General features: G+C 39.6%; 2 protein-coding genes across 2 annotated transcripts; both read left to right on the top strand.

The window, feature by feature from the left end:
• Positions 1-33,421: 33,421 nt before the first annotated feature.
• id3 (inhibitor of DNA binding 3) lies at positions 33,422-36,267 on the top strand. Its single transcript, XM_017716764.2, has 3 exons — positions 33,422-33,814; positions 34,229-34,309; positions 35,526-36,267. The coding sequence occupies exons 1-2, from the start codon at positions 33,524-33,526 to the stop codon at positions 34,274-34,276; spliced, it is 339 nt and encodes a 112-aa protein (XP_017572253.1). The 5' UTR covers positions 33,422-33,523; the 3' UTR covers positions 34,277-34,309; positions 35,526-36,267.
• A 7,988-nt stretch (positions 36,268-44,255) lies between these two features.
• Positions 44,256-71,677, top strand: e2f2 (E2F transcription factor 2). The gene is made up of 7 exons (XM_017716772.2): positions 44,256-44,758; positions 63,820-63,916; positions 64,467-64,686; positions 64,869-65,030; positions 66,191-66,305; positions 66,792-66,996; positions 68,335-71,677. Exons 1-7 carry the CDS (start codon positions 44,684-44,686, stop codon positions 68,598-68,600), a joined length of 1,140 nt encoding a protein of 379 aa, XP_017572261.1. The 5' UTR covers positions 44,256-44,683; the 3' UTR covers positions 68,601-71,677.
• Positions 71,678-72,089: the final 412 nt, after the last annotated feature.

Genomic DNA, 72,089 nt, shown 5'->3' with positions numbered 1-72,089 from the left:
AATTTCTGCCCATTCATCCAGAAAAGCATTTGCGAGGTCAGACACTGATGTTGGATGAGAGGGTCTGGCTCACATTCCCCTTTCTAGTTTATCCCAAAGGTCTTGATGGGGTTGAGGTCAGGACTCATGTTCTTCCACACCAAACTCACCCAGCCAGGTCTTTATGGAGCTTGCTTTTTGCACTGACGCTCCCCACACTGTTCCCATAGAGTTGGAAGCAAACAATTGTCCAAAATGTCATAGTTTGCTGAAGCATTAAGATTTTCCTTCACTGGAACTAAGGGTTCTAGGCCAACCCCTGGAAAACAGCCCCATATCATTATTCCTCCTCTACCAAACTTTACAGCTGGCACAATGCAGTCAGACAGGTAATGCTCTCCTGGCATTCGCCAAACCCAGAATCATCTATCAGACTGACAGATAGAGAAGCATGTTTCGTTACTCTGCAGAATGCATTTCCGCTGCTCCAGAGTCCAGTGATAGTATGCTTTACACCACTCCATCCGACACCAGTCCACTGTGTAAGGTTGATTCTGGCTGCCTGTTGCTCAGTGTTATAGCCTTTTGATCTCTGAAATAATCTATGTAGTAATAAAATAAGTAATCATATGTAATCGCTGCTGTTGGAACATATTCCTGTAGCATTTTTCAGTTTTTGACATTATGTGAAAATGGCTGTTGCCCTTTATATAGTATGCAAATTTAATCAGGAATGGACCAAAAGTAATGACCCAACATTACTCTTAAAACGAAATGGTTTCATTGACATTGACATTAAAAGTAATTTATGTTTTTTCCCTCTACTGTAAATCTACCATTTTCAGATTTCTGCAGTTATCTGATTAATTCAAATGGTCATGTAAACAGCAGACTCTGATTTCTTTGATCGGAGTAAGGTTTAGAAACCCAATTAAGAAATCGGATAAAGAGACTGGATTTTAGCTCAGTAACAAGATTTCTCAGTGAACTCTTACTCTGATTTCTTTCGGATTTCTCAGTCTGCAGATGTGCAAAACAGACGGCGGTACCGGAAATAAATGAGCAAAAGTGTTTTGCTGCGTCTTGTGGTGACGCTGAAACCAAATGCATGCTTGACAAAATGAAATAAAATATTCTTCATCTTCTAGATGATGTATGTTTATATTTTCAGGTAAAGTGGCTCGATGTTTTAAAAAAAAAGCCACTGCATGAAGTTCAAGGTTTATGCTATGATTACGTTGATTGCCTTGTTTGCTTATGTAAGTTTATTGGCTGGTTGCAAAGCAGAAATGTGATTACTGCCTGACCCATGTAGACCTGGAGTTTCCCCATTTTCTGATTACCCAAGAGCATGTAAAAGCGTTGATCTGACAAAATCTTATTTTCTGCAGTTACCAGATTATTAAGTGCATGTAAATACACTCAATGTCTACTACATACTTATTCAATATTTATCTATTACTACTTAATTTCTACCTGCATTATGTCTACTGCATATTCTTTGAGTCTGTGCACTTATTTAATGACTTGTGTAGCATTTATTACATATTTTATCATTTGTGTAAAATCTACTGCACATGTAATTCATTGTTGTGAATTACCTGTATTGTTACCTGCCTCATATGTTTATTACATACTCACTACTACCTGCATAATGGTTTTTTATGAGCCTGATACAGACTTAGTTTAAACTTGAGCCTAAACTTGAGCTAGACTCCAAATGCTACATTTGCCTACATCTGTAAAATGACCCAATTCAAGTCGCTCTGGTAAAAAACATAAATGTACACTCTTAAAAAGATGGTCATTTAAGCTTACTTTAGTGAAGAAAATTGTACACATTTGTACACATTTGTACACAATTGTACAAGAACACATTTACATGCTTAAATGGTTCTGTTCATGCTGAAATCATTCTTCAGATGGTTCTTTATATCAAAAAAAAGGTTCTTCTGCTGCTACAAGCGTGACATTGCAACTTTAGCAAGACCTTTTTGATGCTCTACAGAACCAAAAATGTTCTGTATAGAACCATATCAACACATTTCCCATCAATCTGAAGAACCATTTCACCATGCAGAAAGCCATTTAAGCAAACAAATAGAAATCAAAGTTCTAATTATAACCATTCTCTTTAATAATGAACTGTCTGTTTATAGAGTGCAGTTGCGTAAGTCGACCAAACTTACATACATTATATTTATTGAATAATGTCTCATCTTATTTGTGCAAAATGATGGTTCTCCCAGGCTTTTTCAGTGGTTCAAGTGGTTCTATATAGAACCATGAAGACTCAAAGAATCATTTGCATGAAAGCATTCTTCAGATGGCAGATTGCAGCATGCCTTAGATGGTGCTTTTTTAAAAGGGTTCTATATAGCACCAGAAAGGCCTCTGCTGTTGTTACAATGCCAAGCATGTAACAATAAAGGAACCCCTTTTTGATGCTACATAAGAGCCCTTTTCTGAAAGTTTCCATATAGAACCATATACACCATGTTCTCCATCACTCAGAAGAACCATTTTGCCATGCAGAGAACCATTTTAAGCATGCAAGGGATTCTTTGAGTGCTCAAGAACTCGTGAAGAACCATCTTTTTGAGTTTTTACTAGTGTTATTATTGTATTTTCATGTCCTCTTGTGTAATGTGGCTCTAAGGGCCTAGTGACCCTATTGTAGAGAACATTGGTGAATATGGTCCATCATAACCTTTCAGGCTCTACTGCTGTGTTTCTGCTGATGGTTTTGTGCCCTTTTACTCCTCACCTCCTGACTGTGAACACCTACAGGGTCAGAGGACTGAAGAGCCGATGGTTTGCAGGGTATTTCTGAGTGTGTGTGTGTGTGTGTGTGTGTGCGTGTGTGCATGCGTGTGTGCATGCATGTGTGTGTATGTGTGTGTGTCTGTGAGAAATGAGTGAGTGTGTGATGCTGTGGTTAGCCACGGACAGAAATAGCTAATATACATTTTTACACACACACACGCACACACACACACACACACACACACACACACACACACACACTCCACTCAAACCCCCAGCTCTACTGTGGTGTGAGGGTATTCTAGAGACATGGGTGGGTGGTGATTCAGTTGTGTTGGCAGTAAATGGTGAGAGTGTGAACTTTCCTTCCATTTCTCATGGTGATGAATGGGCGTTCCACGTTCTGCTCAGCTGTGGTGACTAATAAGCCATTAACCCCTTTACACAATTAACACTCTTCAAAATAACGGTATTTATTCTGCAATAGAACAACTTTTGGTTGCTTAAATACCCTATACACGATGGTTCCTGAGAGAACATTTGATGTGGGAGTGTACGGAACCTTCTTAAAGTTTAAATAACCAGATTAAAATCTGTTCCAGGAAGAATCCATAAATTGGCAAAGAGCATGTAGATTACACTCTTACAAAAGATGGTTCATCAAAGGTTCTTTAGTAAAGACGGTGGTTCTATATAGAACCAATAATGATGTTTATTCCATAAAAGAACCACTTTTGGTTGTAACTTCTGTGTTCCAGGAAGAACCCAGAAATGTGAAAGACATGGTTCCTATATAGTATCAATAACAGTGTCTTATTACATAAAAGAACCACTTTTGGTTCTTTAAAGAACCTTTCACATGATGGTTCTTTAGAGAACATTTTGTAAATGATTTGTGGGAGTGTAAGGAACCTCTTTGACATTTAAAGAACCTTAGCTTAAAATTCATGTTCCAGAAAGAACCTGTGAATTAGTAAAGAACGTTTAGATTACACTCTTAAAAAGAAGGCTCTTCAAGGGTTCTTTAGTAAAGACAATGGTACTATATAGAACCAATAACTGTTTTTATTGCACAAAAAAAACACTTTTGTTTCCGTAAATATCATTTGACATGATGGTTCTTTAGAGAACATTTTGTGAATGAGTGCTGTGAATGTAAGGAACCTTTTTAAAGTTTAAAAAAACTCTATGTAAAATCTGTGTTACAGGAAGAACCTCACAAATTGGTAAAGAACATTTACAGTACTCTCTTTAAAAAGATGTTTCTGCAGGGGATTTTTAGTAAAGACCATTTGCATGTTTAAATGGTTCTCTGCATGGTGAAATGGTTCTTCAGAATGACTGAGAACGCGTTGTATATGGTTCTACATAGCACCAAATACGTTCTTTGCTGTGATGTGAAGTTTGTAACAGTCGAAGCACACAGCACATTCTTGATCAATCTGAGGAACGATTTCACCATGCGCAGAACCAATTAAGCTTGCAAAAGGTCATGGTTCTATGTAGAACTATTGCTTCACTAAAGAACCCTTGATCTTTTTAAGAGTTTGTATGAATACCTTAAGCCTTAAATAGATTCTTCACATGCTTCTTTTTCAAAGGTGGTTCTTTAGAGGAACCAGAAGTGGTTCTGTGGCTTCACTCGAAGAGCCCTATGGGGAATTTTTATATTTAAGAGTGCAGCTGGTGTCCAGGTTGGTCAGTAAAATGGATCAGCGCAGTTTTCAGTGAGTTGCGGTGTTTCCTATCACTGCATAAAAGAAGCTGCTGCCTTTATTGTTGTTTGACTATGAAAGGCTTATTATTGATCTGTTTCATCAGAGGAACACGGACGACGGAAGTGGGAGGTTTGTTCCTAATCATGTGCCTTGGTGATTAAAAAGAACTTCCGGGACTCTCAACATTCACCCAAATCTAATAACAGGAAAGCCAGGACAGCTCGGAACTGAGATGAATGACTTCATGGAGTAAACATATTAGTTGTGGAGTATCATAATGCTTATTTGATCCACTGCATACATATTTTATTAACCTTTTTAATACCTATGCAAATATGTGTGCAAAAGTTTAGGTTCCCCTGATCAAAGTTCATTATTGTTATTATTGTTGATGTTCTAAGTCTAGATAAGTTACACATCTTCTACAGGGAACACGCTGCTGTACATTTAAATACACAATTATTGTATATTTACCAAATTGAACGTATTAGGGGAAAATAAATCATACGGTGAGGCCAAAGGTTTTGACACATTTTAGATTTTATGCTTTATATTTTATATGTAATACCATATTGTTTCCTGTAGATGATGTTTTAATTTATTATCTCATAGAAAATCAACATGTAATTTGACTGGGGTGCACAAAATTTTCTATATACTGTACATGTATATATGATTTATCACAACTTTGCTTTTCACAACATGCTTTTTATTGTGTTTGTCAACACTATGTCCATTTTTAGTCTTTTGATTAAAATGAAATCAATTATGAAATTTTAATTTTATTATTACTAATATTATTTAATCATTATTAATTAAGTGATTCCAAACCTTTGAATGGCAACACACTGCATATTTGCTACTTGAGCAAGATGTACTACATTTACTCTTAAAAAAACATGGTTCTTCCAGGGTTCTTTAGTAAAGATGGTGGTTCTGTATAGAATCATGAACACTCAAAGAACCGTCTGCATGCTCAAGTGGTTTTCTGCATGATGAAATGGTTCTTCAGTTTGATGGAGAATTAGCTGTAGATGGTTCTTGCTACAACCTTTTTGAAAAGTTTTCTACATACCACCAAAAAGTGTTTTACTATTGCTACAATATCAAGCTTGCTACAATAGAAGAACCCTTCTTGGTGTTACATAGAACTGCTTTCAAAAAGGTTCCATATAGAACCAGCTACAAGGCATTCTCCATCAGTCTGAAGAACCATTTCATGATGCAAAGAACCCTTTAATCATGCGAAGCATTCTTCGAATGTTCATGGTTCTATATAGAACCGTTTCCTTTACTAAAGAACCCTTGAAGAACCTCATTTTTTTAACAGTGGATGTAGTTATCTCTACTTTAACTCAAGTACATGATTTGTGTACTTCGTCCACCACTGATTAACAAGCCAACTGTATACTACTTGATTACTATTTCCATAGAATCTACCACAGATGATCTCCACACAGCTGTCCTCATGAGTTTCAGATGATGGAATTTCTCATGTGGTCAGTACTGAAAAAATGAAATATTCATAAGTATGGTGATTTTTTTTTGCTTTGGCTCTTGTCTTTGTGGGTTTTTGTGTACTTTAAGCATGAGTACAGCATATGAGGTAGCCCTCTCTGTGGTTTCAGTCTCCAGGCGTTGGTCCCCAGTCTCCGTAGTGACAGTCTCCAGGCGCTGGTCTCCGTAGCGACAGTCTCCAGGCGCTGGTCCCCACCAGGGACAGGCACCCTGACACGCTGGCACAGTGGCATCATTCTAAAATGGGTATTAGGCATTTCCTGCTGGGGCCGTTGGTGGGTGGAAGTGTGTGTATGAGTGTGTGTGTGTGTGTGTGTGTGTGTGTGTGTGTGTGTGTGTGTGTGTGTGTGTGTGTGTGTGTGTGTGTGTCAGGGTGGAACGCACCTGGCTTGCGCAGCTGTGGGTCTCCTAGCGGGGGGGAAAGGGAGGAGGCGAATGAGGCTCGGCACTGTTACACCCGGAGTGTGTGTGTGTGTGTGTGTGTGTGTGTGTGTGTGTGTGTGTGTGTGTGTCTACATCCCTTTCTATGTCTGCTCTTTTTTCCTCTTGCGTTGAAGCTCTAACTAGGCTGCACTCCTCTTGTGCTGCGTTATAAATCGCTGACAGATGCGTGTCAGCCTGTGAGCACTTCCGAGAAAATTAAACCTATCAGCCAGCTGAGTTCCTTTAAAGCGACAGTTTGGTGAAAAATCAGATTAACCTATTTTACCTGCCATCACCCTAAACATAGTCCCTCAGAAGATCTTTGGTGTGTGAAATTTGCTTCTTTAGTTTTAGCATTTGAGCTACAAGGTCAATGTAATGCTAATAAAGAAAGCCTATGGTTAGCATGGTGCAGACCTATATCTCACACTGACCTCAAACCATGTGGTTTCCAACACTGTATGACTTACTGTTGTCTATAAACATGGACTATATTCAGGCTTTAGCATGGCTACAGGTGCACAGGTGTGAAGCTGAAGCCCGCTGGACCCTTACCCACAACCCTGCCTGCACTCTTTATCATGCTGCAGTTGCAGATGTCCTAAAGTGTGGGTGGACATGATCTGATGTTCTTGTGAAGAACTGGATCATCAGGTTCTGCAACAAGTTGAAGTTTTTTAGCAGCCTCAGGAAGGACGTTCTCTGTCTTGGCTACACCGTCACTTAGAACTAATGCAAATCTAGTAAAACCTCCCAGCATTTTTAGGATTTTGTTAGTTTCTGTTGATATGTTGTTCACTGTACTGCGCTAGTTTAGACAGTACGAGAGAAAAGTATGAACAGAAAATAACAGTGTATGTCAGGTGTTAAGAAGGGTGATTTTTAGCTGAACTGAGAGACGTGTTTGCTGTGGAGGCAGCAGATATGAGCAGCTGCCTCGTCCTCCAGACGTCCTTCTACTCAAAATCACTAGTAAAAGCATGCAAAAGCGTGGAGGCACAACTTTGCGCAATTGCTATTTGAATGTTTCCGTTCCACTTTAAATGGTGCAGCAGTTATTATTTTAACGCCTGACGCCAGACTGTAACTGCTGCACCATTTAAGGTGGAACGGTGGAAGTAGATGTATGGTGGGGTGAGTTATTTAGTCTATAGTGTAACTTAACCTGATTTAAGTGTTAAGCCACTTTACCACAGCATGATACTGGCTTGGCTCACTTTTGGTGATCAGTGGAAAGCCAAAAAAAATGTCAAGTAGAGTCAAGATGAGCTGGTAGTGGAGTAGCAGTGTTAGTGGAGCTGCTTGTAGTAAATCTATCAGCAGTTCACACACAGATCTGAACTGAGCCGAATACACGCTCCGCTCCTCCCGACCGCAGGCGAAGCTTCGAACCATTTTTGCGGCCGTTTTTCAGTCAGTTTCTTGCATTTGTCTCCCTTATGAACATCAGCTTTGTGTGCTTAATAAAAGCTCTTTGTGGTTTCTCGATTAGATCGGTTTGAGCCCCTGTAAACGAACCATTTTGAGAGGTTGTGACAGGTTCCTGTGAAGAACATCACTTCCTGCCCTCTGTCTGCTGTTCACACCACAGCAACACAGTAACATGATGTCATATACAAACAGGCTATTAACTCGTTCTTCATTCGCTCTCATGGTTTTGTTATTCTCACAATGACTTTGTTCTGTGTTCGGGTTAAGGCAATGAGTATAACATTATTTGGGGTAAATAAAAGAGAGGTTAACCTAACTAGCTGATTAAAGTTGACCTCCCATATGAATACAAATACAAATACAAATGTATTTCAAATGTTTTTAGTCTATAAAAATGGCCAAAATGTATTTGTTGAATACATTTGATTAAAAATGCATTCATCAGTATTAGTTATTATTTGTGTTCAGTTGTGTGTAGCTGTAATAAAGGTTACAGATGTAACTAACTGTTACTGTGATCTGCATTGAACTTTACATTAACCATGTACGTCTGCAGTAAGACACTCACACACAGTGTAGTTCAGATAAACAAGATATCAAATCATAACTGCGTTTTCACAGAGTATCAATACCTACCACACTCGCTTTTGTCCTGTTAAATGCACGGTGAAGTGCACGGTGAAGGGCATTAGACAGGGTTTTGGTTGTTTTCATACATTTTCAAATTTTTTGATAAACACATTTGCATACATTTATTTTTGTTGGCTAGATTTTATGCGTAATATTTCAAAGTACATTTTAAAATGAATGTATTTTCAAATATATTTGGTAAATATGGTAATATATTCTGAAATAGATTTTAGTATTTGGAATGTAGTCCAGCATGGACTGCAAATGTATATAAAATGTATTTAAAAATATAAAAATACATGTCCATACATATACATATGTACATATGGAATGAGCTGTCTGTGGAAACTGTATAAAACGATTGGACGGCTTGAAGTGATCTTACTTGTAGAAAGTGTGGATCGCTGGAAATCAGAAATTAACTTTTTAAAAATGGTTCTTTTAGCGCTCATTAGTACAGTCGGTGGTTCTACATAAAACCCTGAACACTCAAATAAACGCCTGAATCCCTTTCTACAAGATCAATTTTTTCATCAGATGGATAGAGAATGTGCTGTAGATGGTTCTTCTATTCTAAGCTTGGTTCTAAGCTTGACATCGTCACAGTTCACAGTAGCAGAACCCTTAACTAACCTTAGCATGTTAATGGCACACATAAGCTCTCGTTACTTGCTAGCTACACTAGCTTCATAGCTCCAGCTAAAGCAGCAAACTTTGGACACCAAACGTCTTGGTTAATCGACTACATTTGTAAACAGAGTCAACTTTTCCTTTTTGGACAAACCATTGTCTTAATAGCCTAGCGTTCTTGCTAATGTGGCTTGTATAGCATATGCTAATCATGTGTGTTCAGAAAGACGTGCAGCATTCCTCGAGAAACAAATCCGATTCTGATATTGATTCTAGTTTTAAACTATTATACTATAAACGTTAAGCTCAGCTGCAGGAGCTCCAGCTGTTTGTGCAAGTGCTGTGGAAGGCAGTCCTGGAAAATCTTCGCTGCTGTGAAGGCCAGGCAGCACTGCTGTATACAGTGGTGCCATTTCCCTCCGGCTGCCTTTATCACAGCAGATGTTCTTATCTTAACGCCCAGCCTACACTTTTGCACTCATCAGCTCGCACTTTCACTCATCAGCCCACAGCCTCGTAGTCAAAGGCCCGGCTGGAGCTTCAAAAACACCTCCCGAATAATACCCGCATGGCTCCTATTCACAACGGATTATTTTATTCAAATATATTCAGCTGCTGAGCGCACGTGTGCATGCTGCTAAAAGAGTAATCGCTTATCTGCAGTTGCTGTGCATAATTACGCAATCTTTTGTTGCACTGAGCACATGTATAGTTTTGTAATATATTCTCTGGCCACTTTATCGGAAACGCCTGTGTTTTGCTGGCATACAGTTAGACTGTAAGTTTGGTGCTGCTCAGCTGCTCTCTCCAGCACAGTGTTTCACATGCAGGCATGCAGGAGGACTAAACATGTACTCATACAGGCACAATCAGGTGTTTATTCATTATTTTTATCTTTAAAAAAATGACCTAACCAATTTTCAGCTTGTAAATTATTGATACCTCAAGGAAAGTGAATCATTTTGCTGCCTAACTGATCCCAGAAATTTGCCAAAGGACACGGCCAGGCAAACACTTTGGGATTTGAGCCCACAGCCTTCTAGTTGCTGGCTCATGGCTCACTGTTAATGCTGGTCAATGAAGTGGTTAGCATTCTCCTCTGAGCATGTCAAGCTGTACAATGATGTTGCGTTAACTTGCATTGTTTTATGAGGAGACCTGGTTAATAGGTGGGATCCAACATGGTTAAATTGGGGAAACTCAGGAAGAATTGTTGTCATAATAATAATAATAATAATAGTAAAATCCATCTGAATTCGCATACTAGCAAACTTAGTTGTAGCTGCATTACAACCATGGCACTTCAGCTCTTCATTTGCATGCAGCACATGCCCAACAGCTAACAACATAAGCTGGATGTCCAGCCACGATGTCTGGTGAAGTTTAGCTATCAAATGTAAATATTCAGCTGTAGATAAAAAAGATTGTGCATGATGGGCCAGATTTAGGAATAAAGAGGGGACTGTATGTTTCTGTCAGTACTCTGAGACCCAGGCCGAGGACCTCGACAAGATAGTATTACCTTGGAAACTAAATTAGCCTATTAGCTGTAGTAGCCTTAACCAATAGCTGATAGTGCTACATAAAAGGAACATGTCCACTCACATCCAGTCAGTCTTTGGGATTTGAACTCGCAGCCTTCCAATTTTTGGTTCACAGTTCACTGTTAATGCTGGCCATTGTGGTGGTTAGTGTTCTCCTCCAATTGCCTTGAGCTGTCCGATTTGATGTTGATGTTGCATTTGCTTGGTAGCATTGTGTGATTAAGAGATCTAGTTAGTAGGTGGAATTAAACATAATTAAATTGGGGGAAATTGGGTAAAAAAAAGAATAAGTAAACAAAAAAATGAAAAGTATTTGCCATGACAGGCTTACATGCTGCTTTCCATACAATAGTGGTCTCAAACTCTTCTCTTTGGTCTTCTCCAGTTGGGGGAGGGATGCTGGTTGACAAAATGTAGGGTACCAGTCTCCCATGTTTTTTCCATCCATCCATCCATCCATCCATCCATCCATTTATCTAAGTCAGGGTCGTGGGGGGGTGCTGGAGCCTATCCCAGCAGTCTTCGGGCGGAAGGCAGGATACACCCTGGACAGGTCGCCAGTCCATCGCAGGGCAGACAGACAGACACAGACATTCACTCACACACTCACACCCAGGGGCAATTTAGCATGTCCAATTGGCCTGACTGCATGTCTTTGGACTGTGGGAGGAAACCAGAGAACCCGGAGGAAACCCACGCAGACACGGGGAGAACATGCGCACTCCACACAGAGAGGACCCCGGTCACCCGGCAGGGGAATCGAACTATTCGATTTAAATTAATGTACTAACTAAGGTAGTTGTAGCTTAGTTACAACCATGCCACATCGTTTTTTTATTTGCATAATTTAATTAGCTTTTTATTTCAAACTTGTTGGCTGGACTGTGATGTCTGGTGAAATGCAGCCATCAAATGTAAGTATTCAGCTGCAAATAAAATATTTTAAAAGACTGTAGTGTGATGGGCTGGATTTTATGGACAAACATGGACTATATGATGCTATCAGTACTCAGGCTGAGGATTTTGATGCATTAGCATTAGCTTGGAAACTAAATTAGCCTAATTAGCCATAGTAACCTCAACCAGTAGCTGATAGCGCTAAATAAAAGGATGTCATTCAGAGTGCTGCGGTGGTGTTTTTTATAGTATCAGATAGAAATGGGCTTTTAAACATTAGCAATTAGCATTGTAGGCTAGGAAATCTACTATGTACAGTGATTATCTGTGACAAACATGCGCTGCAAACTATTACAAACATTCAAAATATGACATTAGATAGAACTAATAGTTAGTCATTGAAGACAATAAAGCTGATAAATAAAGCTGATAAAATACCATCAGATGAGACCTATCTACAAATATTGTGTGGACCACTAGACTCTGACCTTTAGTAGTGGTCTGTTTCTGACCCCAGAGCCACTTTTGGCTGTCAGGTGTAAAAGCCCTAGCAGCACCGCTGTGCTATATCGCAGGTTTGTATGGGATTGTGGCTGCAGTTCTGTGGTTATCCTGTAGGGGGAGCTTTGGATCTTGAAAGTTTGGAGTTGTCTGGAAAAGCTCTTTATAGCTCTTTGTGTTTTCCCGACTGGACGATCCACACCTCTTCTTTCCTCCTCCAGGCCCAGCGCTCGTTTCACACACGGCTGAGCACTCAACAGAGCGTCCTCGGGGGCCAACGTCGCAGAGGTCAAAGGTCAAGCCTGACAGTCTGAGTTCTCACATGCCCCTGTTAGCCTAATTTGCATGTCCGTTTCATACAGAATGCAGTATAGGGGTTAAACAAGAAATACAACTTCTATTGTCTAGTGTTCTGGGATCCTATATTTGACCTGTATTTCTCTTGTATAGGTCCACTTAGGATGTTTATGTACTAAAAACAGTCCTGATTCCTTTTTGATCATTTTCCAACCTCTCTTTATCACTTAGAATGAACCATCTGTGGTCTGTGGGGAATTCTGCATATCTTAAATAAATAAATTCCCCTATAAGTACATTTGCATATAACATGATACTCATATGTTTCATATCTAAATGCTGTAAAATACACGTGATTTCACACGTGTGTTGGATGTGGACTGATTAAAGAATGTATAGTTTCCGGCATGATGATCAGTCCTTAGTGATTTCCTGAGTGTCTGTTGGTCAGTTTCACACAGAATGTAGATGGACACACGAATCCACCAGTTCCATGTGTTGAGAGGCAGATGACGTGCCTCTCTTCATAGCCTCATAACTCATGGATGTGAGTCATGTATAATCTTGTGATTAGATGGAATGGAAAGGGTGATTCTACAGATTCAGGAAGTGTTTGAACTGCATTTCTGCAGAAACATCAGATTTGAAATGTGGGCGAGTTTGTGGAGCCCAGAGGGTTAAAGAGCCTGTTTTTAAGACTGATCTATGTAAATGAGCTCAATTTTGTGCTTCTTATGAAGAAAAGGACCAAAATACACTGAAACAATATTAAACTAAGATAATATAATGGTTATCGTAATTTTTTAATAGAAAAAATTCTCACATTTGTGGGTTTCTTGCAGCCATCTTTTTCTTACAACACTGAAAAATCTCTGTTTGCAGGGCCATGTGGCCCTAACACTTCCTCCTACCCCTCTGTTTCACCAAGAGGGCTAAGTGGGAGGGGCGAGGGGTGTTTCCATATATGGACAACATGGCATGTACACTTTGATGGAACTTTTTAGATTGATGTATGTAAATGAGCTGTGTTCTGACTGGCTGCCCTGTCTTGTGTATCTCTTTCCAAAAGGGGTCCAGGCTGAAACACTCCTTATCACTTCAGTGTGAGTGGGCGGAGCTAATCTGCTTTCGGCTGAATAGATTTTAATTGCTTATTAACAGCTTAGCTTCCATATATGGACAAGAATGGTACATTTTAAAATGTAAGCGATGTTTAACGATGTTTACGTACAACATCAAACTCTTTTACTTAAAAACAAAAAGAAGTGAAAATCAGTTCTCCATATTATGGGCCTTTTAAGCGAAGTGCGGCGGTTATGTGGCAATACTTCAGCATCAGTACACTGGAGGTGGTTAACAGCATGATTTGGTCATAGTAGATCCATACAGGCGTGACGCGTTTACTTATACTGCAGTTTTTCAAATTAAACATAAAACAAAAATTGTTTCAAAAATTTTGGCAATTTCTTCCGCCAAAAAATTAGTCCCAGTGGAATGATACAGGTGCAGTTAAAGTAGCATGACTGGAACACTTTTTAACCAATCAGACTGTGTGGGTGGAGCTTGCAGTCATATAATATCTACCTGCAGAGCGACACTGCTGTGCTGTCATCACAGGTTTAGTACAACAGTTTGTGCTCCCTCACCTTTTGATGGCTTCAGGTCTCACGCCAGTACTTTACTTTTCGATTGTTCTCTAGGGTTAGCATTCGCATTAGCATTAGCTTCTCACGGCCATCTCTGCACATCACTGTCTTCTTCCCAGAGACTGATATCTGAGCTCTGCTGGCTCAAGATATCCCGGCCGTGTCTTTATCTGAGTGGGAGCGAGTGCTTCGTTAGGAGTAACTGCATTACGAGGTGCCGTTTGGCCTGGAGCTCGTTTACTCTGCTCATTCATTTGGCGTCTAAAATAGAAAGCATGGTGTGTCAAAACAAACAAGCCGAGCTTTTCCCTGACCTCGATGGACGACCTTTTCAGTGAGATATGCTCCTAACAGCATTCATTGGTTTTCACTGTAACAGCAGCTGATTTTCATAGACCTGTTTTTCACTGTTACACTGATGGGCCCCTAACAGACATCCCTTATCATTGGTTAGTCTAATCACTAAAGACCAATCACAGGCTGGTTTGGGTTCCCATGTTCAGCCATATTACAGAAATTTTTTAACCCTGAAATCTGATCTGTTTGGCCACCATGATGACCTTAGTATGGACTGAATTGAGGACAGTAGCTTTTACAGAATAAAGGTTCCTAAATTCATAATAACTTTTCATTAAATCCAGATAAGAAAACACTATCACACAAACATCCTAACTAGACTAAATCTCCTAAATACTGTTCTAACTTTAGGATGAACCCCAACAGGGTCCTCACTTCTGTTTAAGTGTCCATTTCTATTGTTTTTAGGCAGCTATATCAGGCAGCAAAGTTCACTACTAGCATAATGACACTACATTTATTTTTACTGCAAACTGTTGCTTTCACTGTGAGATCTCAAACGCTGCAGACTTGATCTCCACCATCCTTCTTATTACCTTTGTGTGATAATGTTGATGATAAATATTACAATGATTGCAATATTACAATAGTACAATGATGGTGGGGAATAATGCGCTGGTGTGAGTGGATCAGACACAGCAGTGGCATAAGCAGCCATCAGTGTTCTGTGGACAGCATCCTGGACCACTGATGAAGGACTAGTGGATAACCAACACAAACTGTGCAGCAGCAGATGAGCCATTGTCTCTGACTTTACATCTAGAAGGTGGACCAACAAGGTAGGAGTGTCTAATAGTGTGGACAGTGAGTGGACACAGTGTTTAAAAACTCCATTATCCTGCCCCACCCACTGCTCATTCAGTGTAATGACTTGAAATTCACACTGACTTTAAAGCTAGTGTGCTTCTTAAAAATGCTACATTTCAATGATTAAAAAACAGCATGCTGTTGTAGCTAATCAAAGCTAACATATTAGACACTATGCTAAAGTTAGCTCAGTGGCACCACACTAAATCCACACCTGATCTATCCTAACAGTGTGACCTTCCACAAGATTGTTGGAGTGTGACTTTGGGAATTTGTGGCCATTCAGTCAAAAGAGCACTGCATCAGTGTGATGCAACAGAGGATCAGTGATACATCACTCTGTAAGTTTGCATGGCCAGTCACTTTATAGTTTTAGTTGCTGTTGCTTTTAGATGCTCTAATGTCAACTAAAAGCACTTACAGTTGTCTGGGGTTGCTCTAGCAGGTCTGGAATTTCACAAATTGACTTGGTATCCTATTACAGTGCCATGTTTAAACTCACTGAGCTCTTCAGTATGGCCCATTGTACTGCCAGTGTTTGTCTATGGAGACTGCAAAGCTATGTGCTTGATTATTATACACCTGCTGAAATGCCTGGACTACACACAGTTTCTCATTAGGCTGAATGAATAACAGACTCTAAATGTAGGTGTTGTGATATAAACTGAGTTTGTTCTACAGTTTCTCAATAGGTTGAGTGAATAACACTCTAAATGTTGGTATTGAGGGCCGAGCCTGGAAAGGACGGTTGGTCAGTGAGGTCAGTGAAACCATATTGGCCTGCATGCTTCACTGAGACGTTCTCGGTCTTTCTCTAAACAACACTTTTGTCTCTTATCAGAAGATCCACTCTGACATCCCCCGCCACGCACAGAGAGCAGAGATTGTATCTGGCATGGACGCCGTTTCACAGCAGAGCGAGCACACCCTCACTCCTCTGAGGGACACAGAGGGGCAGAACCTGCTGCCTGACTCCAAGATAAAGTACTGGACTGCTTTAATTAGGGAAAGAAACTACTCTAATCTGGTGCAGGTATATTTCTGTTGTATTGACTCCAAACAGTCTGTCTGACTGTTTTACTTACTTTTACTTACTTTTCTGTTTGAAAATAATTAAGCGCAAATACATACCTTTCCCCTGGGAACAGCTTATTTCAGGTCCACAGTTCCACCTGATAACTACTGCTGTTGAAAATATGATATTTTCATTAAAGTTCACTGAAATAAACTGATTTGAAGAAGGAAAAAAGAAAAAGAAGAGGGAGACAGAAAAGGATGAGAGAGAAAGAAGATAGATAGAAGTTAGAGAAGAGGAAGAGGGAGAGAGAGAGAGAAGGGAGAACGACAGAAGGAAGAAAAGAAGAGAAGGAGAGAGGAAAAAGAAGAGGGAGACAGAAAAAGAAGAGAGATAGAAGGAAAGAAAACAAGAGAGAGTGACGGAAGTTAGAGAGAAGAAAGAGAAAGAAGAGAAAAAGAAGAAAGAGAGAGAAAGAGAAGGAGGAAAGAAAGAAAAGAAAGAGCAAGAAGGGAGAGAGCAGGATTACAGTGATGGATGGGCGCTTAGATGGACAAATAGATAGTACAAATCACTCTGTGCCCTTTGACCTTGAGTAAAGCCATCTGACGGGCAGTGAATGAAGAGACAGAGAGAAAGAAAAGAAAAGAAGAGAGAAGTGCTGGAGAAAAAAAGAAAGAAAGAAGTGAGAAAGAACGGAAGAAAGAGAGAGAGGGAAAGAAAAAGAAAGGGAGAGAGGAAGAAAAATATATGAGAGAAAAAGAAAGAAAAAAGAGCTGAGATGAAGAGAGGCTCAGAAAGACAGGGAAAAAAGAAAGAAAAAAAGAAGACGGAGAGATAGAGAGGGGAATTGAGAAACAGAGAGCGATAGAGAGGGAGAGAAAGAAAGAGAGCTAGAACAAAAGATGCTAACGCTAACAGCTACCATACATGTGCAGCAAAAGCACTTCAGCATGCTTTGTCTAAGGCTGTGTCCGAAACTGAAGGCAGCTGTCTCGATGTCTTGTTGTCTCATAAGTCAGTGCCTCAGAGGGCAGCGTTGTGATGAATGTACCAGCAACTGGATCACGTTTAAGACGTGCTTTGAAGGCATCACACTGTCATGACGCCTCACTGCTAGCTTTTAGCGGTTTGCTTTTTTTTCTTTTTCGTTATTTTACAGAAATACTTTCCCCCGTTTTCTTCCTTTTGCCTCAAATTAACGTTGCTTTGTTATCTTTAGCACTGGTGCTATGAGGCTAATGTAGCTAACAAGTAACAGAAGCTTAAACCCCAGCAGTCAGCATCATTCAAACAAATGACCTGTTTTTTTAAAAAAATGGTTCTTCAACAGTTGTTAAGTAACAGTAATGTTTCAATACAGAACCATGAACATTCAAAGAACCATTTGCATGATTAAGTGGTTCTTTACATCTTTACATCATGAAATAATTCTTTAGATTGATGGAGAATGTGCTACAGAGGGTTCTATACAGAACCTTTTTAAAAAGGGTTCTGCTGTTGTTACAAGCTAGATATTGTAACCATAGACGAGCCCTTTTGGGTGCTAAATAGAACCATTTTCTTAACTGAACAACTCTTGAAGAACCATGTTTTTTAAGAGTGTAAAATGCCTCAAACTGGGTGGAGTTCAGTAATATCTACATGATTTACAGTTTGAATGACATGCTTTGTTTATGCTCTAGAGACGTTTTCACACTTGTCCTGATCTTCCACACCCTGAACTGATTCTGGGCTCGTTTGGGGGGGGAGGGGCTTATCATTGTCTTAAATTAGGAAAAAAGAAAAAGAGGACGCTAATATGGAAAGGTGCTGGAAGAAATTAGCATACACAGCTGCTACTTCAAAGAGACAGATGAGCACAAAAGAAAAGGACAGTAACTGTTGAGAACCGTCAATAAACACAGAATAATCAGAATAAAGAGTGAGAGTGTAGATACAAAACATGGAAAGAGATGAAAAAACAGGAATCTGGAGATATAAATTACTATTTTAATGTATACTTGAACATAAACATACACACTAAAACAATATGGCTCTTCAGATCGATGGAGAATGTGTTGTGTCTGGGTCTATCTAGCACCAAAAAGGGTTCCTTTGTTATTTTTAAGAGGTTGTAACAATAGCAGAACCCTTTTTGGGGCTAAATACATGAATACCTGTCTAGAAATATTTGCATGGTTCTATATGGAAGCTTTTTGAAAATGGTTTCAAAAGGGTTCTTCTGTTGTTATAAGCTTCACATCGTAATAATAGAAGAACCCTTTCGGGTGGTGTTTAGAGACGTTTTGTAAAAGGTTCTATATAAAAATCATCGGAAGAACCCTTTAATCATGCAAAGGGTTCTTTGAGTGTTCATGGTTCTTTATAGAACCATTGGCTTTGCTAAAGAACCCTTGAGGAACCATCCTTTTTAGGTGTGGACAGTGGTTTCTGTATGTAACACTGCTTTATTATACTAATATTTGCTAATATTAGAGCAGGTTTCCCTAAACTAATCTGCTAACACAGTGCAATGTTGCAAAAAGTTGCAGGGTGCAGATTGTTGTGCATCGTGAAATGCAGAGTATCACATGCGCATTACAGCGGTGTGCATGCGCAGTCCAAATCAGGCAGTAACACACACAAAGTTCTATTTAAAGTGCATTTTGTGGTGTGAAAAACTACATTGTATTGTGCAATACACAGTGTATTGCACATCAAGCGGCGCATTTACTCTGTCTGGTGTAATAATGGGCTTTAATGCAGAGTATAAACAAGCTGACTGATGAGTCTTTATGTACTGTCTCACCTCTGTGTGCATGTTAATGTGAAAAGGTGTGAGGATGACAGCATCTGCACAGATGCCCTCTGTGTGTGTGTGTGTCTGTGTGTGTGTGTGTGTGTGTGTGTGTGTGTGTGTGTGTGTGTGTGTGTGTGTGTGCGTACCAGATTAATGCCACATTTTGAGGACCAAAACCTGTTTATACACTCACATTGTGGGGACTATTCTTTCTTGTTGGGAACACAAGCAGGTCCCCACAGTGTAATCATTACATTTTAATGTAAAGACATGTATTAAGGTTGGAGTCAAGGTTAGGGTGAGGTTTAGGGTTAGGCTAGTGCAGGGGTCAGCAACATGCAACTTCTTTCCTGCCCTGTTGCGGCTCCACAGCAGAATTAGAATAGTGGGTAAAAATACATTAATCCTCCTTTGCAGTTCTGCTGATGGTTCTAACACAGTTTTAACAATACATTGTCTTAAAGTATAACTGCTAATACAGCAGCCTGCTGGTCACCATAACAACAACAACAAGAATCAGTAACAACAATCTCGCCTAGGTAGTAGCTAACGAAATGACAAAGGGAAAGATTTAAGAGAAATTAAGATAATTTGGAGACCTATATGGAGACATATTTGCATGTGTAATCAATCCAACTGGTTTCCTGATACGTTTAACCTTCAATAAGAAACTGCTAAACACTAAAAAGTAAGTTGAAGAATTTTCTCGTTCCACCTTGTAGTCACATTTTGCGCCTCAGACACCATTTTTAGGTGGAATGGGAAAATTAGAACAAGAACCTGGCAAATGAGAAGTGACTTCAGCCTCGTAAGAGTTGAATATTGAGAGACATTTTATAAGAAATTATTCTACTTTTGCAAAAATGTTTCCTGCTGGAGATGTGAGAAAAGCAGGAATAGCTGAGCTGGAGCGGAGCAAAGCTTGCGTTTTTTTTGGTGTGTATTATGTTTTTTAGTCTATACTAGGACATAAACACATACTGGAACATATTTACAGCCAAGATGGTAAAATATACATAAAATGTTGTAGTTTGATTTTTGATTTTTGCTGAAAGGACAAAATGGCTCTTCTTTACATTTGGGTTGCGACCCCTGGGCTAATAGTACTTATGGTTTGGGTAAGTCTCCAGGAAATGAATGGATGTCTATGTGATGTCCCCAGAACTCACAGAATCAAATGTGTGTATGTGTGTGAGTAGAATCCCTACAAATCTTTGCAGTGTGTTAATGCACCTTTGCATACGAAACATCTGCCATATTCCATCTGTAAACATTTCCTCGACAGTGTTGTGTGTGTGAAGGCGCCACTGCAGTCAGAAACACTGCGGCTTTGCTGTGAGGATGGAAAAAGTCAGAAAGACCAAAAAGATCTGCAGCTGAGCTGAGTGCATGTGTGCGTGCGTGTATGTGTGTGTGTGCGTGTGTGCGTGTATGTGTGTGTGTGCGTGTGTGCGTGTATGTGTGTGTGTGTGTGCGTGTTATTAATACTCTAAGTAGATGCTGTGGTTGTTGCTCTCACAGCGGCAGGAAGCAACGCAACCTCTATCTTTGCAAACGCTAATGGAAAATTCGAACAGAAAAAAATGTGTGTGAGAGAGAGAGAGAGAGAGAGAGAGAGAGAGAGAGAGAGAGAGAGAAAGAGAGAGGCTTTACTCATTATAAACTGAGGTCTTTATTGCTGACATGCTCAGACAGATTAATGTCATTCTCTTGCTATATATATATATGTGCTTTAAAAGCTTTCAGTCTGAGTAGTAAGTATTTATTTTATCAGAACAACATAGTAAATACAATTAATATTAGTGCAATGAGTAGCAGCAATAAGCAGCCCGGTATTGACTGTATTTTTAATCCAACACCTGCTTTATCTAACCAGTACTTCATTAAGTTTAATCAGGTGCTGCTGATGGAATTTTATAAATCCTTATGATGTCTGGAGGAGAAATCTGGAACCAAACTGTGTTCTTCTAAAACTAGCTCACAGTATATCAACTACTCTTTTGAGAACAAGTTACTTTTCTTTCTATTAACTGCATTTCTGCTGTTTATATTTATTTTAGTGAAATATGATGCTTTTATAAGCAACAACACACTTATTGCCAAGAAAAACAGTTTTAAAGAATACACTTAGGGGCCTAAGAATTCTGCACAGTACTGTGTATAAAAATGCATATAATGCTTCAACCCCAGATTAGGCCTAACGCTGGCTTTAACACCAGCCTTAAGCCCAAATTTAGGCCTAACCCAAACTTTAACATTGCCTTAACACAAGTTTAGGCCTAACACTGACCTTAACAGTAGCCTTAACCCAAATTTAGGCATAAACCAGAGCTTAACATTAGCCTTAACCCAAATTTAGGCCTAACCCAAACCTTAACATTAGACTTAACACAAGTTTAGGCCTAACACTGACCTTAACATTAGCCTTAACCCCACATTTAGGCCTAACCCAGACCTTAACATTAGCTTTAACTCAAATTTAGACCTAACACTGATCAGCCTTAACCCCAGTTTAAACCTAATACTGACTTTAACATTAGCCTTAACCCCCAATTTGGGCCGAATGCTGACCTTAACACATCACCTTAACCCCCTAACCCTAACCCTAACCCTTAACCCCAATTTAGACTTAAAACTGACCTCAATAATTAGTCTTTACATGAGTTTTGGCCTAATTCTGACTTTAATCTTAACCTTCACCCCAATTTAGACCTAACACTGACCTTAGCGTTAGCCTTTACTCCGATTTAGACCTAATACTGACCTTAACCTTAACTTTAGCCCCAATTTAGACCTATACATAAAATAGCCTTGAAGAAAATTACACACAAAGCGTACCAACAAACAAGAACAGAGTTTGTTAGGGGTCTAAATTTCAAGAGCCCTCAGAGTGTTTTGATTAGGAAATGATTCATTGAATCATTAAAATCTTAAAATTCATCACCATCCAGGTCAGTTCAGTTCAGGTATTTTGCTGTGATTCTGAACAATGTTAAAATAACACCAATAAAGGAATTGTTTACAGTAGCGGAATATAGATAAACAATAGCTTTTTTAATGGCCCCAGTAATGGTGAGGCAAATAAAGCCATTTTATTTACTAACCAAAACCTCTGAGTTCTTCTGAATTTTAATGTTAATGATGGGAAAATAGTGGAAAATTTGAATGAATAAGTTTTCGTCAGGGACTATTTTGTCTCACAGCGCCCTGTATATTATGTGTCCCTCCACCATGAATGTATTTTAGGCCAAAATCTTCTCAAAACTATCATAAAACAATGTCTCAGTCATCAGGCAGTGAATTCATAACCATTTCATGTAAGGACGTTCTGTGAGGGAGCTTTTAGAGGTGGACATCTGGTTCCTGTCACCAGAACTGTGAACAATTCTGATTCAGTGAGTTTCTCTAGAACAGAGCGTTTCATACCAAAGCTCTCTGAATGACTCTGTTTACATTTTAACCACTTAATGATAAAGAAAATGAGAAAAATGGGTGGAGTTTCACTTTAATACTGTATTGCGTTAAGTTGGATGAGATTGTAGATGTTTTATTTGAATTGTTTTGCAGGATTTTAAATGATTTATTAATAAAATTGTCTTCACTTCACACAAAGACATTGCTTATAAGAGCGCTGCAGACGTCTGTAGGCTGATAATTAACTCAACACGTTGACACAGGTGAGCACTGAGGCCTGATTACAAGACGAGTTTGAGTTTGTTTGCTGAAGTTGTTCTTCTCTGTCAGTCTTATCTTAACTGCTACATTGTCTCTCTCTCTCTCTCTCTCTCTCTCTCAGTCTCAGGCATTTCTTTTAGATCTCAGTAACGTCACAGTTTTATTACAGTACATTTTGGTTATTTTAGAAGTACTTTCCCCGTTTTCTAGCTCTTGCCTCAAATGAAATTTGTTTGTTTAGTTTTAGCACTGGTGCTACGAGGCTAATATAGCCAACAAGTCATAGAAGCTTAAACCCCACGAGTGAGCATCATTCAAACTGTCTGCCTGAATCAGGGGTTTTGTCCTTTCAACCAAAATCAAACCATCTTGGAAGCCACAATATGTTATGTCAACTTATTGAAGTAACGTTTTACCATTTTGGCTGTAAATATGTCTTAGTGTGTACTAATGTACTCGTGTAGGTTAGAAAATATAACCGAAAACGCAACTTACTTACTTACTTTAGCTCAGCTATAGCTGCTTTTCTCGCATCTCCAGCAGGAAACTTTTGGCTGAAGTCGCCTCTCATTCGTCAGCTTCTCGTTCTAATTATCCTGTTCCACCTTAAATGCTGCCCGAGGTGCCAGAATGTAACCGCTGCACCATTTAAAGTGGAACAGGAAAATTCAAACCAGGATCTGGCGAATATGAAGCTGATCTTAGCTTTATGACTTGTAGTGTTTGACAGTTTCTCGATGCAGATTAATCATATCAGGAAACCAGGTGGAGTGATTATAAATGCAAATGATTCCATTAGTCTCCAAATGATCAATGTTCGTCTTAAATCTCTTTCTTTGTCTTTTCGTTAGCTACTAGCCAGGCGTTGTATGTGTTGCTATGGTGACCAGCAGTTTGCGTGCTGATCTTCAGGTTAAAGGGTGAATTAGCAGTTTTATATTATCCAGCATTTAAGACCATTTACTGTTTAAACTGTGTTGAACTATCAGCAGAACTTTATTTTGCCGCAAAGAATGACAATTTTATTTTTAACAAGACAGGCAGGGCAGTAAAAGAGCTGCAGGTTGCCGACCCCTGGCCTGTATGGAGTTAAATAATCTCTACTAGTCTCACAGTCTGAATGACATGCTTTGTTGATTTTCTTAGGGTGTTTACACACTTGTTCCAAACACTTGAGTCCTCATCCAGGACCAAATCTGGGCTTGTTTTGGGGGAGGGGCTTATTATCGCTGGTTTGCTTTCACACACAAGCATTCAATCTGAAATGTGGATCGACTGCGTAATTCCATACAACACTTTTCTGCATGCAGGTTTGCAAAAATGGTCAATGTAGCTTCATCCATTCACTGCTTTTTATCGTTTTCCTCAGATACGAACTCAAACAGTGAAGAGCGGTGCTTTCTGTCCACAGCAGTCCTCTCCACCATCACGACGCTTGAAAAAGGGAAGCGATGCGATAAATCAAAGCAGGCACATTACAAAATAAACCAATCAAGCCGCCCCACATGCAGATAGGGTCTCTGGGCCCCTCCAGGCCTCGAAAACAGCTTTCACACTCAACCAAACGAACCAAACTCGCAGTACAGATGGCATTGAGTCTGAAAAAAAAAGCTCTAGTCTGAAAACACGGAAGTGGCATTTCTCTGCAAATTTTAGTGCACAATTTCTACTGATTTGCTTTTTAGATGCATTTAACATTATGGAAAACATACCATATCAAATGTGCCATAACTTTCACACATGCCACAATTGAATTTCTTCCCTCAAATGTGTTAAACCCGTCAGATGTACAGTAACTGAGCATTAAAACGTGCAGAAGTGTCTTCTCTGATCACCACTTTCCTTTAAATCCAAAACAGCAGGAGGGGTGCCAAAACTTTTGCCTAAGACTGTAAGTGGCAGCACGGCTAACAATAGCAGCGGCCTGAATTAAGTTCTTGTGAGTCATGCAGAGTCAGAAACCACAGAATCAAATCTATTTAAGATACTAAACAGCTCCATATGGTTGGGATGCTAATTGGTGGAATATTATTTGTTAGCTTCATTAGCTTCAAAGCTCCAGTGCTAAAACTAAAGAAACAAACTGAATGACTACAATTGGGGTAAGAAAGGTGGAAAATTGGGAATTTTTAGCTGAACTATCTCTTTAATATCTTTCAGTCCACTGGGATGCTGTACTGATCTGGAGCTGATCGTTCTTGCGTTTGTCTTTGTCTCTTTGTTCAAAACACTCTGTTGGTTCACTCCTGAAATGAGCTGACAGTTGCAGCAGTGTGTGTGTGTGTGTGTGTGTGTGTGTATGGCCTAAGGCCTCTCCTCAGTCTCATAGGAACCTCTCACATGCTGCTGTCTCTGAGAGCATCCACTAATGAACTCCCACCTTATTATTTAATCTGTCTGTGTGTGCGTGTGTGTGTGTGTGTGTGTGTGTGTGTGTGTGTGTGTGTGGTTGCACACTTGTGTGTGCGTTCACACATTTGTCATTTCACACGTGCATATCCATGTGTTGTACATATTTTTATCAGTAATGTATCTAGAACTTCCAGAAGGACCCTTATGGAGTGACCATGATCGGCTCCTTAATTGAGCAACCTTGACTGGATCATGTTGTCATCAGAAGAAAACCTCGTTTCTCCAAGATGAGAACTTTACAGGAGAAGGATAAAACATGCTGTAAATGAAACCAGACCCCCCCAAGTCATTTTAGGCCACTTCTTTTGGTCCATTCTTTATGACATTTACATCCAATGTAAAGGACAACAAGTATTTTCAAATTCCATCAAAAACTGAAAAATGGAGATACGAGGTATTCTTCTGAAAGCAACGACATTTAAGCAATAGAACACAAGAGGGAGTGTGTTAGCGCGAAATAACATCACGGCTGTCATTTGGTCCCAAGCATGAGCCGAAGGCAATAACACATGACCTCAAGTGTTAATACAACAGTCTATTGCTTTTATGTAACAGTTAAATAAATACAGTAAGAAATTAATAAACTGGGCCTTGAACGTGGCATTTAATATGTTTTAATGTTAACGGTTCCTTCCGCCAAATTATAGTTCCTTAACAAGCTGCTTGTTGCTACGTCACAGTAACAAGCTACGCTCACTCGCTGCACAGCCGGCAGTTCGTTCTCCAGCTCCACACAGACCAGCTGACAGTTTGGGAATTTAGCGCAGTCTCATCTTCAGAGTCCGACCAAATCGGCTGTCGGTCAAAAGTGATCTTAGAAGTATCCGTTTTCTGTTCGTGCTCAAAGTAAAAAGTAAAAATGTTTAAATAGCTTGAGCGTCTCCTACAGCTGTCAAAGTCGTTACTTAGCAACAGCGTCTCAGTGGAGTGATGGGAAAAACCTGTGATGTTATGGCGAAATAACAGCACAGTTAGTACGCTTCTCAACAGCTTGCATGGCCGGAACTAAATGTTGTATAAATATATATAAATGTGTAAGATCAGATCTCGAGGCAGAAAACTTGAGGAAAATAAAATATATTTTTAAATAAATGTATATTTTATTCCCTTCTCGTTCACAGATTTTCAGTGAATGGACTGTGATATTCAAATCCCCTTTGTATACTATTATATATTATTGTAAAAACTCTTCATAACCAAACGTTTGAACAGTAATGCATATACATAAATTGTTGCTGTCATATTGAAACCTTGTGAGAATAAAAAATAAATGAAAACTCCAGCTGTCATGGTGAATGGACCAAGAGATGTGGTCTAAAATTGCTTGGAATACAATATTGTTATTAACGCAAGTTCAAGATTTTTCCCTTCTTTCCTTCTGTCACTAAAGTCAGTCAGGTTTTATAGTGATAGGGATAAAATAGTAACTTTATCCAGAGGCTTTTTCCAGCTCCAACACATAACAAAACGAGAGGAATTAAACAAGATAAAACTGAAAATATCTACTGCTACGCATGCTGAAGTGCTGGTGTGCTGGGACAGTAGGCAAATGGTCATGATTTAAATAAGGTTGGGGGGGTGTATGTGTGTGATTAGCCATCAGTCTGTCCATGGAGTGGTACGTAATCAGGTCAATTGGTGTCTCCGTCTGTGTGTGTCTGGCTATCTCATCTTGAGGTGCGAATGTAAGGGGCAGTGACCTAGATAAGGGGGAGGGGGGGGGGGGGCAGTTAGTGTATAGAAATCAGCTGTTGGCTTCTCAATGGCAATTTCACCTCGTTAAAGGATTAAGACGACAGAGACTGGAGACAGAAAGAGAAAAGAGACCGGCTCTGTGAGTGAAAGCAGGCTGGCTTTGGTGTTCAGGGGGCTCCAGTGACCTGGAAAAAATCATAAGCCTATATGTGTTCTTACTTTACTGTAGTGGTTAAGACCCTCAGTACTGAAAGGGATGATAGAGGACAAATCAAAGCCACCTCCTTGTTTCTACACTTACTGTCCATTTTATCAGCTCCACTGACCATATAGTTTCAGTTTGTAGTTCTACAGTTACAAACTGTAGTCCATATTTTTCTCTGCCATCCTGTTCTTCAGTGGTCAGGACCGCCACAGGACCCTCATAGAGCAGGTATTATTTGGGTGGTGGATCATTCTCAGGACTGCAGTGGTGGTTGCGTGTTAGTATGTGTTGCGCTGGTGCGAGTGGATCAGACACAGCTGTGCTGCTGGACTTTTAAACACAGTGTCCGCTCACTGTCCACTCTATTAGACACTCCTACCTTGTCAGTCCGCCTTGTAGATCTAAAGTTAGAGAGAATAGCTCATCTGCTGCTGCACAGTGTTGTGTGTTGGCCATCCTCTAGTCCTTCATCAGTGGTCACAGGATGCTGTCCACAGGACGATGTTGGCTGGATGTTTTTGCTTCAGCACTGCTGTGTCTGATCCACTCGCACCAGTGCAACACACAGTAACGCACCACCACCCTGTCACCTTTTTTGGCAGATAGGTTGTGTTAACAAGCGTCTGGACATGTAGTATATGTTTGATGTACCATTGCAAAAGTGTTACATTAGTTCAGTTTAGTCGTATTCATTGCATTCAATACAACTAATATATATTATTTTTAAAATATGCACATTTTAAATATGCTATTTTATGCTAACTGTGGATGTGGCCTGTTGGCTGTCTGTTGGTTTCACAGACACGCTCTTGAGGTTTTCCTTCAGCCTCGCATGGCCCGTGATAAGGCCGTGCAAATAGAGAGGCTTTGTCCATGAGGAGGGAAAAACGCCTTGAAAGCTTTTCTTTTGGAGGGAAGAGGAGGAGGAGGAGGAGGAGAGCTTTGCTAATTATGCATGCCGATTGTTGACGGCTTGATTGTCGGCGTCCAGCTGCACGGAGGCTCGCGAGGGCGGGATCGGGGCAGACACACTGACGCCTGAGAGGGTCACTGTAGGATGGGTCAGTACGAAGGCCCACAGGGGTCAAACGGCATGAAAGAAACTCATTACAGAAAAGTGAAGATGAAACTTCAACAACATTACAGGACCAATCCAATGAATTTCCTCTGTTTTCAGAGGTTGGTGAACCCTTAGAGCAACTATTGTCATTTTTCTGTGCTCTGTAAATGTAATTACATACTTTTTTACATAATTAGTTGCATAATTAATTATATTTACATTCAATTTACCTCTTCTATCAACAACTCTCTGACGTTTTCTGTTTGGTCTGATGTTAAAGCTATGATAAACGTGGCAAAAATGTAAGGGATGCTTTTCTTTTGTGCAAAATAATCACTTTTCATCCAATTAAAATCATAATATATTATCTTCTCTTTTAGTTTTAAACATTGATGTGGTGTAAATGTTCAGAATCTACTATACTTGTGTGAATATCAGAAATGATTCATTTAAACGTCACACACTCTTTTCACTTCCGATAACTACTAGCAACTTCTGATAATTAAAACCATTTTAGCTTTTATTTAGGTGAAATGCATGATTTTAAGCTATCGTATCGTACCCATAGGGTTCCAAAGGACATACATAAACAATTCAACAACATCATATCCTCAGGGTATAGCAGAAATTACAACATTTTTAAAAATGGCCTAAAATGATGTGCCTGGGATCTTGATAGCCTGTATTTTTAGTATACAATCATTATTCACCTATTAGCTTCACAGCTAGTGTTCTTGCCATACTAGCTACAGTATATATTTCTAGCGTTACACTTTTATTTACCTACTAGTGCGACAGACCATATATTAGCAAGAAAATCTTTTTTAGCCATTTGCTTATATTGACTGTTGTGTCCTGCTAGCTGAGAGGGAAGTAGCTGCTCAATGAGGAAGATTTAGGAAGATTTATTGCTTAGCGTTAAATGTTGTTAAGGTAACATTTAGACACTATAGTGATTTACTAGCTATTATAAAGATGCTTAACTTGTATATGCCATTATTCTTGTATTTTAGGTTGCTATCAGAAACCACTTTAACCTTGATAGCTAGCAACCTGCCCCTAGTGGCCTGGAGCACGTCCACTGTGAACGCTATCAAAACATGTGTTCTTTTAAAAGATTCAAAACAGCGTATTGCTGTTTTTGTGGATTTAACATTAGTGTTTAAGGTTTCAGTGTTGTGTTTTTTGGATTATTGCCGAACTTGCAGCTTTTTAAAAACATTTTACTCCTCATAATGTCATTTGATTTTCACTAAATGTATCGAAAGGGGCAATTTGTAGAATTTTTTGTTTAAAACATTTCAAAATTAACTAAAATTATCAACAGAGTGTGAAAAAATAACAGTTTTGACGTTATGACAGAGACGTCCATGTAATGTGTTGCAGAGTTATCTAATGAAGTTACTAATGCGTGGCCACAACTTAGTAAGGCATAGGAATGATATCAAGCTCTGGTCAAGTCTTAATTATCTTGTTCCCACACCTTACTAAATCATGGCCACACGTTACAAACTTGTTCCCACACCTTACTAAGCTGTGGCCACGACTTAACTATCATGTTCTCAAGCCTTACTAAGCCGTGGCCATAATACCACTTTGTACCTCAGGAGGAGATAATGAGTTACTGTAGCATCAAGTCTGCCATCAGGCCAACATGAGAGCATGAAGAAGTAACTGCTACCAGCAAGAAACCACATAGAAAAGAAGTGACTTAAAGAGGGAGGAAGTTTGATTCTGAACTTGCAGCGTTTCTTCTAGACTGGTAAGTAAACAGGGGGAGGCATAAACAGGGAGGAGGGACTGTGTGGAGTATGAATTCGGCAGGTCGCTTCGTCTTACATATCACTCCTTTAAGGTTCCCTTTAGTTTGCATTGCTCTTGCTCTTGTCTTATGACTCTGCAGGCCACCATAGTCCACAACTGAGTGCAAGGGGCACCTGATCCTCACACACTGATATCACACAAGATTAAGAGTACTGGACTCTAAGAATAAACAACAACAACAAAACTTTGTGCAAGAAACGTGTCCTTATCTGATCCCTTCTGCCTGAGCTCAGCTGAATTCAGTTTAATGTCTGAGGATTTTAATTGAGCAAGCAAATTTATCAGGCCTGGGTCAACAGGGGTCAAATGATTCACTAGTAGTTGTTTTTAGGATATTTTGTCTTATTGACACATTTTGTCTTATTGATACAGATAATGACTGTTTTACTTACTGAACTTCTGCTATGACTGTTCAGATAAAAGTCTGTATTTTTATCCTGCAACCAAATGAGTGAAGAGATTTTCAAGACCATCTTTACTTAAACTGTGCCTCATTCATTACTGAAGAAAACAGCTCATCTGTCCACAGGTCTGGTCTTTGGTCATCTATGAGCTGTTCCAAACACATAAACTATCAGTGCACATGGCCAAAAGCCAAACAAGAGATATGAACAGAACTTGAATTCAACCTACATGGTACAAATTTTCAAATTTTTTAAGGATAGTTATGTTTGTGTAACATCAAAACAAGAAATTAGGAGAATAAGTTGTCTAATAATATGGGGCGGCACGGTGGCATGGTGGGTAGCGCTGTCGCCTCACAGTAAGGAGGGCCTGGGTTCGATTCCCCGGCCGGGCGGTCCTCTCTGTGTGGAGTTTGCATGTTCTCCCCGTGTCTGCGTGGGTTTCCTCCGGGTTCTCCGGTTTCCTCCCACAGTCCAAAGACATGCAGTCAGGCCAATTGGACATGCTAAATTGCCCCTAGGTGTGAGTGTGTGAGTGACTGTCTGTGTCTGTCTGTCTGCCCTGCGATGGACTGGCGACCTGTCCAGGGTGTATCCTGCCTTCCGCCCGAAGACTGCTGGGATAGGCTCCAGCACCCCCCCGCGACCCTGACGGAGAAGCGGCTTAGATAATGGATGGATGGATGGATGGAAGTTGTCTAATAATAATAATAATAATAATAACAACAACACAACAAACTTTATTTGTATAACATATTTCACACAAGAAATGAAGCTCAAAGTGATTTACAATAAAGAAATGTCATGTACCAAGTGGAGTGCTTCACACGAGAAAACAGAAATAGCAAATAAGACAAAAAATAAACACATAAATAAAAATGAGATTAAAAAAAGATGAAAATAGAATGTATGAAATACATAGAATACATAAAATTACTGACTCCCAGCCTGTAGAACTCCATCCATCCTTTAAATGAGCCGCATTCGACTCGTGAATGACTCCTTTGAACCTTTGAAGCCGGCCAAACTGATTCACACGTCCACTGTATCGGTTCAATGAACTGAATTGAACGGGAATCCAGGTGCTGATAAACAGCATGGGCGGAGCCTCATCTCTTGAGTGACGTTTGTGTTGGCGAACGAGGGTGCGGGGGGGTGCGGTTGGTCGGGAGTGGGGGCGTGAACGGATGACGTCACGCGCCTGGCGCCACTGTGTCTGGGTCTCGCGCGTTAGATCAACACAGCTGGGCCGCGAGCGCATTCCATCAGAAACACACAGAAACAGCAGTGTGAGAAAAGAGAGAGAGAACAGATAGAGAAAGAAGGAAAGTCAGAGAACAGATAGAGAGAGAAAAAGAGAGGGGGAGAAAGAAAGAGAGAGAGAAAAAAGGAGAGAAAACAAAGAGTAAGAGAGGACACAGAGAGAGAGAGAGAGAGAGAGAGAGAGAGAGAGAGAGAGAGAGGACACCGTCTGAAATAAACCATAAAAGAAAAAAGAGAGGGATAAAGAGAAGAAAAGGAGGACTCCTTTGATAACTCTCACATTTCTCGCTCTATTTTCGCACAAACACAAGTTTAGCAGTTTAGTTCTGAGCTATTAATAGAACGCACGTAACGGTTCTAGAACGTACTACCATTTATGAATATTAATAACGGTTTATGAATATTTATGACAGTTTCTGCCACCTCGCATGGATTTTTACAAGAGTAAAACTTATTTTCACTTAACCAGATGGTTCTTGTGACCTCACCTTTATCCAATTGAGTTATCTCAGTCCGTGTGTGTGTGTGTGTGTGTGTGTGTGTGTGTGTGTGTGTGTGTGTGTGTGTGTGGTGTTCCTGACGCCAGTGTGTCTGCTGGTCATGAGAGTAACAGATTTACGTGTTTAAAGCATGAATCGTCTTTACAATGACAACTAATTAGCCCCGCGCTGTGTTATTATTATAGATTTTTCCAGTTATATCAGTGAACTCTTAAAGGGCAAGTCCACTGACATTTCCAAATTTCCACATAATTACATAGCTAATAGGTAAACAGAGTCACTTAGGGTGGTTTGGTGTGAAATGCTCCGTTCTAGAGAAACATACCAGTTTGAATTGTTCACAGTGGTGGTGACAGGAACCAGACGCCCACCTCTAAAAGCTCCCTCACAGAAAGTTATTATATGAAATGGTTACCTCTATTTTTAGCCTGTCAGTGTTACATATATGTGGAGGTTTTGGATGGACCCCGTTTCCAGCGCCACTTTGAAGAAAGCCGAGTCGGTACACTTTTAAAAAAGATGGTTCTTTAAGGGGTTCTTTGGTAATGGCAATCTATCTAGAGCCATGTTTAAAAAACATATTCTCAATCAATCTGAAGAACCTTTTCTTGAGGCAGAGAACCCATTATGTATGTTCCTGGTTCTATATAGAATCATTGCCTTTGCTGAAGAACCCTTAAAGAACCATCCTTTTTAAGAGTGTAACCACTCAGCTTTCTTCACACTGGCAGGGGAACCAGGGGTCCATCCAATATGCCACCTTGGCCAGGATTCAAAAGGGGTTCTGTTATTGGTCCGATGTCAACCCTTCTTGGTACTGTACAGAATCATTAATTATGCATCAATTTGGAGAACCATTTCAGCAAGCAAAGAACCGTTTAACCATGCAAATGGTTCCATATAGCACTCGTGGTTGTGAATACACCCCCTGCCTTTACTAAAGTACCCCTGAAAAACCACCGTTTTTAAGTGTGTATTTCTATACGATGCATCTTTTCCCACCATACCACTATAAATACCTTGTTTACATCTCACAATGTTGAATTATGCTGATTTTTTGAAAATTCGATGGGACTGTCCTTTAAGCAAACTTGCTAGCCAATCGTTAATAATATCGGCCACTTTAGAGCTAAAGAAAACGATCAATCCAGGCTTCCAACCGTGTTTTTTTTCCCCTCAGTTCAACGCTCTTATTGACCCACAGACGTTTGGGTTCACTGACCTCCAGTGTCCATGTATCTGATATTCCCGCATATACATTTCAACGAAGCTTACTCTCCCCATTCTAACCGAGCGACTAACTGGCACCACTGCGCGCCCAATAGCGAGTTAGAACACTTCTCTAATTAGCATAACTCTCCTCTCGTTGGCTTAGCGTTTGTTTGGTTTCGCAGAGGAGGCGGGGCTTCGACAGTACGCATATATAAGCAGTCCTCCCGTCCCACTGACATGTCAGACGGAGTGAGTGCCTTTGGTTTACGTGCGACTGGGTAGCGAGCTGGAAGAGTTGTTCTCTGGATATCTGCGGATAAAAAATCAATAAAATGAAGGCTATCAGTCCCGTCCGCTCCGTAAGAAGCTGCTACGAGGCGGTTTGCTGCGTTTCCGAGCAGAGCCTGTCCATCAGCCGCAGCCGGAGCCCCTGCGAGCTGTCGGACATGAACGACTGCTACTCGAAACTGAAGGAGCTGGTGCCCAGCATCCCGCAGGATAAGTCGGTCAGCCAGGTTGAGATCCTCCAGCATGTGATCGACTACATCTTCGACCTCCAGATCGCGCTGGAAAACGAGGCGGAGACGGTGAAGAACTCGGCGGACGTGCTGAGGGCTCTGCAGGTGAGCTGCCAGCACCGTGGAGCTGGGGTCAGCTTCGTAATTCTCCAACTTTGTTCGAGTTTCCCATTCCACCTTAAATGGTGCAGCAGCTATTGTAGTTAACTCCTCAGGCGCCAAAATGTAGCTGCTGCACCATTTTATGGGGAATAAGATATAATAAGACCGATAAGATGCCAGCTGCCTTTTTGTTCGGATTTTCTCGTTTCATCTTAAATAGTGCAGCAGTTACATTCTGACTGCACCATTTAAGGTGGAACGGAACAGTTCGAACAAGCTGGCGAAGGAGAAAACCAACTTCAGCGGGGTCACTGCGGCTAAATGCGATCACATCCGATGGTAATCAACTTTTATTGTAGCAAATGATGAACATTTATGCCTACTTTGGTGTTTTTCTCTGTTTTTCTTCCCTGACAGAGCTCCGAGATAACGTTCCCCAAAGACGACGGAACTCTCTGTCACTAAGGCAACCGAACAGCGCGCTCACGCCTTCCAACGGTCAGTTTTTATGTTGTCTGTTAGCTAGCTAACACTTTGTGCTAACGATTCCTTACAGGTTTATTTCGCTTATTAAACGGTGAAAGTTGATGGATTATTAGTCAAATGGATTATTTCAGACTTGAAATGAGTCCTTTTGGAGAACAATGTTCGTAATGCTTTGTCGACATGTCGACATAATTAAATCGTTCTGTTTTGACGACTTTAAGCATTTAAAAACTCACCTTTATTCTTCGCAGATTAAAAAAAGAAACCAATTTTAATAATGTGGTATATTTTACAGATAAAATGCTAAAATTAGTGAAGAGTCGAATCGGTTAATCGTGAGGTAATCTCGTCTTCCAGTGAATCTATTTGTGTAGCGTCACAAAACTCATTCATTCCTGTTAGCATGTTCGCTAAGAAACACATCTCCACAATTTTGGCAGATTAGCTAAGTTTTTGTTTTGTTTGTTTTTAATGAAGGCAAATCTCACCACTGGCATGATATTTAAGCATTTTAAGGCATGCAGTTTTATAGCAAAGATACCAACTCTAAGCCACTTAAATAGGAATTTCATCAATGCCAACAAAGATGATCAGATGTCAACATGGTCTTTCAGAGGGGTTTGGTGTGAAATGATTCAGATTTCTTTACAGTGGTGGTGATAGGAACCAGGGGTCTCCATAACTACAGCACAAATATAGACATTTTATTTACTATCCAAAACCACAAGTGAACTTACTGATGTCTTCTGAGTTTCATATGGAATGTTGATGATGGGGAAAACAGCGGAAAATCCGGGAAAAAAAGGTTTTCTTTGGGGACTATGTTGCCTCACATGTATCCCTCCTCCATGAATGGAGTTTTAAATCAGGCAGTGTATTCATAACGTATTTCATGTAATAACTTTCTGTGAGGGAGTGTTTAAAGGTGGACGTCTGGTTCCTATCAGCACCACTGTGAACAGTTCTGAGCATTTTGCACCAGACCACTCTGAATGACTCTGTTTACATCTTAACCGCTTAATAACAGACATTTTGAAAGATGGGTGGAATTCCCCTTGAAAGCTGAATGAAAGCCAAGCCAAAGTCCTGAAGTTTTGCTCCCATCAGCTTTTAATGAAGAGTTTTCCAGCCGGCGCCAGACTGTCTGCAGCCTGAATGGACTGTGTATGTATGTGTGAGATTGAGGGGGTGCTGACTTCACTTCTTCTCGTTCCCATCTACGTTGCAGGTGCAGGAACGGCAACTTCTCCACTCATGGACGAGAGAGAGACAGAAAGAGATGGAGGAGGGAGGGAGGACGGGAGTGAAGGGGGTTGGACACGTACGAGGAGTGTCTCCATTCAGACTGTGGGAAAAGAACCTGCTCCCCGCTGAAACCATCCAGTCTTTGGTCGCTGGACACTTCAACACACCAAAGCTGAAGACTTCTGGAGTTTGGAGGGGAAACGCTCTTCCACAGACTCTCTTTTCTTTTTTCTTTTTCTTTTTAAATCATTCCCCTTTTTTTGTGATGCTACAATCAAGCATTGTGCATTCCTGGTTACATTCCAAACCATTCGGACTCACTTCACTCTTTCTTCAGTCCCTACTTACTCATTCAGTTATACGACTTCTTTCTTTTTCGTTTTCTTTTTTCCCTCATTCTCCCACACACTTTCTCATTCCAGCTCCTATTCCAGACATTGACGTATGCGTGTGTGTGTGTGTGTGTGGTTTTTTTTTATTATTAAATGTGTACATATTCCTTTTATTTCATTTTTGTGGGTGCGTTGGGGAGGGAAAGTTGTATGGATTGTAGAGACTATAATGCGAACTCTATAAATATAGAGTTAATTGTAAATGTTTGTGGAGATTCTACATTTCTGCAGACTGTATGTGTATCTGCTGAGTTTTATAAACTCCTTTTTTCTTCTTCTTTTGAATATGTTCACTTTTTCGCATATTGAAATAAACCACTTAAAGGAAAGAGAGCTGAAATTGCAATCCTCTCTTGTTGAAACACAAATATGCTGAAAAGGAGTTTTGGGGTGCATATCTGTGCATAACATTCAGAAATCTCTTAATTTTGTGACAGACCACAAGTAGCCTCTGAAACGCTTGTTTGGAGTTAAAGTGGGCGTGTTTGGTCTCCACAAGCTCTTGATTTGTGTAGAACTTCTACAAAGGCTTCAAAAAGCTCCTCACTTGAGGTAAAAGCATCCGAATGTGCTGAATTTGGTGCAAATATATTCATAAAAGCTCTTGACATGAAGGTAAATGTGTATGGGCTAATGGCCTTTTATGGGGTAAATATCTACAAATTGGCCCTCAAAGGCTGTTCATTCAGGCTAAATATACGTAATTAGCATTTTTAAAAAGCTGTTTATTTAGAATGAATATCTCCAAATGGCCCTCAAAGGTTTTACATGCGGAGTAAATATTGATAAACTGTTAAGCAGCTCTAAAGTTGTTGTAAATGTGTAAAATTGACCCCTTAAATAGCTCCTCATTTTGGATACAGATCAATGAAAACACATAAGTATGTATGTTTATATATATATATATATATATATATATATATATATATGCGTGTGTGTGTGTGTGTGTGTGTGTGTGTGTGTGTGTGTGTGTGTGTGTGTGATGACTAACAAAGTTGGAGGTTAACAAATTAGTGAAACCACACACTGAAGTACTTAGTCTCAGATCCAGTACTAGTGCTCTCCATATTAAGTTTGTTTACTCATCCATTGAAACCAGCAGGTTAGAGTGACATGAGTTTTTGTAATCTGGCGACAGCAAGTGGACAAACTATGATAGTGCAATTATTTTAATGCTGTCTGTCTTTTCAGGGCAGCTGTTCTGACAAACACTTGCTCTTTTCTTACCGATCCGCTTCCAAAATTCAAATCCTTTGCAATGTAAATAAACACATAAATAAGCCCTGAGGCAGAAGAAGTGATCTCATGCGCCACCTGGTGACAGCAGATTAGAAAACACACGACAGGTGTTAAAAAGACGGATCTTCAAGGGTCCTTTAGTAAAGATATGAGTTCTATATAGAACCATGAACACTTAAAGAATCATTTCCATGCTTAAAGGGTTCTCCGCATGATTAAATGGCTTCAGATTGGTGGAGTAGGTGTTGTATAGGGATCTATATAGCACCAGAAAGGGTTCTTCTACAGTAACATGGTCAAGCTTGTTACAGCTGTATATTATAGATTATATTATAGATTATAGTATTATAGATTGTTTTTTAAAAGGTTCTATATAAAACTATATAGAACACATTCTACATCATTCTGAAGAACTACTTCAGCATGAAATGGTTCTATATGGAACTCATGGTTCTAAAGAGAACCATTGGCTATACTAAAGAACCTTTGAAAAATCGTATTTTTTAAGCATGCACATATACTGATCAGATTTAGGATAATTGCACTTACCACAAAATTTTTTGCAGTGAAATAGAACGACAGTCGCAGAGCAAGAAAGAAAATTTGGAAATAATATTTTGAGATGGTCAAAAAAAAACTGTTATTACTGTTAAGTTTTCCATTAGTTTTCCTCCAGCTGTTGTGTCGGATGCAGGTTAATAAAGCTAGTTATCACTAAAAAAATGACCTCATTGCTTTTCGGACATTATAATCGCAGCACGCACTCATAGGTTCACGTCCTAATTATTCCACTAGCGTTATAAAAGTATATTTAGATCATAATTCTGAAATAATTGTATCAAATCAAGGTGAAATGTGAGATTTCATGTCGCTTCCTGGAGAATCAGGCTTCGATTTGCACGCCTACTTATACAAGTACTTTATTGTCAAAATGATTTTTAAACTTTTTTATAGAAAAATGTTGTACTCCATTCCATCATCTTCAGCACCTTCATCGTAATATTTATACTCTCTGTCTTTTTATTTGGGTCATTCTACAGAAACGCCCACTACTTTCTACTTACCAGTCCCCATTGGTGGTACACATAAGATGGTAACACCAGTGACATTGTAAATGAAAAATGGATTTTTTCAAAACGGCTGCTACAGAGCATCAAACCACATGTTGTCGGTCATGCAATATCCACTAAAATATGGATTTGAATCCATTTCTATACATTTTTTCACAATTTCCCAAGAATGAAGTCGGTCACACTAGTGACTTTCACTAAAAGCTTCATATGAAATCATGAGCTAAATGAGAACCTTTCTGAGAACTGAAAGACACAGTGGACTCGCCATGTGCTTTTCATCATAGATCTTCAGAAAACAGGTAAAAGGAAGTCAGATGATGTCATCAGTGTGATTTTTATTTCAAAATAAGAGATTTTTTGTTACGCAGTAACACAAGTGACATGACTCCTGTGGTCCACGACTTTAATTTTATGTTTTATCATATTTATTTGGCATTTGTTTTTGTTTTTTTAAAAAAATTTTCAATTGTCATTTAAATCATATAATTCATAGTCATGTATAAATTATTGTAGTTAAAATAGCAGTTTTATATCTCAAGATATGTCACTCACCCTTTACACATGACTGTGGGGACAAGCACTTCTGTGGTGCTTGGAATTCTAGATAATTGATTTAAAAACCAATATTGCTAAATCGATGGTTTGGTTAAAATCACTTATTGTTGAATTTTAAAATATAAATAAATTGTGACCCTAACATGTTTTTCAAGTGTAATATATCTGTAAATATGGAGGGACACAAATGGACGTTTCTGTAGAATGAACCATCCATCCATCCATTTTCTAAGCCGCTTCTCCCTCAGGGTCGCGGGGGGGTGCTGGAGCCTATCCCAGCGGTCATTTGGCGGAAGGCAGGATACACCCTGGACAGGTTGCCAGTCCATCGCAGGGCAGACAGACAGACACAGACAGTCACTCACTCCTAGGGGCAATTTAGCATGTCCAATTGGCCTGACTGCATGTCTTTGGACTGTGGGAGGAGACCGGAGAACCCGGGGGAAACCCAGACATGGGGAGAACATGCAAACTCCACACAGAGAGGACCCTGGTCACCCGGACAGGGAATCGAACCCAGGCCCTCCTCGCTTGTAGAATGAACCATTCACATAAACTGTTCTAAATTGCTGAGGCATGTAAGTACTGCATGTGTCCAGCAGAGGGAGCAGTGACGTTGTGTGGCTCAGCCTATCAGATCAATCAAGTTCAATACAGCAGCAAACCAGTAATATTCACCCACACTGGATAACAGGAACTGGTATTTGCTTGAACAGAGAGCTGCATACAATTTATTATCTTTATATTAATTAATTTATATTTAATTACCAGATACTGACTTCCACATCCAACCTCAGCTTACAGTAGATGAGGCTGACAGATGGTTATGCTTTTTTCTGCAGTCTGTTTACAAACTAATGCCAATTCAGTGGCTGTTTACATTCAGTCCAGGCCAGACTGCTGTGTGGAACCACTGGGAGGAACCAGAAGCATGAAGAAGAACCACAGAGAGGAACCAAGACTCAACAGAAGAGCATGAGGGACTCCCTAAAAGGATAACGAACCCACACTCGAAAGGAGGGCTTGGGGAACTCACTAAGAGAAGAACACTAAGAGAACACAAAGAACTCCCAACAAAGGACAAGGAACCAAGATTGAAAAGGCGAAACTCACTAAGAGCATGGTGAAGAACCACAGAGAGGAACCAAGACTCAAAGAGAGAACTTCTCTGAGATCCATGATAAAGAACCACTCAGAGAACCTGAGACTTAGAAGGAGAACCTCGATAAAAACATGAGGAAGAACCGCAGAGTGGACCCAAGACTCAAAAGGGAACTTCTCTAAGAGCACAAGGAAGACCCACAGAGAGGAACAGAGATCCTGAAAGCCTAATGTGACAGATATGTGAGCTGATGATTAGAACATGTCTGAATTAATGTACTGATTCATGTGGATTTCTTATGTTTAGGGAACTGAACAGTTTCCATAGAAAAGAACCAGCGAGGGAGCAAGAACCACGTTCTGAGTTCAGGAGAGGATGAGTTCAGGAGAGGATGAGTTCTGCAGTGAGCAGTGCAGGCAGCATAGAGTGATGGCAGGGTGTGAACCACAGTACTTATCAGGAGCCTTTACGCTCTTTGTGTGTGTGAGTGATAAGATGCTCTGGCTGAAGCTTCTCCTCCTTTTCAAAGAACACACACACACATGTCTGAGACTGTGGAGTTCAAGCTCTATCAGCCAGCTTTAGAAAAGCAGAGGAAGTTCAGTTAATGTCAACTGAACACTATGCTTCAGTCTGAGACCAGACTTAGTCTTAGTCCTGATAAACCGTTTAGCAGAGCTTTATGACGCTGAATCTAGTTCAGTTTAATTCTATTCAGTGCAGTGCAGCTCTATTCATTTCTGATCGATTGTGATCAGTTCAGCTCAATTCAGTTCAATTTAGTGCTGTTCTATTCAATTCAATCCAGTTCAATTCAGTTCTGGATGCCAGAACGTTACTGAAACCCCACACCTTCACCCAGTGAGAGAATTCAGCTCAGTTTAATGCAATGCATTCAGTTTGATTTGATTCAGTTCATTTCATTTTAGTTCAGTTTGGTTCAGTTCAGTACAATTCAATTCAGTTTGGTTCAAGTTAATTCAATTCAGTTTGATTCAGTTTAGTTTAGTTCATACACACATTATGTATTTTGTTCAGTTCAGTTCTGTTCAAATCACTTGAGTTTTTATTGACTCAGTTCAATTTAGTTCTGTTGCATTCAGGTCAGTTCATTTCAGTCCAGTTCACTTCAGTTTAATTCAGATGCCAGAAAGTTGCCCAAACCTCACGATCTCACCCAATACAATGTTTCGTTCCACCTCATGTACCACATATGATGCGAATGACAATAAAAGCCTTATCTATCTATCTATCTATCTATCTATCTATCTATCTATCTATCTATCTATCTATCTATCTATCTATCTATCTATGAGAGAATTCAGTTCAGTATCATACAGTTCATTCAGTTTGCTTTGATTCATTTCATTTTAGTTCACTTTGGTTCAGTTCAGTTCAATTCAATTCAGTTCAGTTCTGTGCAGTTGGCTTAAGCCAGTTCAATTTGGCCCAGATGAGTTCAGTTCAGTTCATTTCAGCACACCTGAATGTTACCCTTTTCAAAAACACAAAAACAAAATCTAAACTATGATATCCACAAAACTGATGAAAATGAAATAGAATTACTGAGAAAAATCTGCTGTAGTTTTCTCAGACTATGAATAAGAGTTTGTAAGAGTGTTTGTGTGTTTGGTCTTTAAGGAAGGCCAGAGCTCAGTCTTAGTTTTATTCCTCTCTTATCAAATACCTGCTATGACAGCCTTCATCATATTACTGAAACTAACAGTAAATAAAAACTAAACTAACACTAGTGTGTGAAACATCTCTGTTCTAGTGTGGTGAGGCACTCTTCCTTACAATCACTGAGATCTTCCTCGTCTCCTCTTCTGTCTTCAGTGTAAAGAATAAGGAACAGTCACTCTTTACACCAAACCCTTGGAAAACTGGGCGAGTTTTCAGATGTGCTGATCATATTGTAAAGTTTTTCAGAGAAATATGCTCAGAGTTACAGTTTCTAGACTGTGAAGGACCAGCTGGGTGAACCAGTCTGTTACGGTGCCACCCTGAGGCAGAGCAGCCCTGCAGCTCTAGTTAGTTAAGAACACCAAAGACAGAAGCAGCTTGTGGGTGAAGCAGATAATTAATGAGCTTCACTGAATCTTCATTTGAGCATCTGATTTCCCAAATGGGCAGCATTACATTGTAAGTTTATTTTCAGGAACCCCCAAAATGTTCATTTTGAGAATTCAGGGTGGTCCAAGAGGTTAATTAGAAGGTCCCGGAGCCCTCAGTCCCCCTCATACCTTGATCCTGGACTAACATTATTATTTTCCCCTCATTAAAGCAAAACAAAAACTATCATACTATGCAAACTATTATACTATATCAAATTAAATATCCCCTCAAGACTAACTGACACAAAACAACAAAAAAAACAGTGAAAAAATAAACAATAAATAATGAAAAGTTCAAAACTATAAGAATCCTGATGGGCAGAACATACACAGTGAACTGACTGCATTACTATAGGCCAGAGTGTGTGTGTGTGTGTGTGTGTGTGTGTGTGTGTGTGTGTGTGTGTGTGTGTGTGTGTGTGCTATCTGCAGCTCAACAATGCTCTTTAAAAGTTTCAGATCCACCAAAGTGAAACCACTTCAAAGCAGCACAAGCTCATTCGAATAAACATTCAGAATTCTGGACTAAACATGTCTCTCAAATATAAACAAGTAAACAAATAACAGTTCCGCTGGAGAATATTTACTGTCCCATGTTATTTCAACAACATTACTCACATGTGTTGCTTCCCAGTGATATTTGCACAATTATTCTACCTATTTTTCAAATTATTAGTGTATTTCATTGTTTCAGGTATAAATAAAGTGATTCAGAGTGGTTTGGTGTGAAATGGTTCAGATTTCTTTGCAGTGTTGTTGATAGGAACCAGGGATCGCCAGGACTACAACACTAATACTATATGGAATATTGATGTTGGAAAAATAGTGGTAAATCTGAAAATAATACTTTTTTGGGGGGCGTGGGCGGTTATTTTGCCTTGTAACACCCTGCATGTATCCCTCCACCATGAATGGAGTTTAAGTTCTCATAACTACAATAAAACAGTGTCTTAGACATCAGGCAGTGAATGTAGTAACTTTCTGTGAGGGGGCTTTTAGAGGCGGACGTCTGGTTCCTATCACCACCACTGTGAATAATTAAGGCTTGCCAAGTTTTTCTAAAATGGAACATTTCACACCAAACCACTCTGAATGACTCGGTTTACATCTTAATGATCTAATTATGCAGGAATGTTAAAGAAAGAAGTGGATTTCCCTTTTAAATCATATCACCCATAACAGCAGTTGTAGTTTTAAAAGGAGCCTGAGTCCCGTATGAGACAGAAAACCTCTCAGCGAACAGATGGTAGTCAAGTACAAACATAGAAATGATACTTACGATGTACTTATGACACATTTATTACTATTAAATAAAAAGTGTATTACTAGTAACAACACCAGTTCATAGTTTTCACTTCAGTTTAAATCCAAGTTCAAAATTTCAAATTTGGTCAGGGCTTTCCGGACTCTGGCCTTCAGACCAAAGCTAAAACGACCTAAGAGGATGTCTGATTTAGCCTGCTAGAAACTCCACCAACATGTTTTATACTGTACACTCTTAAAAAGATGGTTCTTCAAGGGTTTTTTTTAAGTGACATACAGAACCATTAACACTCACAGAACCTTTGCAGGCTTAAATGGCTCTTTGCATGATGAAATGGCTCTTCAGATTGATGGAGAATGTGTTGTATATGGTTCTATATAGCACCTTTTTGAATATGGCTCTATATCATACCAATATGAGTTCTGATATTTTTGCAAGCTTGACATCTCAAGGACAGCAGAACCCTTTTTGGTGCGATATAGAACCATTCACAGCTATTTAAGCATGAAATGATTCTATATTTAACTCATGGTTCTAAGTAGAACCCTTTACTACAAGCCTTGGAGAACCATCCTTTTATAGAGTGTATGCTTACTAAGTTATTAATGTCCTTTAAATGTTTATTTTTGAATAATTTCAATGACAAAATGTAATCTAATGTTATAAAATGCTTGTGTTGCTTCGTTGCTTTTTATTTTCGTCCATCTGCGTGTTTATTCGTGTTTACACCTTCTTTAAACGCGCTTTCGTTTTATTAAAACTCATTTTAAACACATTTTGAAGAAGCTGCTCTTTGTTCCGAAAGCAGCAACAGCCACAAAAGGCGCGCTTGCCCTTTAAGAAGGCGGGGCAACGGTTCTATGTAAATTTATGCAGGTGAACGGGCCAATCAGCGCACGGCATTGGCCGCGGGAGAATCTGAATTTCGCGGGACGTAAATTTGGCGCTAAAGTTCCCAGAGACAGCAGCAGGAGCGGCGCGAGAGCGAGAAAACAAACTCAAACGACTAGAAAAAAGAAACAAGCAGAACAGAAACAATAAAGATAGAAAGAAAGAGGAAGACGGGAAGGAAAGAAAGTCGGTGGCTGGAGCTTAAGACGCGCGCGCAGGAGCAGAGCTGTGATTAAAGAAGGCTGTTTTGGGGCTCGAGCCTGATTTGCGCCCTCTGCCGCAGAACCCAAACAAAGGACTGCGAGCTCGAGACCGGCTTATTCCGCAGGCGCAACGCTCGTGGGCAAAAATATCGACCTGCATTGCTGACGTATATACTCGTTCGTGGCGCGCGCCCGCTGGTCCTTTGTGTTTTTAGTTGTTTTTTCGTTTTTGTTTTTGGACCTCGTCGGCTCGAGCTCGGGCTCGTGCAATTCTCGCTGTCTGTCCAGGGCACCGGGTCTGGTTCGGGATGCTCGCGGTCGCGTGCGGAGGCAGAGCGGACGGAGGGCGCGCGGGGAGCTGCAGCCCATACACGCGACTCCCGGTAAGAGAGAATGTGTTTACTGACCGTACAGAGAGTGAGTGACCAGACAGAAGCTTCTCATTCGCCAGCGCCTTGCTCGAATGATCCCGTTCCACCTTAAATGGTGCAGCAGTTATTCTAACGCCTCAGGCGCCTCAATGGAAGTGCTGTACCATTTAAGGTGGAACGGGGAAATTCGAGCAAGAAACTTGTGAAAATTGGTCAGTTTTACTGACCCATAGGGAACTGTGTGTGTGTGTGTGTGTGTCTGTTTTATACAATCTAAATTCAGTTAAATGTGTATGTATTCAGGTGTGTATGCATGCATGGTTAGATACACACACACACACATTTCTACATAAATACATAGACTGTCATATAGATACACAGATAACAGGGGTGTTATCATATGGTGGTGTTTTGATATGGTGCATGTTTTTGTTACCACATAAATCTATGAATAAATGTCCAAATATGTGCCTTGTGCTCATATATTAATAAAGTGTTAATGTGTCTATCATGTACACATCTTACATGCATGCACACCAATTTTCAGCTCTGGGGTCAAGCTTCCATTTGATTTTCAACGTTTTGTACCTTGATTCCTGAGTTCTAGATATATAGTTATACATTACACGCATTAACAGAGCTTTTTCAGTGCCTGGTGCACAGCACTGTATCAAAACAATCCCCAAGATCACGTCCCCTTCAACTCACACACATATGTATATGTACATGTTGTAGGGGTTGTGATTTTTGACGATTGCTTTTTAAAGATTGTTTTTTGTTGTTTCATGCCTAAATGGTTGCGAATGGTTCTATAGAGCAGCACAAAGCTTGTAAACATATCTGCTATATAGAACCCTATTCAAAAAGGTTCTATATAGATCCATTTACCACACATTCTCCAGCACCTGGAATAACCGCTTCACCATGCAAAGAACCATTTAAGTGTGCATATGGGTTCTCGAATCTCCAGATTTTTTGTCATTTTTTTTAGTTTTTGAGATAATTTGAAGATATAAAGCCTGTTGCTCTTTATATAATGTGTACATTTCTTGATGAATGGACCAAAAGAAACTACTACTTGGAAAAAAGTCTGGTTCCATTGACTTACATTAGGAGTTAAGTATGTTTTTATATATAAGGTGTGGGCAATATGGCAAAAAAATATCATATGCCACATATCAGTATATAATAAGAAGAAGAATTATAACCGCAGTGATTTTTATTCAGTGTTTTACTGCACTAAGTCTAAGAAACAGGTCTAATTATGTCCATTTTGTAATGAAACATGTGGTTGGTCAGTGTTCTTTGAGCACCCATATCCACCATATGCTCAGAAAAGCGTGTTGTGACATCATTTATTGTGATAATGATCGTCGTTCTTCGGACAAAGTCTTGTATTTTCATTTTTATCTCCAATGGAAATGGTTTTAAGGATGTTTTGCCCTCCTGTGAAGTTAGTTTTTTTGGAAAGGCAAGGTCTAAAGAGATGTTCATGGTCCATTCAGACCTCATAATTTGAGATATTGGGTGTTAATGTATCCAGAACAAAACATGGTTTGAAACATGGGTGTGAAGCTCTGTTTATGTTCTAGATACCTCAGGCCTAAGCTGGTTTACTTTACAGCTTTATTGAAGCGTGTCAGCTGTGTTATTTATCACTCATACACTCCAACACCTGTTGCAGCTGTCCGACCTGTCTGTGCGAGTGTGGAGGTCGGGCAGGTGGAGGCAGGCATGTTTACTGGTGTAAAAGGCCAGCAGTGGTACTAGACAAGCTGTGTAGAGTGATCTGCAGAAGATTTTGCTACAGAGGGTTAAAAGGATGTGTTGAATTTACGTGATGTGAATGTGACCATCATTCCGTTACACTTCATTCAAAGGCTGCGTACAGAATGCATGAATAAGCGCTGAATTATATTTAAATATGTCTGTGTGTGATAATGTGGAATAGAAAATGTACATACCAGCACTGTGGCCAGTGGAGCTCTGTGGCTCCTCGACTGTAGATGTTTCCTCATGTCAGACCCACTTACTGCACTTTAACCCCTCAATGCTGCAGAGCAAAAATGGCTGATCTGTCATTCGCCCACTTAGTTTCGCTCTGACTGATTGATGATCTTAAAGGGGAATTCCACCAATCATTCAAAATTTCTGTATAATTCAGTCATTGAGATGTAAACAAAGTCATAGTTTGATAAATTGATGTGAAACAATCCACTGTAGAGAAACCTGTCAGCTCACATTTCTTTACAGTGGTGGTGATAGGAACCAGGGGTCGCCATGACTACAGCACAAATGTAGCCATTTTATTTACTATCCAAATAAAATCCAAATCCACCAGTGAACCCACACATGTCATCTGAGTCTTATATGGATGTGTCAGTTGTTGTTGATGAAGGAAAATAGTAGAAAATCTGAAATAATAAGTTTTCTTTGTGGACTATTTTGCCTCACAACACCCTGCATATTATGTATCCCTCCACCATGAAATGATTTTAGGTTCTCAAAAATCGTAAAACAGTGTCTCAGACATCAGGCAGTGAATTCATAACCATTTCATGTTATATCTTTAAGTGAGGGAGCTTTTAGAGGTGGACATCTGGTTCCTATCACCACCACTATGAACAATTCTGACTGTGTAAGTTTCTCTAGAAGTGAAAGATTCACACTAAATCACTATGAACAACTGTTTACATCTTAACCACTTAAGTAGGCTTGGTACCAGTTCATTGCCTCTTCAGTCTTGCTTGTTTTCGAGCTGAAAATGCTAGGCTAGTAACATTAGCTATGCCATTAGCATCTGTCTCTTCATCTAAGGTCGGCTGAGTTTTCTGTAAATTTATGCAGCATGTGATTTACTGTGGCCTTCTGCGCTCTCAATATGACTTTAATTTAATGTAGTGATGGTAAAATTCTGAGTGACACCCTGAGGAACTGAACAGTGTTCAGTATCATTGAGCACAGCATGTCCGTTGTGCAGTGGCTTTTATTGATAGCTTACACATGCCCAAGATATGCCCAGATTGAATCTGAAGTTGAAATCTGAAAGTAAAAGTTCCTTTAGTTCGTTTCAAAGACTGCAGGTCTGTGTGCGCCTCACGTGCCCCGTTTCTCCTTATGCCTCACGCGCCCTATTTCTCAACACTTCGTGGAGAAAGTTCAGGAGGAGCTCAGTGTGATTCATATAAAAGGCTTCTCACGATAAGGTTAGGACGTGAATATTAACCCCTTACACTGTTACTGAGAGAACTACTCTCATATCCACAAGAGAAAGTCTGGGACAATATATCTACTAGAGGTGGGCGATATGGTGAAAATTTTATATCACAATAGTTTTCAAAAAGTTTTCACAATGTATGATATTTCACTATATTTTTTCTGATATTTGGTCAGTTGGAAAAAACAAAAGCCACATTTTAAAATATAAGATTTCAAATATGAGATATAAGGCTCTAAAAACCTTTCACGCAATAAATCTAGTTAAACAGGACTGATTGGACTCTGTTTGCTGTCTTACTGTGACTTCAACCTAGCAAATCTATACCTGCACATATAGACTGACTGACATCTTGTACATCTTCTATCCATTGTGTAATCTGAAATATCTATATATTTATTTATTTATTTATTTATATATCTCATTTACCTCAGTCTACCTCAGACTCACGTATCACATATAGAAAAGTGAGTCGTGTGTGTGTGTGTGTGTGTGTGTGTGTGTGTGTGTGTGTGTGTGTGTGTGTATATATATATATATATATATATATATATATATATATATATATAGTCATGTTTTCCAATGGTAAGCTTTTTTGAGTGTGTCATGTATATAAGTACAAAACAAATCAAACCCCATTGTAATATTTAAATATCCAAAATATAAAAGAAAAAAACATGTATGTATATATATATATATATATATATATATATATATATATATATATATATATATATATAGATGGAGGAAGGCTGTTAGTTATATATGCGTCGAAGGACAGATCAGGGTCTATCACGACACCAAGATTTTTTACAGGTGAGCTTGATGCAGCTGAGAAATTGTTAAGTTAGACAGTTTGTTTCTAGCTGCTTTTGGACCAAGCAGGATCTCTGTTTTATCCGAGTTAAGCAGGAGAAAGTTACTCGACATCCAGTCTTTTATGTCTTTTACACAGTCCTCAATCTTGCTAAGTTTAAGTTTATCATCCGGTTCTCTTGATATATATAAATGAGTGTCATCGGCATAGCAGTGGAAATTTATGCCGTGTTTACTGATAATGGTGCCCAGTGGTAGTATATATATTATGAATAATATAGGTCCTAAAACAGAGCCTCGTGGAACACCATACTTTTCATTTGCGAGGACAGATGATTCACCGTTTACATTAACAAACTGATAGCGATCAGTGAGGTAGGGCCTGAACCAGGAAAGAGCTATTAGTGTTATCCCTTTAAGGTTTTCTAGTCTATCTAGTAAGATAGCATGGTCTATTGTGTCAAATGCTGCACTAAGATCAAGGAGGACTAGCAAAGACACATTTCCTTTGTCAGAGAATAGTAAAAGATTATATACAATTTTTACTAGTGCTGTTTCTGTAGTATGATGTGGCCTAAAACCAGACTGAAGTTTTTATTGTATATGATTCCTGTATGAATAGGAACTTAATTTTTTTGTACCGCTTTTTCCAAGATCTTAGATATAAAGCGGAGATTCGAGATAGGTCTATAATTTGATAGTACGCAGGGATCGAAGTTAGCTTTCTTAATCAGCGGTCTAATTACTGCTAGTGTAAGAGTGTTTGGGATGTATCCAAGGCTAAGAGTGGAGTTTATTACTGACAGAATAGGCTTGGTTATTTCTGGCAAAATTTCCTTGAGTAAACCTGTAGGAATCGGATCTAAAATAGAAGTAGAAGATTTTCCGGAAGAAACAATTTTAACTAGTTCATTTTCTTGAAGTAAGGTAACTGATTCCAGCCTCTCTGCAGTGATTATAATATTCTCTATAATATTCTAAGATCATCAAACCTCCACCTGTCGAGAAAACCTGCAGATACAGCACCTCTGTATCTGATAGAGTGATCATATAAACTTCACTGAGTGCGTTTACCTGCACTCAATAATCTAATAACTGCAGAAAATCAGACTTTGTCAGTAATCCAATCAACATGTTTACATGCTCTTGAGTAATCAGATAATGGGGAGACTTTGGGTCTACACGAGTCAGACAGTAATCAGATTACTGCTTTACAACCAGACAATAAACACAAAAGAAGATGTGACGTAAACATAACGTAAAATTCAAACTTCATGCCACGGCGTTAAAAAAAAAACACTTTACCTAAAAATACGAACATACATATCTTATATCTCTATTTTTGTCATTTTTCAGTTTTTGTCATAATTTCAAAGTACCCCTTGCCTTTTATGTCGTATGTTAATGCACCAGAAGAAATGGCCCAAAATGACTTGGAAAAAAGTCTGCTTCCATTGACTTACTTGAAAAGTAAAGCATGTTTTTTCCTTCTCCTGTAAAGTTACCATTTTGGAGCTTTTGTTCCAACAGCAGTTGTCGCACATGTACAGACTGAGAAATCTGAAAGAAATCAGAGTAAGAGTTCACATGCACTGAGAAATCTGATTACGGAGCTAAAATCCAGCCTCTTTATTGGATTTCTTGATCTGATTTTTGGACCTTATTCCGATCTAAGAAATCTGAGTGTTCACATGTCCATTTGAATAATCAGATAACTGCAGAAATCTGATTATAATCAGATTATTCAGTGCATGTAAACACACTCAGTGTGGGCTTTTAGAACAAGCAGGACCAGCATTACCAAAGTTACTCTCACTCTAATTGCTTAATTCTGCCTGTTGCTGTGAAGGTGTGTGTAAAGTGTGGTGGGTTTAGTGAGGAGGATGACGACGATTGGTTGGTGGGACGTTGCCCTCTTGACTGACCCACTGATGGCGGGCTTGCTCTCACACTTTAATGGTGCATGTTGAATTTCACAGTTGGATCTGTTGTTCACCTCGACCACCCCCAAACACATATCTCACCTGTCATAGCCCCCGTCAGATGTGTGAGGCGGGGCATTTTGCTCTGTTTTACTCCAAAACGGGCCTTTATTGCCCCTTTAACACCCTCTACCCACCCCCAACCCCAACACACACACACACACACACAATCAATGCAGTCTAACAGCCTCGGTCTTCCAGTCTTTCAGAACCAGTCGGACTCTCTCCCCCTCCTTTTCTTCTTCTTCCTCTGTCTTTTCATTTCTCCCTCCTTCATTTCTTCCCCCTCTCTTTCTACCTTCTTTTCTTCCACTACCTCTTTTTCTTTCTCTCACCTTTGTTTCTCACTCTCTCTTTACTTTTCTTGCCCTCTCTTTCTCTCACCCATTTCTCCTTTTCTTCCTGCTCTCTCTTTTCTTCCCTTTTCTCTCTATCACTCTCTCTCCATATTCTTTTCTTCCCTTCTCTCTGTTCTCCCCTTTCCTCGTGTGATATAAACTGAGTCTGTTCTACAGTTTCTCATTAGGTTGAGTGAATAACTGGCTCTAAATGTAGGTATTGTGATATAAACCGAGTCTGTGCTACACTTTCTCATTTGTAGGTATTGTGTTTTATAAAACAGGTTTAATTTACCTTAAAGTAAGATGTTAAAATATAGATTTAACAGAACAGTACTCAGTCTGTTAACCTATAATTTGTTTTCATAAAATCTAAATGTTAATGCAGTCAGGTTAATTCCATACCAGATTATCTGTAATAGACTGAAAGTGATATTAGGGCTGGGCAATTAATCAAATGTTATTTTCAATTACAATTATGACTTCCAGTGAAACCAAGACCATTGGTATGAAGCAATTATCGTCCCACGTTCTGTTTCACAATGATGCGCTCCTTTTGTCTTGTGGTATAAATAGAGATGCACTGATACCACTTTTTTCCTTCGGACCCCTGAGTACTGGCTGATACCGATACCAGCTTTATCAAACCTAACTCAAGTCCTGATATTTCAACAATTACATGTTTTGAAATATTTTATTTTGGTAAAATCTATGTTCTGGGTCACAAATAACACACTCAGCTTGGCTAGATGGCATTTACTTGTTGTATTATATTTATTAGATGCTTAAGAAAACCTATTTTTGTTTATTTACTATATCTGTTTAGTATTTAGTATTATATCATTAGTATTAAGAACTGTTTTTAACAACTTAAGTAAATGTAAAAAAATATCTTCTTTGGGTGAAACAGTTACAGATAAACCTGTGTTTTTTACACATCAGCACACAACAGCTTCTCTGGTTCAAAAACATCTCTGAGAGTCAGTTCAGTAAATATCACCGTTATTCACTCTGTCAGTATCAGCGACTTTCAGTATTTTTTCTGGCTTGGTTGAAGTGACAGCCCACGCAATCCTGCTGCTGAGTGATACAGCTGACCAATGGAGGGGCAGACACAGAGGCCCGGCTAGCGGGCTGCTATGCTAAAGGATAAATCAAGGCTAAAGGCTTCTTTACGCCGAGAGTCTGGCGGTTCCTTCTGCTCTCAGTAACATTAACTCAGATTCTAAGTGACCACATAATGGCAGACAAGTGATTACGGAACTAGTGTTGCACCGATCTTCTTCTTCTTCTTCTTCTTTCGGCTGCTCCCTTTAGGGGTCGCCACAGCGGATCATCTGCCTCCATCTTGCCCTATCCATTGCTTCCTCTACTTTCACACCAACAATCTCCATGTCCACCTTCACTACATCCATAAACCTTCTCTGAGGTCTGCCTCTTCTCCTTCTACCCGGCAGCTCCATCTCCAACATTCTTTGCCCAATATATCCACTATTCCTCCTTAACACATGTCCAAACCATCTCAACCTGGCCTCTCTGGCTTTATCTCCAAACTGCTCCACCTTCACTGTCCCTCTGATCTGCTCATTTCTAATTTTGTCCAGCCTTGTGACTCCCAATGAAAATCTCAGCATCTTCATCACCGCCACCTCCAGCTCAGCCTCCTGTCTTTTAGACAGAGCCACAGTCTCCAAACCTTACATCATAGCAGGACGCACTACTGTCTTGTAAACCTTCCCTTTCACTCTTGTTGCTATCCTTCTGTCACACATCAGCCCTGACACCCGTCTCCACCCATTCCATCCTGCCTGCACCCTCTTCTTCACCTCTTTTCTACACTGTCCATTGCTCTGGATGGTTGACCCAAGATATTTGAAGTCATCCACCTTTACGACCTCTACTCCTTGCATCTTCACCTTTCCACCTGCCTCCCTCTCATTTACACACATGTTTTCCGTCTTATCTCTACTGATTTTCATTCCTCTCCTCTCCAGTGCAAATCTCCACCTCTCCAGATTCTCTTCCACCTGCTCTCTACTCTCACCACAGATTACAATGTCATCTGCAAACATCATGGTCCATGGAGCCTCCTGCCTGGCCTCATCTGTCAACCTGTCCATCACCATTGCAAACAAGAAGGGGCTCAAAGCTGATCCCTGATGTAACCCTACCTTCACCTTGAAACCATTTGTCACTCCAACTGCACACCTCACCACTGTCTCACTATCCTCATACATGTCCTGCACCACCCTAACATACTTTTCAGCTACACCTGACTTCCTCATACAGTACCACAGTTCCTGTCTTGGCACCCTGTCATATGCCTTCTCTAGATCCACAAAGACACAATGTAGCTCCTTCTGACCTTCTCTGTACTTCTCTACCAACGCTCTCAACGCAAAAATTGCATCTGTGGTACTCTTTCTGGGCATGAAACCAAACTGCTGCTCACTGATCTGAACCTCTCGCCTTAGCCTTGCTTCAACAACTCTTTCCCATACCTTCATGGTGTGGCTCATCAACTTTATACCTCTGTAATTACTGCAGCTCTGCACATCACCCTTGTTCTTAAAAATGGGGATCAATACACTGCTTCTCCACTCATCAGGCATCCTCTCACTCTCCAGGATTTTGTTAAACAACCTGGTTAAAAAGTACACTGCCTTCTCTCCTAAACATCTCCATACCTCCACAGGTATGTCATCTGGACCAACTGCCTTTCCATTCTTCATCCTTTTTAAAGCTGACCTCATTTCCACTTTACTAATTCTCTATACTTCCTGATCCACTATCTCTCCTCCCCCCCATTGTCCTCCTCTCTCTCTTGTTTTCCTCATTCATTAGTTCTTCAAAGTACTCCTTCCATCTACTCATCACTCTCTGTTCACTCACTAGTACATTTCCCTCTCTATCCTTTATCAGCCTAACCTGCTGTACATCCTTTCCAGCTCTATCTCTCTGTTTAGCCAAACAATACAAGTCCTTTACTCCTTCTTTACTGTCCAGCCTCTCATACAGCTCATCATAGGCCTGAGCCTTTGCCTTTGCCACCATTCTTTTCGCTATGCGACTAGCCTCACAGTACTCCTGCCTACTTCCTTCATCTCTCTGGTTATCCCACTTTTTCTTAGCTGCCTTCTTCTTCTGAATACTCTCCTGGACTTCCTCATTCCACCACCAACTTTCTTTGTCTTCTTTCCTCTGACCAGATGAAACACCCAACACATTCTTGCCAGTTTCTCTCACCACCTTAGCTGTAGTCTCCCAGTCCTCAGGTAGCTCCTCACTGCCCCCAAGGGCCTGTTGCAATTTTTCCCTGAACTGCCTGCAACCATCCTCCTCCTTCAGCTTCCACCATCTAATCTTTGGCTCTGTCTTCATTCTCTTCCTCTTCTTTGTTTCTAATCTCATTCTACAGACAACCACCTTATGCTGCCTTGCTACACTTTCCCCTGGTACCACTTTACAATCTTCAATCTCCTTTAGGTGGCATCTCCTGCTAAGGATATAATCCACCTGTGTGCACCTCCCTCCACTCTTGTATGTCACCCTGTGTTCTTCCCTCTTCTGAAAATACGTGTTCACCACAGCCATTTCCATTCTCTTTGCAAAATCTACAACCATCTGACCTTCCGCATTTCTGTCTTTCACACCATACGTACCCAGCACCTCTTCATCCCGTCTGTTCCCTTCACCAACATGTCCATTGTCTGCACCAATCACTAATCTCTCCTCTCTAGGGACACCATCTACCTCTTCATCCATCTTACTCCAAAATTCCTCTTTCTCCTCTAACTGACAACCAACCTGTGGTGCATACTGACCACATTCAAAATTACACCATCAACCTCCAACTTCAGGCTCATGATCCTGTCTGACACTCTCTTTACATCCAGAACACTTCTCCCAAGCTGTTCCTTTAGGATTATCCCTACTCCATTTCTCTTCCTCTCTACACCATGATAGAACAGTTTGAATCCACCTCCAATGTTCCTGGCGTTACTTCCTTTCCATCTGGTCTCCTGGACACACAGATATCTTCCTTCTCTCCATCATGTCTCTAACCTCCACAGTCCTGCCTTTCCTTCTCTCTCGCTGCCTTTTAACCTGCCTTCCTCCTCTCCTCTTTGATGGTCTTCGACCTACAGTAGTCCAATTTCCACCGGCACCCTGCTGGTCAACAGGCGGTCGTTGTTAACCCAGGCTTCGACCGATCCGGTATGGCAATCATATTTGTGATCCTCATGATAGTTTTGGCACATGTTTTACGCCGGATGCCCTTCCTGACGCAACCCTCACCATATATCCGGGCTTGGGACCGGCACCAGAAGTACACAAAGTACACCCCTAATGGCTGGTTTAACTAGTGTTGCACCGATACTTATACTATATCCATATCAATGCCAATACTGGCACTTAAACACGTATGAGTGTTTGAGTGAAAGGGAAGTACTGATACCTACGGTATTTATGCTCCCCTTTCCTGCAGTGGGCTTTTGTCCCAAAACTCATCCAATTTATTTTTATTTATTACTTTTATGTGTTTAGTTATTCTCAGTAGACTGTAGAAGTACACCACACCACAGTTGATCTTATTTATTTTTGTCTTATTTCCTTGTATTTATTTATTTTATAATATCTGTTTAAATGTATATATATATATATATATATATATATATATATATATATATATATATATATATATATCACACATATGTCATATACATTTTATTTATTGTGATTGTGATTTTTCCCGTGATCAAGCAGCCCTAAGTGAAACACATGTTTCTGTTGATCTGAATGATTTCAGTGAGGTCGGTGTGCAGGTCAGAGCTCTGATGTTTGCGGCTTATGGTTTGAATATGTGTTCTCTTCTGCAGCATTATGAAATAAAGTCTTTCCTGCCGTTTAGAAACAGGCCGGGGTGCTTCAGCCAGTTTCGCTCCTTTTTTCTCGGCTTTGATGGCAATTTGCTCATAGTTTTGTCACACTGCTTACTCATTGCTCTGCGGTTTAGCTGTAAGGAAACACCACATATTTCCTCTCAGATACACAGATCAGGACTGTGTGCCTGTTTAAAAGTCAGAGACTCATTTATTGATTTTCCAGTCAAATCAGCCTTTCAATGCAAGTTGCTGATCAGGAAAAATATTTTAAAAGTATGCCCATTCAGTGTTTAACATCTCTAAATAAATGATTGACATCATTTTTTGCTTCCTATTTAATGATTTTTCCTAATTTATTGGGGATGACTTGAGATTTCTATAACATGTAATTTTATATTCCTCAGAAAATTCTACTTTAGGGCCCTAATCTAACATAACCACATCTGTAACACACCCAACATAACCATACATGTAACAAACCTAATATCAACACACCTGTAACACGTAACACACACCTGCAACATACCTAACCTTGCATAAGCCCACCTGTAACACACCTAACCCAACATAACCACACCGGTAACACACCTAACATAACGTAACACACACCTGCAACATACCTAACCTTGCATAAGCCCACCTGTAACACACCTAACCCAACATAACCACACCGGTAACACACCTAACATAACCACACTTGTAACATACCCAATTTAATGTAACCACACCTGTAATATACATAGCACAACCATACCTGTAGTGTACCTAAACTCACATGACCACACCTGTAACACATCTAACCCAGCATGACCACACCTGTAACACACTTAACATAACCACACTCATAACATACCCAATCTAACGTAACTACACCTGTTACATACAAAACATTACCATACCTGTAATGTACCTAAACTCACATAACCACACCTATAACACACCTAACCTTTAATACCTACATATGTAACATACCTACTTCACCACACCTGTAACAGACCTAAACTAACATACCCACACTTCTAACACACCTAATATAACAATCACACATATAGTACCACATGAACCACTTATGGGTCACACCACATGGGTCGGGGGTCCCAGCAGAACTTCAGCATTTCCCAGAGGTTTAAATTTCTGAGATCAAGTTGATGCCAAGGATAAAAGATGTTAGTAAATTTGAGGATACAGTATAAGTATTAGGTAGTTTAGACAAAGAGAATCTTTATTAAACACAAAACACATTTTAAAATTATTATCATTTATTTAACAGCAAAGTTAACACACGATTAACACCTCTGGGAAAAAGTAGTTGCCCCCTTAGTTAGTCAAGCAACAAATTAAGCAAATGAAACTGATAATGAGATTTAGCTGACTGAACACAGCCAGACGTAAAGGCAATCGGCTGTGACGAACGCAAAGCTCACACATAACCTTTTACCACCACAGTAGCCCACGATCCAAAAAATCCTGAAAAGATACGAATAGAAATAAATCAGTCTGGAACATTCTTACGGTTCTACAAACTTAAAAAGCTGATACTTCAGTAAAAGCAAAGGCTCTGTTTTTCTGTGTAGAACCATTTCATGTTTACATGGTTCTTTGCATGGTGAAATATTCTTTAGATTGATGGAGAAGGTGTTGTATATGGGTCTGGGTTAGAATCTGTAGTGGCACATATGAAAATCCAACAACTACGTTTACATTTATTCAGTACTTTACAAACTGCACTGCATTAAATCTAATTACACAGGCCTAATTATGCTCACTTTGTACTGAAACCTGTACTTTGTCAGTGTTCAAGCATTGACGATATCCTCAAAATGCTCAGAAAAGTTTATTGTGACATAACTTATCACAATAACAATAAGACAATGTCCGCCTATTGCCCAAACCTGCCGTTATCTACAGAAGCGTGTTCTCGTTACGAGATCTGGCCCTGCCAGGACTCAGATGGGAAGGGCACAGTTGAGTAAAGTTTGATTTGGAAAGTGATGGTAGATCAGTGACTCTGCTCTTACCAAACACCTTCACTTCTCGTTTCCGACAGAGGCACCAGTCAGAAATCAGCTGCGCTGTGTTAGCATTCCAGGAATCGGGCCGGGCCGAGTTGCCACACTCACTACTTCCCTCAAACCCTGTTAAAGCCAAAATCACAAAATTAAATATACCAATTTCCCCCTGACCCCAAATATAGGCTCACATCTGCTTCTTCAGCTTTAGCACTGGAGCTAATGTTGCTAATAAGTACCCTACAGACTAGCATTGTGCTTACAGAAAGGCCATAAGCATCAAATGTGCCTCAAACTGCTTGATATATCGATAAAAACTTGACTAATTCAGGACTCAGGATATTTGCTAATTAATGGAACCAGAGTTTTTTTCCAAGTACTTTGGGGGTTGTTTGTTTTTTTATTTAAACTTATTTTTTCTGGCAATGGTTTCAGTTAAAATGTTGTTTTAACTTAAAAGGTTTAGTGTTCAGGCTGCCTTGCAATCCAAAGTTAATTGAATTTTGTGTAGCAAGTTACCAGAACAAGAACCTCTGTTATTACATATAATAACTCAGATAACTCAAAATTACCACCCCCAACTTTTTCTTCCAAAAAATACTTCATACCTTTTGAGCTGCTTAACATAATCAAGTATTGATGGGGTATTGAGCAGGTGTTGCATGATATATACAGGACTACTGGAACGTCTGGACCTATTAACCCCGGGGAGAAGTGATATGCAAGTCACTACGGATCATAGTTATTCTAATATTTCGATGTTTTTTTGTAGTTAAATATAAAAGAAATAATAAACACTGCCCAGATGAACAGCCTTTACTGTTTTTGTTTTGTGTGTTTACGTTGTTTGTTAGTTTGCTGAGGTTTTGTGTATTGCATGTGTTTTGATTGTGCTCTGTTGTGGGTCGGGGAGTGTTTGTGGTGGTTACTGTCAGCGGGAGCTTTATGACTTGAGATGATCTCCCTGCTGTTTTCCCTGCAGTGGTCTGTGCCTTTTGTGTAGGGGTCAATAAACAGCACAGAGAGCACTATGTTAAATGATTGAAAATAGCATACATGTATAAAATGCATGCTGTGTGTGAGTGTGTGTATGTGTGTGTACCCTACAGACCAGCATTGTGCTTACAGAAAGGCCATAAGCATCAAATGTGCCTCAAACTGCTTGATATATCAATAAAAACTGGAATAATTCAGGACACAGGATATTTGCTACTCTTTAGATAGGCTGTTGTACTTTAGTCTATGTTTATGAATAACAGTGAGTCGTACAGTGTCGGAAACCACATAATCAAGACTATTAGAAATGCTAAACAGCTCCACACAGTTTGAAGAGGGTGTGGGATGATTTAGCCCTGCAGTTAGCACCATGATAATTTTTGGGGTAGAAGCTTCCATTACTTGTTAGTTACATTAGCCTTCATTAGACTTCAGACACCAAACATGTCTCAGCTGATCGGCTACAGTTTGGGGTGAAAGGGGGAAAACCGGTAAACATATTATTTTTTGAAGAGCTGTTGCTTTAAGATGGTCAACTCAAGGTCTTATTTGAGGACCAGTTTACATCTGTTCCTTATGAGTGAAAAAGAGAAAGAGAGAGAGAGAGAGAGAGAGAGAGAGAGAGAGTAGATTAGAGCTTCAGAAACAGAAACCTCTCTGGGTTCTTCCCTCTCCCACCTGCTCTGAGTGCAGATGTCAGTGACAGGTGCATTAGCTCATTTGCATTTGGGATAATACCAGCCTTCTTCTACTCATTCACACACATACAGATATATGTAATACTATGTCTGTAAGCACATATGCACCTCTGTATATTTACATATATATGTAAATTTATGCATATACTGTATTTACATAACTGCTGTCAGAACAATACATCTCATCCATAATGAGAACTTCACAGGAGAAGGATGTAAATTAATGGAACCAGAGTTTTTCCAAGTACTTTAGGGTTGTTTGTTTTTGTTCATTTATCATGAAATTTACACACTATATAAAAGGCAACAGGCAATTTCAGATATATATATTTTGTATTTCTTTACTTGGATTTATTTAAAATATATATGGTGATTTTAATATTACTGTGTAAAAGTCATCAGCACCTAAACAACTTATCTTTTCTGGCAATGGTTTCAGTTAAAATGTTTTAACTTAAAAGGTTTAGTGTTCAGGCTGCCTTACAATCCAAAGTTAATAGAATTTTGTGTAGCAAGTTACCAGAACAAGAACCTCTGTTATTACATATAATAACTCAGATAACTCAAAATTACCACCCCCAACTTTTTCTTCCAAAAAATACTTCATACCTTTTGAGCTGCTTAACATAATCAAGTATTGATGGGGTATTGAGCAGGTGTTGTATGATATATACAGGACTACTGGAACGTCTGGACCTATTAACCCCGGGGAGAAGTGATATGCAAGTCACTACGGATCATAGTTATTCTAATATTTCGATGGTTTTTTGTAGTTAAATATAAAAGAAATAATAAACACTGCCCAGATGAATAGCCTTTACTGTTTTTGTTTTGTGTGTTTACGTTGTTTGTTAGTTTGCTGAGGTTTTGTGTATTGCATGTGTTTTGATTGTGCTCTGTTGTGGGTCGGGGAGTGTTTGTGGTGGTTACTGTCAGCGGGAGCTTTATGACTTGAGATGACCTGCCTGCTGTTTTCCCTGCAGTGGTCTGTGCCTTTTGTGTAGGGGTCAATAAACAGCACAGAGAGCAATGTTAAATGATTGAAAATAGCATACATGTATAAAATGCATGCTGTATTCAATAGTGTGTGTGTGTGTGTGTGTGTGTGTGTGTGTGTGTGTGTTAAAAAGCAACAGCACTGATTGCTCACTATTCTAAAATTGGTCAGTTTATGTTCTTTCATCATCGTGATGTTCTGTAGTGCAAACCGCTGCTGTTCACCCTGATGGTCTGTTATTCAGAGTTGTACCTGCTCCAGGTGTGTAAACACCACCGCCCCGGCATCCACGCAGAAAGGAATGCAGAGAATTCCTCTAAACATGGACACAGCAGTGAAAAGCATTAACTCTTTAGGACATCTCTGGTGATAAAAAAAAAACATGGTCGTTCTCAGTTTTCTGTGATTACATTTGAATAAGTATATCATGTAAATTGAAGGTATAGCAGAATGACGGTAGCAACTTTTTAAGGGCAAAGACATGAGGAATGGGTTCATCTATAATAAAACAAGTTTATAGTACAGTATAAAGCTGCTGTTAAGTTTCATTGGATGGGTGTAATACTGAGTTCACACAGTAGTGGTACATCCAGTTCCACATGGTTCTTCCTCTAGTTTGTGTGTTGGTGGGTTTTTTTTTAGTTGAAATAGAGATGCAACTGTTTGCGTGGGATGATGTCAGGTTGAGGCATGTTAACCCAGCCATTCTGTTACAGGCCTAGAGAACCTTCTTTGGGTTTCCTCCTATGTCAGGTACTAATAATATGTCATATTTATAGAGCACCTCATTTTGCAACAGTGCTAACATGTAGTTATGTAATTACATTCATGTATTTGTTATTGCACGGTTCTGCAATAAATTACACTAAAGGAGAACGGCACCATTTTTCAAAGGTTCCATAGTTAAAGCGTGAAGATGTAAGCAGAGTCGTTCAGAGTAGTTTAGGGTGAAACGCTCTGTTCTAGAGAAATTTACCAAGTCAGAACCATTCCTAGTGGTGGTGATAGGAACCAGACGTCCACCTGTAAAAGCTCCCCCAGAGAGTTAGTTATTGCATGATGGTTAATGGTTATGAATTCACTGCCTGATGACCGATGATAGTTTTGAGAAGATTTTGGCCTTAAAATCCATTCATGGTGGAGGGATACATGCAGTACGTTGTGAGGCAAGTTGTTATTCCAGATTTTCCACTATTTTCAAATCATCAACATTCCTTATAAACTCAGAAGACACGTGTAGGTTCACTGACGGTTTTGGATAGTATATAAAATCTAGATTTATGTTGTAGTCATGGCGACCCCTGATTCCTATCACCACCACTGTAAAGACATTTGAACCATTTCGCACCAAACCCCTCTGAATCATGCAGGATTTTTGAGAAGAAGGGGGAGTTCCCCTTTAACAGTTATGTGGCCGTTATGTCAAGCAGTTATGTCAAGACTGCTTTTTGGAAAATTTTGTTTGCTTCAATGTCAAAAAAAGAGAAAAACAGCAAAACTTACCCTTCATTTCAAATCATAACGAATCAAAAATAATTCATATGAAATTAAAGATTTATATTTTGTATTTTTTTTTCTCAGTGGCACAGTTCCAATGAACATGTGACCTCGTCTGAGTGTCTTCATATTTGTTAGCTTTGAGCTGCTGTCATAAATGAGCAGACGGGCTAATCCAGCCATCTACAGGTCTGAAGTGTTAGTTGTGGAGGGGGCGGGGCTTAAAGCCAGTTTGTACAGGTTTTATGAAGGCTGTTAAGTGTCATTGTTTTATTAGAGGGCGCTCCCGAGTGAGTCTAAAATGAATGGGTTGATATGGAGCATTTGAGCAAAATCATTGTTTATAAATGCATAAACATTTTTAATGGAAAAGAATGCAATCATTTCCTGAACACTCGAGGTAGTAGGTCCATGACATCAGAGAGCACGAACAGCCAATGAGCTGCTCTGCTCACCAATCAATCATGACTCTCTAGCAGTAAAGCCTGCCTTTTGCCCAAAACCCATTAGCTTTTGAAAAAAGGAAATATATAGGTCGGTTTTCTTAGTTTTTTTAGTGAAATACATCCTTCTTTCTAAAATTAAAGAAACTTTCTGGGCGAGTGATCAGAAACTATTTTAACTTTTCGTTTTTAGCTGTTGAGCTCCATTTACTCCCATTCATTGAGGACTCACTCACGGACACCCTCTTCTGTTTAGCAGTCCTGTTTTTGATATAATGGGAGGAATAGGGAGTGGCCAGGCTCCTCATAAACTGGCTCTGGTATTATCCTATTTAGAACCGTGAGTTCTGTATAGCACCATTTCAAGCTGGTTCTCTGCATGATGAAATTATTGATGGAGGATGTGTTTACAGAAAGTGTTTTTATTTGGTTTTAAGAGCTGGGAGTTCAGGGTTGTTGCATTATTGCTGCATTGTTGCTGTTATTGTTATTAGACCCTCCCATCCCTTTAATTTCTTAATTTGGTTCCTATGCGGGCTGTAATTCAGTCACATGCAAAGATTTTGGCAAAATTATGCATTATGGGGATTTTCTGAGTGTAAATAAGTTACATATCCTTTAAAAAGAACACACTTCGGCACAGTTAATGTTTATTTACTGAATTTAACACATCAGGGAAAAAAATAAAACATAAAATGTGGCCTGTGCAAAAGTTATGGTACACTTTATGGTGTGTTTAATTTTTTCAAATATGTTCAAATAGTAAATAAATATAAATTGTACATGAAAATTATAATCAGAATAAATAACTTTTTATTTATATAGCACTCCAAGTGCTTTACAGACAGGTGGTAAAACAAGAAATTAGAAGTATTAGTTTAGAGTCATATAAGAAAATGACACAGATCAAATAAAAGATAAATACCATGAGACCTAGAGTTTTAATAAAATGCTAAGTTAAAGAGATACGTTTTTAGAAGCTTCCAAAATTAGCAGAAAAATGAAAATGCAATATTTATGTCTCCTGTATTGTTCTGTAACATTCCCAGACTTTCCTATAGCAGTGTAATAGTTTTTTCTGCCAATAAAACAGTATCTACTGAGATGAACTGAACTGGCTGTTTATTAAAATAATCACTACTGATCTCTCTCTCTCTCTCTCTCTCTCTCTCTCTCTCTCTCTGTCTGTCTCAGGCTAAGAGGAGGTTGGATTTGGAGGATCCTCTGTATCTGCAGGGATTCCGAACACCCAAAAGCAAGGCCAACACAGCTAGACTCTCCAGCCCAAAGAGTGAGAGACGTTTATAGAACACTTTAGAGAAATGCTCCAACTGACTTATTATAGAATGTTGACACAAGTCTGTTAGCAACACCCTAATAGTCATGTGTAACATCATAGCAACCACCAGGGATACCATAGCCACGACCCATCAACTACCTGGGATACCATAGAAGCCACATAGCAATACCTACCAGCCATCTAGGATGCATAGAACCACATAGCAACACCCTAGCAACCACTTGGGATACCATATAAAGCACATAGCAACACCCTAGCAACCACTTGAGATACTATATAAACCGCATACCATCCATCTGCGGAACCTATAAACCACCAATCAGCACCCTAGTGTCCATTTGATATACCATAGAAATTTCATAGCAACACCCTAGGAACCACCTGGGATACTATAGCAACCACCTAGCATCACCCTAGTAACCACCTGGCATACCACAGAGACCACATAGGAAATGAGGACAAACTCTATATCAGTTAATATGGTGTATCAATGAAAAAAGTTGAACCCTGATTGCTTTCTTCATCTTCTCTTCTCCATCAGCGCCAAAGTCTCCAGGTGAGCGGACGCGGTATGACACCTCCCTCGGCCTGCTGACCAAAAAGTTTGTGGGTTTGCTGAGTGAGTCGGCCGACGGTGTTCTGGACCTGAACTGGGCCACCGAGGTCCTGGAGGTCCAGAAGAGACGAATTTACGACATCACCAACGTGCTCGAGGGGGTCAAACTCATCCGCAAAAAATCCAAAAACAACATCCAGTGGCTGTAAGCGCACAGTCTGTATCTTAAAGTGGCTAATAAACAGATCATTCAGATAAAACACATCCCTATAACTATGTGTGTGTCAAGAATTTAACCGTTTTCTTAGATAACTGTGTGCTATACAGTGTTATAAAGCAGTCTCTATCTTTTCTCCAGTGTTTTTATTGTTTTATATTGTGTGTTAGAGTGAGCGGCGTGTTTGAGGGCTCAGCGGCTGGTTCAGAGCGGACAAGTGCTCTGCGGAGAGAACTGGCCGAGTTGGAGAGGAAAGAGAAAGTTTTGGACGAGCTTATCCAGTCCAGCAACAATCAGCTCAGAGAACTCACCGAAAACAAGGACAACCAGAAATATCCTTACATCTTTATATCAAATACTGAAATCGATAGCATGACGTGAATGAACCACCATGAACTTTAAAGTTAAAGTAATGTAGTTCATCTGTAACTGCAATTTATCAATTGGCAGTATATGAGAAAAAAAATTGTACACCTGGTTTATACATAGACATTGTATATATTATGTTGTATGCTGAATGTAATAGTTTTTATATCACAGTTTGACAGACTGCAATTTTCTGATCACAAGAGTTTTAATGGACCCTACATTGTCAACAGTGGGGAAATTTAGCCCAACTGTTACGTTGGAGCCTTCCACCCGAAGACTGCTGGGATAGGCTCCAGCATCCCCCCGCGACCCTGACGGAGAAGCGGCTTGGATAATGGATGGATGGATGGATGTTACGTTGGAACAGAGTTCAGACGAGTGCAGATCTAGATAAATGGTAGATTTAATATTAACCAGAGGAAAACCCAAAATCGTAGTCACAAAACAGTCCAAAGAGTCAAAACACGGAGCAATCCAGACAGGGAACAGTACAAAAAGGGCAAGGCAAAAACTCAGAAAACGTGAAGGCAAGGCAATGGTCAAAATACACAAGAAGGCAAACATGAAGAAACGCTCAGTAAGTCACCAGGATACAATACTTCACAATCCTACAATACTAAGCCCTGGCTTAAATGCTATCTACCACAGGTGTTGTAAGTTAATGCACAGGTGATCGTGAACGCTGATAGTGGATTGAACAGAGTCCTTAGTCACGTGTGTTCCCTGGGACTCCTGGCAAATGGAGTCTGTGTCGGATTCCGGTTGTGACTGAGCAGTCACGTGATCTCCCAAGGGCTGCTGGGAAGTGAAGTCCGTGGAATGCGTGACACCAACAGCGTGTAGCTCACAAACTGCCTGACCAATCAGAGTAAACCACACTCCCATGTGCTGTGACATCACAACCACAGCTCACTGGCAGTCTGATGCTCTAGAAAGTAATCACAACTTAAATGCCAGCCTTAATATTGCAATTAAATTTTTCCCCCAAATCGTTTCGGCACCGATTAAAAGCTTGACACAAAAAAGCCCACAGAATATTTCACTGAAGTGGAAATAAATAAAATTCCAGTTTAACTGAATGGATGTATGTGCTGTGAAGCTGTTTATCCTTAACTCCTCCCACGTTGGGCTATGTGACATATCAGGACATTCGGTCTATAGCAAGTCTGCGGGACCAGACGGTCATTGTGGTCAAAGCTCCTTCCGGGACCAAATTAGAGCTGCCAGAAACAACTGAGGTAAGTGACAGACTCACAGCCAATCAGATTCTGTCTTCATTCACTGTCCCAGATTCTTCTATTATTACCTGTCCTAACTCAGAGCAATCACATTCTCCCTTTATTCACTGACCTAGCTCAGTGCCAGATTCTATCGTAATTCACACCTATACCTCAGAGCCAATCAGATTCTATCTTTATTCATGCTCATAGATCAGGGCCAATTAGATCCCTTTTTCTCCAGGTCTTCAGCCAATGACCCAATGAGTTCTTTGTGATTTTTAAATAAAAGGAATTGGAAGCGTGTGTTTTATTTACAGCAGGGAAATAATTATTATATGTTTGCTATTTTGTAATGTATGTAGGATTTTTCACTTCTTTTATAACTTATTAAAGACTCTACATAAAACTCCTGATGAACTCTGTTAAACTAACTCTGCACTACCATTTTACCTGAATGGATCTATATTCACTTTCATTGTTCACCTTTATTTGTCACCCTGGCAGCATGGCAATATGCAGATTTACCTGAAGAGCAGGAACGGAGCTATTGAGGTGTACCTGTGTCCAGAGGAGGGTCTGGAGGACTTCAGCCCGGTGAAGGCTGCCAGAAAGGACTTTACTAACGGGTTCACACATATGACCCACACTAACACTCCACATCACACCCCCAGCACACCGTACACCCCCAAACAGCAGCACGGCACTGAAGGTGAGACCGACATGCTCCACTAGAAGCTTCACTCACAGCCACTAACAATGAACAGTTAGCAAGATCTAATTGGAATAATGTTATTGGGGCTTTGCTCACTGGCATTGACCAGTTTATGATTTTTCGGTGCCAAAACGGACCAGTTACAGAAAATATGCTTACAGTATTAGCATTAATATCAATCAACCATTTTTATTGAAAGTCTTTATATAGTGGTAATTACAAAAACAGCGACTGACATACCTTTTTAGTTTCCATTCATGTGCACATACTGGTGATGTAATAGTCTTTGTTGACTTTATCCTCACCTGGAAAACCAAAGAGTTACCTAAAATGTGTGAGTCTGTTAGTTAGCAAATATAGAGGAGAATTTCCAGCTGAAGATGCAAACAGAGCAAGCTCAAATAAACTACTCAACACTGCCGTCTAGAGGAGTCACTGCACATGTTAGAAGCTATCGTTGTTTTTGTGACACCTGTGATGTATCTGTTTGTATTACCTTGTAACCATATACATATTTTCAGGTTTGATGTTCTTTTTATTTTCTTTCAGCGTTTAGTGTTTATATTTCAGCCGATCTCAGTGTTTAAGCTCAAGCTCAAGTTTCAGCTTTAATAACAATCTACTATTTATCTACTATTTTATTTATACATTCCACTACTTTTGTGAACCTCAGACTTCAAGCACCAAAACAATCTGTCCACATGGATAAAGCTGTGTTTTCACAAGAGATGGTGAGAATTTGTAAAACTGGATTTTAACTTTTCAATTTTAGGGCTGAAGACAGGGGTCCAAGTCAAAAGGGTCTCTTTATGGAGAGAGCTGAGATTGTTCTGAACATTTTGATATATAATTTGAGGGTATCATGTCATATACAAGAGGATTTAAGAATATATGAAAAGAAAACAAGTAAATGACCTCAGACTGTCCAATCTAAGAAATCAGATTGTGATGTTTACATAAACAATAATCAAATAACTGCAGAAATACAATAATGATTGAATTATTAAATGCACGTAAACACACTCGCTAGTGTTTCACATAATATTTCTTTTGCACACTCTTATAATTTATTTATTAGCCTTATAAGATAAGATAAGATAAGATAAGGCTCTATCGTAGGTCTATTTATTTAATTTTAGGCACATACTTTAATACTGTCTCTCGTCACTATATTATACACATTGCTACTCTGGAATGATTGCATTTTTGTTTGTAGACCAATAAAGTTTTTAAACATTAGTTTAGTCTTTTAACCAGTAAACAAATACAATGTTGCTAATCAAACAAATGAATCATCTAATTAAACGAACACTGTGTGGTGTGTCTCCTCCATAGCCGTTCATGCTAAAGCCCAGCCCACAACAGATGGCAACAGCACTGGCGCCGCCCTGCTGGATGTAGAGGGAATTTTGGGTCTCCCTCCCAGCCTCCTCCAGATCACTGAAGATCAGCTGCCTAGCACGGCCTTCACCCCTGACCCCTCGTTTGTCAGCTTCTCGCCCCCTCTCAACCACGACGACTACCTCTGGGGGCTGGAGGACGGAGAGGGCGTTTCTGACTTTTTCGACACCTACGATCTGGGAGATCTGCTGAAAAGCTGAGCCAGAAGAACCCGATGGAGTCGTCCTTCCCTGAATTTGTGTGAGCGGCAGCTGAAAATACCCCACATGAAAATGTAATATATTGAAAATGATGGAATATGTTGACAACATGTTGGAATATATTCCATTCTCCCTATGGAACGAACTGGATGGACATCTTTTTAATCTTTTTGAACTACTTCTGGAATTTGAAGAGCAAGTGAATACCCAAAATGTCTCACATTAGCTTTTCAGCTTTTAGACTTCCAGATTCAAACTCTGAAATAGTCAATGAAACACTCTGAACTCAGGATTGATATCAGTTTTGAAGCTAAAACATGATTGCTTTAAGGTTTCTGGGCAAGAGTGTCTAGAATCACATCCAGAATTTGGCTTATTTTAACATTTAGCTTTTAGATTCAAGGTTAAAATCTTGAAATAACAGATAAAATTCTCCTCTCTCAGGACTAATCTCGATCCTGCAGCTCAAGCATGATGAGTTTGACTGGCCAGGAGACTCTAGATTCAGATCCAGAACTGTGCCTAGGTTTCTTTTAGCATGTTTTTCTTTTAATGTTTCAGGTTTAAAACCTGAAACATTAAATGAAATGCTGTAAACTAAGGATTGATATCAGTTCTGAAGCTCAAACATGAGTGGTTTTAGGTTTCTGGAACAAAATCCAGAATCTAGCTTAAATTAGCATTTATTTTTTAGATTCAAGGTTAAAATCTTGAAATGGCTGATGAAATTCTCTTTAGCATGTTTTTTTTCAGGTTTTAATCTTGAAAAATTGAATGAAATACTCTACACTCAGAATTGATATCAATTGTGAAACTCAAGCATGATTAGTTCTAACAGTTCTGAGTAGGAAACTCTAGAATCAGATCCAGAATTAAGCAATATTTTAGCATTTAGCACGTAGATTCAAGGTTACAGTCTTGAAATATCAGGTAAATTTCTCTTCAGACCAGAATGTCAAGACCAATCTTGAACCTGTTCGATTTTTGAGCAGAGGTTTTTGGGCAGGAACCTCTTCAAACAAATCCAGAATTTAGATCATTTTAAGCTATACTGAAATAGCAGATGAAATTCTCTTATCTCAGGACAGATCTCAATCCTGAAGCTCAAACAAGATTAGTTTCACCAGACAGGAGCCTCTAGATTCAGATCCATTTTTAATTTTCCAGGTTTAAACCCTGAATTAGTCAACTCGAACAGTCAGCTGGGCTGGAACATTAGAATCAAACCCAGAATTTAGCTTCTTTTAGCAATTAGCTTTTAGATTCCAGGTTTAAACCCTTTGAAATGATCTCAGGCTTCAACCTTAAACTCAGACACAAGTAGTTTGAAGGTGTAGTAGGGCTGGGCCTGAATTTCTAGAATCAACTAGAATTGTATCCAACTGTGCTGAACATGCTGGACTTGAGAGCGCCCTCTAGAGGAGCTACCCAGTATTGTTCACCAAAAGGGGAGGGGACAGTATCAGCTTATTAGACTGCTGTCTAAGGGCGCCATCTGTAAGTGAGCAAGGAAAAAAGAACTTAATTAAATGATCAATTTGAGAGCGCCCTCTAGAGGCACTCCAGATAGATTTAATACACTATGAAGCCATGGTTTTTTGACAGCCATATCAGTCAGCTAGTTAGTTAGTTAGCTAGACATATATAGGGTTGTAATAGGTATTTTTAAGCAAACATATTTTTGTATTTTGTAATGTATTTCAGTCTGAAGTGTTTTTTTTTTCAGTCGCAGAAATTACAGACTGAAAATGTTTTGTGAACTGAACTGCCAATACACCTTGAGATTTCAAGAAAGATTTGAATCAAACTCAGGAATTTTATGTCTTCCAAAGCTGAACATTGTATACTGTGATGTTTGTTTCTCTTAATGAATAGTGTTTGCCAGTAGTGGGCAGGAGTAGACCAGTAATAGTTTGACCTGAAATATGCAGTGCTTATATGAAAAATCCATCAAAGGCAGTATTTAAATTCTGAAACCTGTACATTGGTCTAACACCACTTGCACAAAACATGACATCTGTGGCGTCACTCATACAATATACACATTTACACATGGAAAGAAATGATTTCTTGACAAGTATTATTTTTTATACAATATAAAATCACTATAAAATTTTGTTTTATGAGATAAAATTACCCATGTAAAACTACTAAAGGAAGACATTGCTATCCGTTTAGATTGTTTAACTAGAAGTCAGTGTATTATTCTTACAACATGCTCAAAAAAGAAATATCGGGTATATTGACTAGATTTACGACGGTCAAACTTGTCAAAAGATCATTTTTTTGCAGTTTATAATATCAGGTGCTTGAGAATTCCAGCTCAATCTAGAGAGGTTAAGTCTGGCTCTGGAGCTTCAGCTGTTATTTCTTCTACCTCTCAAGCTTTATCTTCCTAAATGTAATAAATGAATGCCTTGTAAATCTGCTCCAAAGTTCTGCATATCAGTTAAGTGGTTCCATCCAAAGAGAGCTACATTACCGTTCACATGCACAGCTGCATATATAAGGATATAAATGATTTGGCAGCTAATTTTTCAATATTAAGTGATATTTTTCCTAAATCTTTTAGCAAATTGTATGACTATTTTTCTACAAGGAATGTAAGTTAAACCAAATTTATCATTACAAAGTGATTTGCTGGTCGTCTTTCTTTCTTTAAGTGATTTTCTTGGTTGCAGTGTTAATATTTAGACCCTGAACTGCTCAATTCACTCCGGGAGAAACAAAAAGAGGTTTGTTTTGTTGTTTGTTTGTTTTTATAGCTGAAAACTGAATATATTTGCATGACATTTCAGTATGTGATGCAGCTCTGAGCGCTAATTTAAAGCCACAGTCTGCTTTCCCACACTCAGATTTAGCTTTGCTATGTGTTTAAAGCGATAGTTTAGCTCAAAATCAAATTCTCATCATTTTTCCCATCCTTAACCCAATTGTAGTCGATCAGCAGAGACATGTTTGGTGTCTAAAGTTGGCTTCTTTAGTTTTAGCACCAGAGCTACGTTGGTTAGTGGTTGGTGGTTGGTTAGTGTAGTGGGTAACACCTTTGCCTTCTACGCTGGGGTTCAATACCCCACCAGGGCAAGCACCCTACACTATACCAATAAGGGTCCTTGGGCAAGACTCTTAACACCACCTTGGCTTACCTGTGTAAAGTGATCAAGTTGTAAGTCGCTCTGGATAAGAGCGTCAGCAAAATGACGTAAATGTAATGTAATGTAAAGCTACGAGGTTAATGTAGCTAACAAGTAACGAAAGCTTATACCTCACCAATTAGCATGGTGCTAACTCAGCTATGCTAAAATACTTCAGTCCATGTTTATAGGAAATAGTGGGCTATACAATGTCAGAAACCACATAATCAAGACGTCATGCTATTTGGTTGCTTGTTGGTTACATTAGCCTCGTAGCTTTGTTGTTAAAACTAAGACAACAGAAAGCAAATGTCTCGGCTGGTGGACCTGATTTTTAGCTCAACAATTAAAATTA

The sequence above is a fragment of the Pygocentrus nattereri genome, chromosome 10 (assembly GCF_015220715.1).
Source record: "Pygocentrus nattereri isolate fPygNat1 chromosome 10, fPygNat1.pri, whole genome shotgun sequence".
Classification (NCBI taxonomy): Eukaryota; Metazoa; Chordata; class Actinopteri; order Characiformes; family Serrasalmidae; genus Pygocentrus; species Pygocentrus nattereri.
This window is presented reverse-complemented; position numbering and strand designations above follow the sequence as displayed.

What these genes read in the sequence shown, in the direction of transcription:
- e2f2 (XM_017716772.2), top strand. Translation starts at nt 44,684, where the DNA reads ATGCTCGCGGTCGCGTGCGGAGGCAGAGCGGACGGAGGGCGCGCGGGG. An exon ending in AAAAACAACATCCAGTGGCT is followed by an intron (nt 64,687 to 64,868) that starts GTAAGCGCACAG and finishes ATTGTGTGTTAG; the next exon opens with AGTGAGCGGCGTGTTTGAGG. An exon ending in GAAAACAAGGACAACCAGAA is followed by an intron (nt 65,031 to 66,190) that starts ATATCCTTACAT and finishes AACTCCTCCCAC; the next exon opens with GTTGGGCTATGTGACATATC.
- id3 (XM_017716764.2), top strand. Translation starts at nt 33,524, where the DNA reads ATGAAGGCTATCAGTCCCGTCCGCTCCGTAAGAAGCTGCTACGAGGCG. An exon ending in ACGTGCTGAGGGCTCTGCAG is followed by an intron (nt 33,815 to 34,228) that starts GTGAGCTGCCAG and finishes CTTCCCTGACAG; the next exon opens with AGCTCCGAGATAACGTTCCC.